The sequence below is a fragment of the Tamandua tetradactyla genome, chromosome 5 (assembly GCF_023851605.1).
Source record: "Tamandua tetradactyla isolate mTamTet1 chromosome 5, mTamTet1.pri, whole genome shotgun sequence".
Lineage (NCBI taxonomy): Eukaryota > Metazoa > Chordata > Mammalia > Pilosa > Myrmecophagidae > Tamandua > Tamandua tetradactyla.
The window spans coordinates 44013901-44085989 of NC_135331.1; the positions used below are offsets into that span (position 1 = coordinate 44013901).

Below are 72089 nucleotides of genomic sequence, written 5' to 3' on the forward strand. Positions count from 1 at the left end.
ATGTCAGAAACTCTGAAAAATCCATAGCAAAGCTACTAGAGCTAAAAATGAGTACAACAAAATGGCAGAGTACAAAATCAACACTCAAAAATCAGTGGTGTTTCTATACACTATAATGAGCAGTCTGAGGAGGAAATCATGAAAAAAATTCCATTTACAATTGTAACCAAAAGAATAAAATATTTAGAAATAAATTTAACTAAGGATACAAAAGACCTATACACAGAAAACTACAAGAAATTGCTAAAAAAAAATCTCAGAAGACCTAAATAAATGGAAGGGTATACCATGTTCATGGATTGGAAGGCTAAATATAGATAGGATGTCAATTTTCTACTTAAACTGATTTATAGATTCAATCAGTACAATTAAAATCATAAAAGCTTACTTTGCTGAAACAGAAAAAAAATCAAATTCATTTGGAAGGGCAGGGAGTCCTAAATAGCAAAAAAATATCTTGAGAAAGAAAAATGAAGTAGGAGGTTTCACACTACCTGACTTTAAGGCATATTACAAAGCTATAGTGGTTAAAACAGCATAGTACTGGCATAAAGATAGATACACTGACCAATGAAATCAGATAGAGTATTTAGATATAGACCCTCTCATCTATGGACAATTGATCTTTGATAAAGCAGTCAAACCAATTCACCTGGGGCAGAGCAGTGTCTTCAATAAATCATGCTTGGAGAACTGGATATCCATATGCAAAAAACGATAGAGAATCCATATCTCACACCTTATACAAAAATTAACTCAAAATGAATCAAAGACCTAAACATTAGAGTTAAGACCATAAAAATGTTAGAAGAAAATGTAGGGGAATAATTTAAAAACTTGTAATAGGAGATGGTTTCCTAGATTTTACACCCAAAGCATGAGCATGAAGAAATAAGTAGATAACTGGGAACTCCTCAGAATTAAATACTTTGTGCATCAATGACTTTGTCAAGAAAGTAAAAAGGCAGCCTACACAATGGGAGATAATACTTGGGAAACCCATATCAGATAAGGGTTTAGAAACCATCATATATAAAAAGATTCCTCAGTTCAACAACAAAAAGACAAACAACCCAATTTAAAATGGGCAAAAGACATTGTTCTAGATTGCTAGCTGCTGGAATGTAATATGCCAGAAACAGAATGGCTTTTAAAAAGGGAAATTTAATAAGTTGCTAGTTTACAGTTTTAAGGCTATGGAAATATCCCAATTAAAGTAAGTCTATAAAAATGTCCAAATTAAGGAACCAAGAAGAGGTTACCTTCACTTAAGAAAGGCCAACGAAGTTCAGAGTTTCTCTCTCAACTGAAAAGGTGCATGGTGAATATGGTGTCTGCTAGCTCTTACTTCAGGCTTCCTGTTTCATGAAGCTCCCTCAGGGATGTATTTCTTCTTCATCTCCAAAGGTCTCTGATGGCATCGGCTCTGACTCTCATAATTTTCACATCTCTAAAAAAAGGGACTCTCTCCAAAATGATTCCAGTCAAGGCCCACCTGGAATGGGTGGAATCACATCTCCCTTTTATCAAAAGTTAACACCCACAGTTGGGTGAGTCACATCTACATGGAAACAATCAAAAAGCCCCCAGCCAGCAACATTGAATGATGATTAAAGGACATGGCTTTTATGGGGCCCACCACAGATTCAAACTGGCACATTCCACCCTTTGAACACCCCAAAATAATCCAAATGCAAAATACATTTGCATTTCTATACACTAATAATGAGCAGTCTGAGGAGGAAATCATGAAAAAAATTCCATTTACAATTGTAACCAAAGGAATAAAATATTTAGAAATAAATTTAACTAAGGATACAGAAGACCTATACACAGAAAACTACAAGAAATTGCTAAAAAGAAATCTCAGAAGATTTCCAAATGCAAAATACATTCATTCCATAACAATATCAGAAAGCCTTAAAGCATTTCGGTAACAATACAAAGTTAAAAGAAGTACAAAGTCTCATCAAAATCTATTACACATATGATTCTGTTCTAAGTCAAAATTTTCCTTTGCTCTGGACCTGTAAAGCTCAGAACAAGTAATTTGCTGCCAACATACAAAGGAGGAACAGTCATAGGATACATATTCCCATTTCCATAGGGAGAAATTGGAGGGAACAGGACCCAAACAGTTTCAAAAACTTGCAGAGCAAACTCCATTAGGTTTCAAAGTCTGAGAGTCATTTGTCTTCAGGGCTTTAGAAAGCCTGAAGTCCCACCTTTTCCAAAGCCTAAGGCAGCACCACTCTTCCACTGCAATGAGGTGGAAGGCCCATTCTCTGCCTTCGGGGCAAACCCGCCCTCTCCACGTGCTTGGGTGTGTCCCCTTGCCTTGCCTGAGACTTCTTGACTTCAGACTTTAACTTCCATAGTTCTGCCTTTAAAGTTGTTTTTTCTCCAGTGTGTCCCTTCTCTGTCCCTCTTAGTTCTGACTGGCAGTCATTCTGTTTATATAGATCCCACAATATTCTCATTGTCTTTCTATGTACTAGCCTCAGATTGGGCCCAGCAAACATAAGGAGTTTCCACAAATCCTTCCTGGATAACTCCATCTCCAAGCCTGGCTTTTTCTGAAATGGTTGACTGGTTCCACATTTGCCTAAATCCTCATGTGGGTCATTATTCTCTGGGGTTTCCCTTCCTGGAAGCCCAGAATTTTCCAGAACATTTCTGATTTCTTTGTACACGAGAGTTCAATTCTCAGCTTATCTCTTTCCTATCGCATTTTACTATAAGCTGCAAGGAGAAACCAGGCTGCACTTTCCACATTTAATTTTGAAATCTCTTCTATTAAATATCCAAGTTCATGGCTTTTAAAATCTTCCTTCTAGCCAAAGCCACTAGTCAATTTTGCCAGATTATCTGCCATTTTAAAACAAGGATCACCGTCCTTCCAGTTTCCAATAACACATGCCTCATTTCTGTCTAGAGCTTCGTCAGAGGTATCTTTAGAGTCCACATTTCTACCAACAGTCTCTTCTTATCCAACCTGTTCCAACATGTTATTTGCAAACCAAGCAGCACCCACTACTGGTACCAAAAGTTGTTTTAGTTTTCTAGCTGCTGGAATGCAATATGCCAGAAATGGAGTGGCTTTTTAAATAGGAATTTTAATAAGTTGCTAGCTTACAGTTCTAATGTGGTGATAATGTCCCAATTAAATCAAGTCTATAAAAATGCCCAAATCAAGGCACAAAGAAGAGGTTACCTTCATTTAAGAAAGACTAATGAAGTTTGGAGTTTCTCTCTCAACTGAAAAGGCACATGGTGAACATGGCATCTGCTAGCTTTTGCTTCAGGCTTCCTGCTTCATGAAGCTCCCCCAGCGATGTATTCCTTCTTCATCGCCAAAGGTCTCTAGCAGCATTGGCTCTGGCTCTCATCATTTTCATGTCTCTAAAAAAGGGACTTTCTCCAAAATATTTCCTCTTTTTAATGATTCCAGTCAATCCCCACCTGGAATGGGCAGAGTCACATCTCCCTCTAATCAAAAGTTGACACCCATGATTGGGTGAATCACATCTCCATGGGAACAATCAAAAAGCTCCAAGCCAGCAATATTGAATGAGGATTAAAGGACATGCCTTTTCTGGAGTGCACCACAGATTCAAGCTGGTACAGACATGAGCAGACACTTTTCAGAAGAGGAAATACAAATGGCTAAAAAGATGCTCAACTTCACTGGCTATTAGAGAAATACAAACCAAAACCACAATGAGATACCATCTCACACCCACCAGAATGGTCAGTATCAAAAAAAAAACAGAAAACAATAAATTCTGGAGAGGATGTGGAGAAAGAGGCACACTTATTCACTGTCGGTGGGAATATAAAATTTGGTACAACCATTGTGGAAAGCAGTTTGGCAGTTCCTCAGGAAACGAAGTATAGAATTGCCATATGATGCAGCAATCCCATTGCTAGGTACCTGTTCAGAGGACATGTGGGCAAGGACACAAACAGACATTTGAACACCAAAGTTTATAGCAGCATTATTTACAATTGCCAAGAGATGGACACAGCCCAAATGTCATCAATGGATGAGTGGCTAAACAAGCTGTGGTATATACATATAATGGAATATTTCACAGCTGTAAGACAGATTAAAGTCATAAAGCATGTAACAATATGGATGAATCTCGAAGACATCAGGCTAGGTGAAATTAGCCAGAAACAAAAGGACAAATACTGTATGGTCTCACTGATATGAACTAACATCAATGAGTGAACTTGGAGAACTGCAGCTAAGAACACAAGTTATCAGGAGATAGAAATAGGGTAGGAATCGGGTAATTTGTGCTGAAGAGATACAGATTGTGCAACAGGATTGGTTGTTAAAATTCAGAAATGGATAGCACAATACTACCTGAATGTAGCACAATAATGTAAGTACACTGAATGAAGCTGAAAGAATGATAGAGGGAGAATGCCTGGGGGCATATATGAAACTGGAAGGAAAGGTAGACAACAAACACTGAAGTGGTATAATTTAGGAATGCCTAGAGTGTACAATGATTGTGAGCAAATTTACAAATTAAAAAACAAGGAAGAACAGTGGAATGTCAGTATTGTATGGTATTGAAAATAGATGAGCATTCATATTTTAAAACTTCAACTTCTATGTGAGACTAAACAGAGAAATGTTTATTTGGTGAAAAATTTATATCTTGACCAGTGTATTTCCTAATTTACCTTGTATGGCCAGTTTAAATGAACATCAAAAATACATGGTACCTTGAATAGGGCATGAGTTTTTCTTTTTAAATCATTTTAATGCAATTTTACTGAGATACATTCACATACCATAAAACCATCCAAAGTATATAAATCAATGACTCACAGTATCATTACATAACTGTTCATATGGCCCCATGAGCAATTTTAGAACATTTTCATTACTCCAGAAAAGAAAAGAAAAAAAATCTTCTATACCTGTTATCACCCCCTATTATTGACCCTTAGTATGGGTGCGGTACGTTTACTTCTGTTGATGAAAGAATATTAATGCATTACTGTTAACTGTAGTCCATAGTTTGCAATAGGTACATTTTCCCCACACACCCCTCTATTATTAATTCCTTGTAATAGCATTGTACATTTGTTGTAGTTCATGAAATTTTTTTTTTAATATATTTGTACAGTTAATCACAGCCATTGTCCACCACAAGATTGACTGTGTTCTACATTCCCATGTTTTAACCTCCAACTTTCCTTCTGGTTAAATATATGACTCTAAACTTCCCCTTTCCAGCGTATTCACATACCCTCTCCAGCACATTCACATACTGTTCCGCAGCACTGTTAATTATTCTCAATATAATGTGCTGCTGTCACCTCTGTCCATTTCCAAATGTTTAAGTTTAACATTGTTAAATATTCTGCACATATTAAGCAACCACTCCCCATTCTTTAGCCTCATTCTATATCCTGGTAACCTGTATTCAATATTTTATGTCTATGAGTTTACATAGTATAATTAGTTCATATCAGTGAGATCATACAATATTTGCCCTTTTGTGTCTGGCTTCTTTCACTTACAACGTCCTCAAGGCTCATCCATGTTGTTGTATGCTTCAGGACTTCATTTCTTCTTACTACTCAATAAAATTCCATCCTGTGTATATACCACATTTTCCTTATCCATCCATCTGTTGATGGACACGGGTTATTTCCATCTTTTGGCAATTGTGAATAATGCTACTACAAACATCGGTATGCAAATGCCTGATCGCGTCCCTGATCATATTCTATTGTGATTATATTTTTCTTTTTAAAATATTTTTATTGACAAATCTTCACAGACATACAGTCCATACATGGTATACAATCAATGGCTCACAATATCATGACATAGTTGTGTACTCTTCACCATAATCATTTTTTATGAGACATAACCCATACAAACACAGACATTCCTAACATATGATCATTCCATTCTTGTTATATAATCAATAACTCACAATATCTTCAGATAGTTGTATATTCATCATCATGAACATTTCTCACAACATTTGCATCAATTCAGAAAAAGAAATACAAAGAAAACAGAAAAAAAACTCATACATACCATACCCCTTACCCCTCCCTTTTATTGATCACTAGCATTTCAATCAACTAAATTTATTTTAACATTTGTTCCCCCTACTATTCATTTATTTTTAATCCATATGTTCTACTCATCTGTCAATAAGGTAGATAAAAGGAGCATCAGCACAAAGTTTTCACAAACACACAGTCACATTATGAAAGCTGTATCATTATACAATCATCTTCAAGAAGCATGGCTACTAGAGCACAGCTCTATTTTCAGGCAATTCCCTCCAGCCACTCCATTACACCTTAACTAAGCAGGTGATATCTATTTAATGCTAAGAATAATCTCCAGGATAACCTCTCGACTCTGTTTGGAAACTCTCAGCCATTGACACTTTATTTTGTCTCATTTCGGTCTTCCTCCTTTTGGTCAAGAAGGTTTTCTCAATACCTTGATGCTGAGTCCCAGCTCATTCTAGGATTTCTGTCCCACATTGCCAGGAAGGTTCACACCCCTGGGAGTCATGCCCCATGTAGAGAGGGGGAGGGCAGTGAGTTTGCTTATCATATTTGCTGAGAGAGAGAGAGACCACATCTGAACAACAAAAGACATTCTCTTGGGGGTGACTCTTAGGCCTAATTTTAATAGGCTTAGCCTATCCTTTGTGGGGTTAAGTTTCTTATGAACAAACTCCAAGATCGGGGGCTTCACTGCTTGTGAGAATATCAAGAATTCTCCGTTTGGGGGAGTTGAATTTTCCCCCTTTCTCATCATTCCCCCAAGGGGACTTTGCAAATACTTTTTTATTCACTGTTTAAATCACCCTGGGATTTACTGGACAAACCTACAAAATCTCATGCCCTTCTCAAGGTTTTGAAATATTATGGTGTTCAATTAAGCTGTCCACATAAGTTATATTAGGAAATGCACTAGCCAAAATTTAAATTTTGTACCAAATATGCATTTTTTTGCTTTAGTTTCACACATATGTCAAAGTTTTAAAATATTAATTACCATCTATTTTCAACACCCTGCATTATAGACATTCCTCTGTTCTTCCTCATGCAAAACATTTTTAAATTTGTACATTTAGTCACTATCATTACACACACTAGGCATTTCTAGATTATATCATTTTAGTCTTTATCGTCTATCTTTCCTTCGTATTCCATTTGTGCCCCCAGGCCTCCTCCCTCTCTCATTCTCACATTCAGCTTCATTCAGTGTTCTAACATTACTGTATTACAGTTATATAGTATTGTGCTATGGCATTTCTAAATTTTTACAATCAGTCCCATTGCACAATCTGTATCCCTTCAGTTCCAACTATCCAATATCTACCCTATTTCTATTTCCTGATGACCCCCATTCTTAATGGAAATTATCCAAGTTCATTCCTTATGTTAGTTCATATCAGTGAGACCATACAGTATATGTCTTTTGTTTCTGGCTAATCTCACTCAGCATAATGTCCTTAAGGTCCAAGCATGTTGTTACATACTTCATAACTTTATTCTGTCTTACAGCTGCATAGTATTCCATCATATGTATATACCACAGATTGTTTAGCCACTCATCTGTTGATGGACATTTGGGCTGTTTCCACCTCTTGGCAATTGTAACTAATGCTGCTATAAACATTGGTGTGCAAATATCCGTTTGTGTCTTTGCATAAATATACAAAATTAACTCAAAGACCTAAACATTAGATCTAAGACCATAAAACCATAAAAGAAAATGTAGGGAAATATCTTACAAATCTTACAATAGGAGGCAGTTTCCTAGACCTTACACCCAAATTTTGAGTTAATTTTTGTATAGGGTGTGAGATGTGGATCCTCTTTCATTCTTTTGCATGTGGATATCCAGTTCTCTAGACACCATTTATTGAAGAGACTGTTCTGTCCCAGGTGAGTTGGCTTGACTGCCTTATCAAAGATCAATTGTCCATAAATGAGAGGGTCTATATCTGAACATTCTATTCCATTCTATTGGTCAGTATATCTATCTTTATGCCAGTACCATGCTGTTTTGACTCCTGTAGCTTCATAATACACCTTAAAGTCAGGTAGCATGAGACCTCTGACTTCATTTTTTTCTCAGTATACTTTTAGCTATTCGGGGCACCCTGCCCTTCCAGATAAATTTGGTTATTGGCTTTTATATTTCTGAAAAGTGAGTTTTTGGGATTTTAATTGGTATTGCATTGAATTGGTAAATCAATTTAGGTAAAATTGACATCTTAACTGTATTTAGTCTTCCAGTCCATGAACACAGTATGCCCTCCCATTTATTTAGGTCTTCTGTGATTTCTTTTAATAATTTCTTATAGTTTTCTCTGTATAGGTCTTTTGTCTCTTTCGCTAAATTTATTCCTAAATATTTTATTCTTTTGGTTGCAATTGTAAATGGAATTTTTTTCATGACTTCCCCCTCAGATTGTTCATTACTAGTGTATAGAAACACTACAGATTTTTGAGTGTTGATCTTATAACCTGTCACTTTGCTGTACTCACTTATTAGCTATAGTTGTTTTGCTATGGATTTTTTGGGGTTTTTGATATATAGTATAATATCACCTGCAAACAGTGAGAGTTTTACTTCTTCCTTTCCAATTTTGACGACTTGTATCTCTTTTTCTTGTCTAATTGTTCTGGCTAGAACTTCCAACACAATATTGAATAACAATGGTGCCAGTGGACATCCTTCTCTTGTTCCTGATCTTAGGGGGAAAGTTTTCAGTTTTTCCCCATTGAGGATGATGTTAGCTGTGGGTTTTTCATATATTCTCTTTATCATGTTGAGGAAGTTCCCGTCTATTCCTATCCTTTGAAGTGTTTTGAACAAGAAAGGATGTTGAATTTTGTCAAATGCCCTTTCTGCATCAATTGAGATGATCATGTGGCTTTTCTGCTTTGATTTTTTGATATGGTGTATTACATTAATTGATTTTATTATGTTGAACCATCCTTGCATAGCTGGGATGAATCCTACTTGGTTATGGTGTATAATTGTTTTGATATGCTGCTGGATTCGATTTGCAAGAATTTTGTTGAGGTTTTTTACATCTATATTCATAAGAGAGATTGGTCTGTAGTTTTCTTTTCTTGTAATATCTTTGTCTGGCTTTGATATGACGGTGATGTTGTCTTCATAGAATGAGTTAGGTAGCATTCTGTCCTCTTCAATTTTTTTGAGGAGTTTCAGTAGGATTGGCCCTAATTCTTTCTCAAATGTTTGGTAGAATTCATAAGTGAAGCCATCTGGTCCTGGACTTTTCTTTTTGGGGAGCTTCTTAATGATGGATTCAATTTCTTTACTTGTGATTGGTTTGTTGAGGTCATCTATTTCTTCTCGAGCCAATGTTGGTTGTTCATGCCTTTCTAGAAAGTTGTCCATTTCATCTACATTGTCGAGTGTATTACCATAAAGTTGTTCATAGTGTCCTCTCATTACTTCCTTTATTTCTGTAGGGTCAGTGGTTATGTCTCCTCTTCCATTTCTGATTTTATTTATTTGCATCCTCTCTCTTCTTCTTTTTGTCAATCTCGCTAAGGGCCCATCAATCTTATTGATTTTCTCATAGAACTAAGTTCTGGTTTTGTTGATTTTCTCAATTGTTTTCATGTTCTCAATTCCATTTATTTCTGCTCTAATCTTCATTATTTCTTTCCTTTTGCTTTCTTTGGGATTAGTTTGTTGTTCTTTCTCTAGTTCTTCCAAGTGGACAGTTAATTCCTCAATTTTTGCTCTTTCTTCTTCTTTGATATAGGCATTTAGGGCAATGAATTTCCTGCTTAGCACTGCCTTTGCTGCATTCCATAAATTTTGAAATGTTGTGTTTTCATTTTCATTTGCCTCAAGATATTTACTGATTTTTCTTGTAATTTCTTCCTTGACCCACTGGTTGTTTAAGAGTGTTTTGTTGTGCCTCCATATATATGTGAATTTTCTGGCCCTCTGCCTATTATTGATTTCCAACTTCATGCCTTTATGATCTGAGAAAGTGTTTTGTATGATTTCAGTCTTTTTAAATTTATTGAGACTTGCTTTGTGACCCAGAATATAGTCTGTCCTTGAGAGTGATCTGTGAACACTTGAGAAAAAGGTGTATCCTGCTGTTGTTGGGTTAATGTTCTATAAATGTCGGTGAAGTCTAGCTCATTTATTGCATTATTCAAATTCTCTGTTGTTGAACATTCTCTAAATGTTCTATTCATTAATGAGATTGGGGAATTGAAGTCTCCAACTATTATGGTAGATATGTCTATTTCTCTTTTCAGTGTTTTCAGCATTTGCCTCATATATTTCGGAGCATTCTGGCTTGGTGCATAAATATTTATGATTGTTATGTCTTCTTGTTAAATTGTTCCTTTTATTAATACATCATGTGCTTCTTTGTCTCTTTTAGCTATTTTACATTTGAAGTCTAATTTGTTGGATATTAGTATAGCTACTCCTGCTCTTTTCTGATTGTTATTTGCATGAGATGTATTTTCCAAACCTTTCATTTTCAACCTATGTTTATCCTTGGGTCTAAGATTTGTTTCCTGTAGACAGCATATATATAGGTCCTGTTTTTTAATCCATTCTTCCAGTCTATGTCTTTTGATTGGGGAGTTTAATCCATTAACATATAGTGTTATTACTGTATGGGCAATACTTTCTTCTACCATTTTGCCTTTTGGATTTTATATGTCATATCTAATTCTTCTTCTTTTTTACCTTTCCTGATAGTCTTCATTTCTACATTCCATGCTTCTCTGTCCTGTCTTTTCGTATCTGCCTCTAGTGTTCCCTATAGTATTTCTTGCAGAGCCAGTCTCTTGATCACAAATTCTCTCAGTCGTTTTTTGTCTGAAAATGTTTAATTTCTCCCTCATTTTTAAAGGATAAATTTGGTGGATATAGAATTCTTGGTTGGCAGTTTTTGTCTTTTAGTAACTTAAATATATCAACCCACTGTCTTCTCACCTCCATGGTTTCTGCTAAGAAATCTATGCATAGTCTTATTGGGCTTCCCTTGTATATGAGGGATTGCTTTTCTCTTGCTGCTTTCAAGATTCTCTCTTTCTCTTTGACATCTGACATTCTGATTAGAAGTGTCTTGGAGTACGTCTATTTAGATCTATTCTGTTTGGGGTATGCTACACTTCTTGGATCTGTAATTTTAAGTCTTTCATAAGAGTTGGGAAATTTTCAGTGATAATTTCCTCATTAGTTTTTCCCCTCCTTTTCCCTTCTCTTCTCCTTCTGGGACACCCACAACATGCATATTTGTGCGCTTCATATTGTCATTCAATTCCTTGAGTCCCTGCTCATATTTTTCCATTCTTTTCCCTGCATTTTCTTTTGCTTGTTGGATGTCAGATGATCTGTTCACTAATCCTATCTTCTGCCTCTTGAAATCTGACATTGTAGGTTTCCATTGCTTTTTTCATTTTTTCTACTGCGCCTTCCATTCCCATAAGTTCTGTGGGAAATATTTCAGACTTTCAATTTCTTCTTTCTGTTCTTTCCTTGCCTTCTTTATATCTTCACTCAATTCATTGATTTGATTTTCCATGTCCATTTGAACATCCTGAATTAATTGTTTCAGCTCCTGTATCTCATTTGAATTGTTGGTTTGTTCCTTTGACTAGGCCATATCTTCAATTTCCCTGGTGTGATTCTTTTTTTTTCTTTTTGCTGGTGTCTAGGCATTTAATTACCTTAATTAGTTTATTCTGGAGATTGTTTTCACTTTTTTTACCCAGGATTTTCTTGCTGGATGACTTTGTTGTGTATCTGTTCTTTGACATTCAGTTCAGCTTATTCTGGACCTCTAGCTTAGGTTTTATTTAATAGATCAGCATTTTTCAGTTCTTGTTTCTTGCCCTGCCTGTATGGTGCCTTTTCCCCCCCTTAAGAGGTCTACTTAGGTATTCTAGACCCCAGCCAGATTTTCCCAGACCAAACTGGCTTCCTGTCAGGAGGGAAGAGTCACCTGCATCAGTTTTCCCTGAGGGTGAGACCCAGCAGATTGAAAGGCTTTCCTATGAAGCCTCTGAGTTCTCCATTTTCTGCCCAATATGTGGCACTTTTCTGCCTGCAGGTCCCACCAGCATAAGGTGATGCGGTACTTTTAACTTCAGCAGACTCTCCCTGCTGGGGGCATGGTGGAGACAGAGGAGAGGTTGTAGGCTGGTTTTAATTGCTTCACTTTCCAGACCCTGGGGTCTGAACTCCTTGAGGGAGGGATTCCACCTGAGTTGGGCCCCACCCCTCTCTGGGGAAGGCACAGCTCCCGACAAGCTCACAAACAAGCTTAATTCTGCCTATGCCTGGGGCAATGGAGCCCGAGAAGCCTTGCAGCTGTATCCAAAGGGCTGTCAAGCTGTAGAAAAACCGCCATCAAAATGAAAGAGAAAAATTCTTTTCATAGCAGGACCTGCATTCCTCGGATTTGCCAATCAAGAGCTTAAGTTGGTACATTTCCCTGTGTTTCTCCAGATCCTACATGCCCCCTCTTTCCTTCAGGTCCCAGACCTTTTCAAACCCCCCCAAAAAAAACTCTGTTTTTTTTTTTCTTTATCCATCAGTCATGCCCCTTCTGCACCTGGGCCAAAACCAGCGCCCTCCACTTTTACTTGAGGTTCAGCTGAGCTGGGGCTTATTTTTAGTAGTCAGAATTTGTTAATTAATTCCACAATTAGAGCTTGGTTGTGCTCAGCCCCTGCTGCTGCTTCCCTCTGGGAAGCAGTCTGTGGGGGAGGGGCACCAGCCGCTGTAGCTTGGGGAACTCACGGTTTTGGGGGGGCTCACAGTCGGTCCAGCTGGTCCAGACTTGTGTACGCTCTATGTCCAGTCACTGACATGGCCCCAGCAGTTGTTCTGTACTTTTCCTGGCTATTTATTAGCTGCTCTGGAGAATGAACTAAATCCCACCCTTCACTAAACTGCCATCTTGGCCCCAGGGCATGAGATTTTGATGGCTTGCCAGGTTAATGTGATGTCCAGATAAATCCCAGAGCGATTTGAACACTGAATAAAGAAGTATTTGCAAAGCCCTCTCGGGTGGATGGGGAGAAAGGGGGAAAAATTCAACTTCCCCATTTGGAGAATTCTTGATATTCTTGCAAGCAGTAGGGACAACAAAATCAATAGGCTGAGCCTTCGATCTTAGGGTTTGCCCCTATGAAACTGATCCCTGCAAAGGATAGGCTAAGCCTACTTAAAATTAGGCCTAAGAGTCACCCCCAGAGAACCTCTTTTGTTGCTCGATGTAGCCTCCCTCTCTCTCTAAGCTGACATGGCAAACAAAGTTACTGCCCCCCCCCCACACATACACATGGGACATGACTCCTATGGGTGTAAACCTTCCTGGCAATGTGGGACAGAAATCCTGGGATGAGCTGGGAATCAGCACCAAGGGTTTGAGAAAACCTTCTTGACCAACAGGAGGAAGAGAGAAATTATACAAAATAAAGGGTCAGTGGCTGAGAGATTTCCAATAGAGTTGAGACATTATCCTGGAGTTTGTTCTTACACATTATATAGATATTCACTTTTTAGTTTATGATGTATTGTAGTTACTGGAGGGAAGTACCTGAATTGTAAAGCTGTGTTCTAATAGCCTTGTTTCTTAAAGATGATTGTATAATGATATAGTTTTTACAATGTGACTGTGGTGATTGTGAAATACCTTGTATCTGATGCTCCTTTTATCTAGGGTATGGACAGATGAGTAAAAAATATGGATAAATAAATAAACAAATAATGGGGGGACAAAGGATACGTAAATTGAGTAAATGGAAATACTAGTGGTCAATGAGAGGGAGATGTGAGGGGTGTGGTATGTATGAGTTTCTTCTTTTTTCTTTCTTTGGCTGGAGAGATGCAAGTGTTCAAAAACATGATCATGGTGAAGAATACACAACTATGAGTCACTGATTGTACATCATGTATAGAATGTTTGTATGTCAAGAATGTTTGTATGTTTGTTTAATGTTTGCAATAAAAATATTTTAAAAATAAATTATTTCAAAGAGGCAGGGCAAGAACCAGAAAAACAATAGCTGAAAATCTCTGAATAGGTAAACAGAACCTATGTTAGAAGTCTAGAATAAATTGAACTGAACACCAAAAAAGCAGATAGAAAACAAAGCCAACTAACAAGAGAACCCTACCTGAAAGAGTGAAAACAAACTCCAGAATAAACTAATCAAGGAAATCAGATGCTGAGTCACCAACAAAAAATTACAAATTACACTAGGAAAAATGGAAGATATGGGCCAGTCAAATGAAAGCTAATACTTCAAATGAGATAAGAGTAGAAACAACTAGTTAAAGATATTCAAATAAACATGGCATATCAGGTAAAAAATCAAATCAATGAGTTGAGGGAATATATGGCAAAAGAGATGAAGGATATAAAGAAGACCATAAAGAAGAACTCAAAAGCTTGAAAAACCAAATGACAGTACTTATGGGAATGAAAGGCACAATAGAAGAGATGAAAAACACAATGGAGACTTAAAACAGCAGATTTGAAGGGGCAGAAGAAAGGATTGGTAAACTAGAGGACAGGACAACTGTAATCCTACACACATAAGAAAAAACAGGGAAAATATGGAAAAATATGAGCAGCACCTCAGGGAATTAAATGACAACAAGAAGTGCACAAATATACATGTTGTGGGTATCCCAGAAGAAGAAAAGGGAAAAGGGGCAGAAAGAATAATGGAGGAAATAATCACTGAAAATTTCCCGTGTTATGAAAGACATAAAATCACAGATTCAAGAAATGCAGCATACCCCAAACAGAATAGATCTTAACAGACCTGCTCCAAGACACTTACTAATGAGATTGTCAAATGTCAAAGACAAAAAGAGAATTTTGAAAGAGAAACGTGATCCATCACATAGAAGGGAAGGTTGCTAAAACTATGTGCATATTAATCAGCAGAAAAAATGGAGGCAAGAATGCAGTAGTATGATTTTAGGATTCTAAAAGAGAAAAACTTCCAACCAAGAATTTTATATCTGGCAAAACTGTCCTTCAAAATTGAGGGAGAGTTTAATATATTTTCAGAAAAAGAGTCACTGAGAGAGTTTGTGACTAAAAGACTGGCTCTACAAGAAATACTAAAGGAAGCACAATAGGCAGATAGGAAAAGACAGGAGAGAGAGGTGTGGAGAAAATCATAAAAATGATGACTACCAGTAAGGGTAAAAAGAGAAAAAAAAATAAGATGGGACATATAAAATCCAAAAGACAAAATGGTAGAAGAAATTACTGCCTTTACAGTAATAACATTAAATGGTAATGGAATAAACTCCCCAATCAAAAGACATAGACTGGCAGAGTGAATTCAAAGACAGGATCATCTATTTGCTGTTTACAAGTGACTCACTTTAAAGACAAGGACAAGAATAGATTGAAAATGAAAGGTTGGAAAAAGATAGTTCAAGCAAGCAACATCCAGAAAAAAGAGGGGTTAGCTATTATCCAACAATTTCGATTTCAAATATAAAACAATTAAAAGAGACAAGGACACTATGTATCAATAAAAGGAACAATTCATAAAGAAGACGTAACAATCATAAATATTAATGCATCAACCCACAGTGCCCCAAAATACATGAGGCACACACCAACCACATGAAGGGAGAAGTAGATACTTCTACAGCAATAATTGGAGACTTCAACACACTACTCTCATCAATGAGAAACATCCTCTATCTAGACGTTCTATCCATTGATGAGGAAACAGAGATTTTGAATAATATGGTAAATGAACTAGAATTAACATTTGCAGAACATTCCTCCCAGAACAGCAGGACACACATTTTTATCAAGTGCTCATGAATCATTCTCCAAGATAGACCACATGTTGGGTCACAAAACAAGTCTCAAATTAAAAAGGATTAAAATTATACAAAACATTTTCTCACATCATTATGGAATGAATTTGGACAGCAACAACTGGTGGTCACTGGAAAACTCACAAATATGTGGAGGCTAAACAATACACAACAAACAGTGGGTCAAGAGGAATAAATTACAAGAGAAATCAGTAAATATCTCAAAGCAAATGAAAATGAAAACACAACATAGCAAAACAATGGGATGCAGCAAAAGTGGGGTGCTGAGAGGGAAATTTATTGCTCTAAATTCCTATATTTAAAAAGAGGAACCAGAAAAAGAGCAGCAAACTAACCCCAAAGAAAACAGAAAGAAAGAAATAAAGATTAGAGCAGAAATAAGTGAAATTGAGAACAAGAAAATGATAGACTCAACAAAACCAAAAGTTGCTTCATTGAGAAAATCAATAAAATCAATGGACACTTAGGTAGGCTGACAAAAAAAAAGAAAGAGAAAGGGAGGATGCAAATAAATGATATCAGCAATGGGAGAGAGGACATAACCACTGCCCACAGAAATAAAGGAGATAACATAGCAACTATATGCTAATAAACCAGACAACACAGATGAAATAGACAACTTCCTAGAAAGGCATAAGCAGTGAACATTGACACCTTCAGCAAACCGATCACAAGTAAAAAGATTAAATTAGCCATTCAAAAGCTCCCAAAAAGACAAGTCCAGGACCAGATGGCTTCACACGTGAATTCTACCAAGTATTCAAGAAAGAATTAGTACCAATCCTGCTCAAACTCTTCAACATATTGAAAAGGAGGGAAAGCTACCTAACTCATTCTATGAAGTCAACCTTTCCCTAATACCAAAGCCAGACCAAAGATACTACATAAAAGAAAATTACCAGACCAATCTCTTTAATTAATATAGATGCAAAAATCCTCAACAAAATACCTATAAATCAAATCCAGCACCATATTAAAATAATTACACACCATGACAAAGTGAGATTTATTTCAGGTATGCAAGACTGGTTCAACACAAGAAAATCACATCAGTAAATCAAAATGGAAAAACCACCTGTTTATCTCAATCAATGTAGAAAAGGTATTTGACAAAATTCAACATCATTTCTTGACGAAAACACTTTAAAGGATAGGCATATAACGGAACTTTCTCAACATGATAAAGGGAATATACGAAAAACCCACAACTAACATTGTACTCAATGTAGATAGATCAGGAACAAGACAAGAACGCCCACTGTCACCATAGTTATTCAACATTGTCCTCTGGGACACAACTTTGGGTTCTGGCTTGCTTAGCATCTCGTGGGATGGCACATTTTCCAGGGTATGTAATAGTTTCAAACCAGCACAGTAAGCTTAGCTGCTTCTTTGCAGGAATAAATCTCATAAGGGCAAGCCCCAAGATTGAGGGCTTGGTCTGTTAATATGATAGTCCCCAATGCTTGTGAGTGTATCAGGTCTTCCCCAGGTTGGGAAGTTTAATATTTCCACATTTCCCCCAATCCCTCTAAGGGATTTTGCTAATACTTTTTTATTTTCTGCCCAGATTATTCTGGGATGTATCAGGGCATTACACTAACCTGTACAAACCAACAAGGTCTTACTTCCTATTCAAAGCTCCATGCAATCATGATGTTTGAATAAACTGGCCACACAGGTTAAATTAGTGTGCTACAGAATACATAAATCTTGCACCAAATAAACATCTCTTCTTTTGGATTAAACTCTACCAGAATTACCGCAGTTTGGGAGACAGATTTTTAGGTAGAAAGACCATATGATTTCCTGCTCTTTGCTTAGCAATAAATACTCTCTGGAATCCCAGTATCATAACTTGGCTGTTATATGCATTCGGCAGAGATCCCCACATTTGTTCAGTATCACAGATGCCTGTTTCTTACTTTATAATATATTAAAGAACAGTCATAAGGAAATACCTGAAGTTACTGAAACCCACTGAACTGAAAATTGTGGAAACCTCAGGACTGGCCCTGCCTTATACCCCTAATAGTCTTATAATGACAAAGGCCACCCCCTAATATTGATGAAGTAACTTGAGTCAGCTCAACTAACTATGGACATGTTCTTTTAATGGTTAACTTAGTTCTAGCCTAGCTCCACTCCTTTATCTTTATAAATTGTAGCTTCTTGTAATTGTAATGGTAACAATTCCATCTCCCCTTGTCTGAATTAATTGAAACCTTAAACTTCTTAGATTTAGGGAGACAGATTTTTAGGCTGCAAGTTCCTCTGATCTGCTTCGTGTTTGGCAACGAACTCTCTTGGAGAACTCTCTTTGATTTGATGTTATGGCCATTGGGCAGAACCTGACCTTATTTCACAGTCAATCCTATTATAGATTCTTTCTAACATACTCTTACTGAGGGAGACTCCCTGTGGTTCCCCAGGATATATGCTCCTCCTTGTTGCAAGAAATAATAAATCTGATTTGTTTAACTGCAGGTGTGTTCCTGGTCTCAATCAACCAATGGCAATGAATTTAATTTTCATCCTGATATAAACAAACGAACACTAAAAAAAATAAATATTAGACATTAGGAGAAATTTGAACATTGGATGTTTGATATTAACAATTATTGTTTCTTTTAGGGTGGATTAATGGTATTGAAATATGTTCAGAGAATATTTTTTTACTGATATTTGCTAGACGAAATTGAAATGAGATTTGCTTCAAAATAAATCTTGGGGAAGGAACGAAGGAATCAAGACTGCCAAAATGTCAGGAATTGTTTAAGCCCAGTGAAGGTTAAAATGGAGTTCTATACACTATTCTATTTTTGTATATGCTTGAAATTTTCCAAAGTTCTTTTTTTTCCTTTTCTTCTTTATACTCTTTTAGGACAATGCAATATTTTAAAATCAAAGAAAAGGCCATAGAATGACACCCAAAACAGTTGCGCATCACCGTTAAGAGAGCTGGGGATTTCTCTTCTGTTTCCTAAACTCACCTGAAATAAGGCTGTCAAGTACCAGGTATTTCTAAGTGTCTTAGGCAGATAAATATCTGAATTAATGAAATTGGATGCAGAACCCAGATCTGCCTGAGGCTATAATTTATACACGCCTCTGGCATTCGACATCCTCCTTTGCTCCCTCTACGCCGCTCAATCCTATTCAGTCTCCGAACAGATCCAAAATGGTGGGTCAGGACAGTGAAACAGATCAGCTCCCTCCCAGAGCGCGTGCGGGAGCCGGTCCGCGCAGGCGCATTCCTGCTTCCCTGCCCGACCTTGGCTGATCGCGCCTGCGCAGTAGGGGGCTCAGGGTCGCCTTTGGGCAGGCTGCAGTCTCAGCCTGACGGAGGCCGAACTAGCTGGCTCGTTCGTGATGAGGCTTTTGCTGCTTCTGGTGGCGGCATCGGCCGTGGTCCGGAGCGAGGCCTCGGCCAACCTGGGCGGCATGCCTAGCAAGAGATTAAAGATGCAGTACGCCACGGGGCCGTTGCTCAAGTTCCAGATTTGGTGAGTATGTGCGCCGGCCCTGGGCGTCCAGCCGCTCGCCTCGCCTCTGCTCCGCGCAGGTTACTACGCGACGTCCCGGCTTTGCGGCCTAGCTCGGTGCTTCTCCGCTGGCCACAAGGAACAGCCTTCCGCAGCCTGCCTTCACGGGACCCTTACCCGGGACCGCCTAGCCGCCCTCCCTTCTTCTTCTTACAACTGCTCATTTTGTTTGGCTCTTGGAATGGAGAGAACGGGGGAAGCAGGGAAAGAGAAGGTTAAGCACCAAAAGACAAGGACGTGAGGCCGCTCGTCAGTACCGAAGACCGGTCGGCGGCGTCGCGCCCTGGCTACCCCGGTCGTCTGCGGAGGTGGGGATGAGTCGGCGCCGCGCCGGCGGCGGAGGTCCCGGCGTTTCGCACCGAGTTCACTTTTACTCTCCGTTTTCCCGGGGCAGTGCCGGGCGGCCTCGTAGCTCGGCTGAAGGAGGCTAGTTCGGGTAGTTGGAGGGGACGCGGGGGAGACTGTTGAGTCAGGGATTGGGGCTTCCGACGGCCAGAGGGCGCGGGGAGGAGCGGGTCCGGGGCAGCGGGTTCTCCGTGTATGGTTCCAAGTGTCCGCTGAGAAGCGCGATGCTCTTCGAAACTCTGACCCTTAGCTCCCAGACAGCCAGGTCTTCTCCCCTGTGTCCCGCACACCCGCCTCCCAAGGCTTGTCTCCGCCAGCGTGCCTTTCTACCTTTCAAATCTCTTGTGCGTGCAGAGATGGAAAGAAACCCGGTAAATTTGATTTTATTGTTACCTAGTTAAGTAGTCGAAGCAGGGCAGGAATGGTTGGAATAAGGTAAGTGGGGTTTGAAAAGCTGAAAAGATTAAAAATTAAATAGAATTGTGAAATTGAAAAAATTGAATTCTTTTTGTCCACTTTCTCAGGATGGGATGGTTAGAATAATAAGTCTTCAGAGTCCTGTTACTTTGGAATATTGGTGTCGGCCACAATTATATTAAAACCTGCTTTTAAAATTTAATGTGTTTTTAAGAAAATGTAATGACTTGGCAGACGAAAGTATAAAATGTAATTTCCGACTTTTCCAGCTGCTTTAACTTTAAAGTTAAAAAAATCAAGTTAAGGTGATCTTTAATCGGAGAATCAGAAAATAAAATGGTAAAATTTTGTTTATGGAGTGAAGAATAAAAAGCTTGTAATTTCTTCCTGATTAAAAACAAAAGACACATCTCCTTGTACTGTGTACTATGTACCTGACAAATATCATCCTTTATATAATTCTGCAAATGGGAGTTATGAGTTGATCATTCTGCCTTTTCTCCCTGTAATTTTCTTAGTAGAAAGTGGACTTTTTGCCAACCTATAAAGATTGTTAAGAATTGAGATGGTTTTAATTTGAAGTAATTTTAAAAGGATTGCAGTTCCCGTTATGTAATTTTTCTATTTCCTACCATCTTAGTTCTTGGTTTCACTTTTGTTTTTCCAAATTACTCTTCTTTTACAATTGCTTGTATTGTCATAATATTTCTGTTTTTGTTTTTTTGTCTGATAGGGGTCACATTTCATTCTTTTTCCAAGTGACTGCCCAGTTATTGCAGCACAATTTGTTGAGATTTTTTGTGGGGGAAACTGTATGGGCTGAGAATTGAACCCCGGTGTCCTGTGTGGCAGGCGAAAAATCTACCACTGAACTATCTTTGCACCCCTTCTATTTTGACTTAGTATGTCAGTTGACTGAGGAATAGAATTAGATAATTTTGATGACATTGATTACATATTTGGGAAAAAGATGTTCTTGTTTGTCTGGACTTTTAAACATTGAACACAAATTGAAGTTTTCTGCAGAGTTTAAAATAAATTTCCCTTGTCACGTTTTCACTTCTTTTGATTTTTATGTGCAAATGTATTTTATAAATTTGGGATAGTTGAGGAGAGGATGTTTTGGTGAAGAGGACGTAGGGAGAGTCGAACAGTTAGACTTATTTACCAGAAACTTTGACAGCTACTGGCTGGCATGATGTTTGTACGCATTCTTCATTTTCCTCATATATGTGTAATCAAATCTGCAGCATTGGTTGTTGCTTTCTAAGAGATTTCTAATTACAAGCCTTTACAGTTAATATTGTTTGGACAGCTGGCAGTTGATTTACTGAGAATAGCTGATTAGTTTAAATGAAGTTAAAATTTTAAGGTATGAGCAGAATATAGCAGAATTTTCAAATTTGTTAATTTAAGAATCAACTGTTAAAATTTTAGGACAACCTACTTCTAAAGAGCGTTTTAGGGCTAAGTGATTACAGAAACAAATTTTTATTTAAATTTATTCCAACTAAAACCTTTGCTTTCATTGAATTTGCAAGAAAATTAGACCTGAGACTTTCGCTTATACTGACCAAAATTAGTAAAATGTTGAATTGAAGAAATCTGAGAAATACTGAATTAATTATAGAAATCATATTACCATTATCTTGATATTTACTTGTTCAATGGGTAATTGAGCACCTACTAGAGGCAGGCACTTTGCTTGGTGTTGGAAATTCAATTTAGTGCTCTAAAGGATTTTATAGGTAGTAGAGTGGGAGACAACTATTAATCTATTGATCATAGACATGTAAAATTACCATAGTGTTACATTCTGTGAAAGAAGTTTTATGTGGTGGTATGAAAGAGTAGTCAACGATCACGGAAGGTTTCCTTGATGAAATGACTTGGAACTGAGATTTGAAGTCGCTTTGTAATGGAAGAGAACATAGTTTACTAGAAAAGACTGAGGCTACTGATCTCAGACCAAAGAGACAGTAGCGGGCAGAAGACCCTGCAAGGTCTGGTAGGCCATGTTAGATTTTGGTCTTTAGCCTAAATAGTAATAGAAACCATTGAGTGTTTAATGTAGGATGGGGTGGGGGGCGGGGGAGAACTGTGATTTGATGTGTAATTTATAAAGATCAGCTAGTTGCATAGTGAAGACATTACGGACAACAAAGAATAGATTTGGGGAGTAGATGTGGGAGCTGTTGGATTTATCCAGGCAAGAGATGATGGTGGAGCTTGTTCTAGTTTGCCAGCTGCTGGAATGAAATATAGCAGAAACGGAATGACTTTTAAAAATGGGAATTTAATAAGTTGCAAGTTTACAGTTCTAAGACCGAGAAAATGTCCCAATGGAAACAAGTCTATAGAAGTGTGCAATCTAAGGCATCCGGGGAAAGATACCTTGGTTCATGAAGGCCAATGTAGTTCAGGATTTCTCTCTCAAGTGAGACTGCACGTGGCAAACACAGTCAGGCTCTCATCTGGAAAGGAACATGCTGAATATGGCATCATCTGCTAGCTTTCTCTCCTGGCTTCCCATTTCATGAAGCTCCCCTGGAGGCATTTTACTTCTTCATCTCCAAAGGTTGCTGGCTGGTGGACTCTCTGCTTCTTGTGGCTATGTCATTCTCTGCCCTCTCAGAATCTCTCACATTCTCCAAAATGTTTCCTCTTTTATAGGATTCCAGTAAATTTAACAGTTACTGTATTTCACCAAATCTAAAATACCATGTATTGTAAGATGCACCATTATTTTGTATATTACTCAGAAGGAAAAATAACTGCCATTTAAGCTATGATATACTAAGATATTACAAGATAAATTCTGATTTTTCAAAGATGCTGAATATGGGGAAATGTACCTCTTGAATCAGTGATAGATAAGACTAATAATCTTAGAAGTTGGTACGGATAGCAGAATAGTAGTAGAGGATTTAATAGAGAACAAATAAAATGGTGGCAACTAAACTTACCAATAAGTGAGATTTTAAAATTGCTATAATATTTACATGGAATTAGTTATCTTTTTTTAACCATTAAAAAATACTTGTAGCATTAATTGAATACCATTTATATAGTAGTTTGAACTTAATGTACAAAGTACTGTAGTTTGTAACCGCAGAGCTTTTAGGTATAGGTAAAACGTGACACATAATACATTATGAAATTTCACAGGAATAAATTCATAGTAGTTTTTGATTGTTTGAATTTGAATTTTTCCTCTACCCATCTTCTCATGTGCATAAATGGAGATCTGCATCAACAGACACAGTATTCCATATGGGTATAGCTTATTTAACCAGTTCCTTATTGGTTAACATATAGGTTGGACTTGATTATTCACAAAATGACGGTGCTGAGATAAATATCCTCAAATATTTTTGTGTACTTGTTCAATTGTTTCCATAAAATAAATCCATAAAAGTAAAATGTGTCAAAAGTTAATCACATTTTAAATGTTGACATTGTTGACTTAGTTAATACTCCTACAAGAAGATGATAAGAGTAGACTGGGTTTGTAAAAATTTCTAGTTTTATTGCACTGTAGTCAGACAATGTTTTATTTGCTCTTTCTGTTTATTGGATTTTCTTTGTGACCTAATATGTAAATGGTCAATTTTTGTAAGTGTTCTGTGGGCTTGCAGAAAGAAGGTATTTTTCTATAGGAAAAAAAATCTGATTTCTGAAATCCATCTTATTAAAGATACTATTCAGAATCTCTATAATTTTTGTTTATGATTATTCTATCATTGATTTTTTTTCCACAACAGTTATTTTCTTCTTTTGGACCTCAGAATATGTCTTATTTCTTGTGGGTTTTGAATTTTCTTCTGTCATCTTTTTCTTTGCCACTTGCTCATTATTTTTGGATGTAGGCTGTTACTTTGAATCTTTTGATTACCATTACTTCTATTTCTTTCCTTTTGTTTTGTGATATTTTTTCCATTGTTCAAATTGTTCTTTTTTCTCCCGTGGTTTCTCAAGCAAGACAAGAGAAACAGCTTTAGTTATTATCAATTGATGGACTGTATCATCTCCATTAGAATGTTGGCAATTTCTAGAAGGCATAGAGATTTTTGTCTAGTTTGCACTCACTGCTGTATCCTTAGGTTCTAGAGCAGTACCTGTCATCAGTTAATATTTATTGCAATAAATGAGTGATAGCCTATGGTTGGCCCTGTGGTAGCCTATTCCTCTTCTCCCCTCCCTTTTACGTTCCTAACTGGAATGTAGATTGATAGCCCCCTGTACAGCTCCTTTCTGATATATTTTTTTCTTTTTAAAATTTTATTGAAATATGCTTGCATACAAACTACCCAAAGTATTCAATCACTTGACTTACAGTGTCATCACATAGTTGTGCATACATCCCTGTGATCGATTTTAGAACATTTTCATTACTCCAGAACAGTAATAAGAATAAAAAATAAAACCCAAATTCTCCCATAACCCTTATATCCCCCTCCTGTTGACCCATAGTATTGGTGTTGTAAATTTGTCACTGTTGATAAAAGCATATTAAAATAGTACTATTAACTATAGCCTGTAGTTTGCAGTAGCTGTGTTTTTTCCCCATATACCCCTCTATTATTCTTTCTTTATTTATTTTACATTTTGTAGTGGTTTATGCAAGTACTTATTTAAATACATGACTTTAAACAGCGTCTTTCAACTGATTCTTTTTTTACTTGGTTACCTTCTGCTTCAGCTAGATTGTTGTTATGCGTAAGATGTGAGACATGTAAAACTTTAATTTGAACATACTTCGCTATGTTCAGATTTATGGAGCCTGGCCTCCATGCTTTTCTGATGGGGCTAAACGTCCCAGAATTCATTGTGTGCTGCCAGTCGTCTTCCTGCTACTCTGATTCCACATACACCCTTACCTTACCACTTAATCTTGTTGATGCTTTTCTTCTCTTCCCTTCCCCTCCCTTCCCCTCCATTTCCCTTCTCTCCCCTCCATTTCCCTCCCCTCCCTTCCCCTCCACTCCCACCTCCTCTTTTCCCCTCCCTTCCACTCCTCTCCCTTTTCCTCCCCTCCCCTCTTCAGGCAGCCTTTGCCCCAATGTAAAAAGTTGGGAATGGAAGCATATGCAGTACTTTACCCACTTTTTTGAATGTGAAGAACAACAACTGCCCATGTATAATAGATAAGCTTTATATCTATTAGCTTTCACATAGAAATTTTCCAGAAGCAGAGTTTAAATAGTTTTTCTTAATTCTGTCCCTTCTGTCTGCCGTGTAATGAATATCATTTTCTCCTACATTATGTCATCATACTGTTGGTTAGTGTCATTGTATGGTATGGTATATTTTGTCAGTTTTTGTGATTTCAGAAATTGAGTGAGAATTTTAGAGAGGCTGTGAACTGAAAGATCAATTAAAGATTTTCAGCAGGTTAATGTTTAAAAAGGTAATTAATTATGGGTTGGTCTGATGATAGTGGGTTATCAGAACTTATTAACACTAGTGTCACTAAATTTGGTATACCTCCCCCCTGCTAAATTTCACTTAAAAAAAGGGTAATTTTCTATGGCTGGTAGAAAAAAAATGAGAAATGTTAGATGATATCAGATTACTATAGCAGTTGGTATAAGAATGGGAAATGGAAGTCAACTGTTTTAAATTATGGTCGGTCTCTAGTCTGACATTACAGTTTTGCTTGAAGATAGCTTCACTCATTTTGTTGTGGTTTGGCATTATGAAATCTAACATAGGTACCACAAGCAGGACAATGTTTTCCTTAGGAATAGTTACTTTTTTTTTTCCCACTTTGACCAGTGGTTCCTTTGGAAAGTAGTTATGTCACCGACCAGAGCTTACTTATAGTTGACTTGACTTGGTTATCTCAACACTGTCAATCATGCATATCCCCTATATTTGGTTTATTTTCCAGGTTACATCTGATAGTTAAGTCTAGTCTTAATATTAGATTAATTTTAAGACTGGTCCATTCTTTATTTTTCGCATTTTACTTGTATAGAGAAAGAAAGGATGAAGATTACTAAAAAGGGTAGCATACAGATAGTTTATGACATATAAGTTGTATGATAAAAAGACTGGTGAAAGTATAATTCAGTCTGTCCTTGCCCTTTTACTTTGACATTTGTGTTTATAATTTGTACTACACTACTATAACTAGCTTACATGTTATCTTATAATTGTTTTCCAGGATTTGCTATATATTTGTCTCTGAAACTATATTGTGAACTCCTTAAGGAAAGGAGAAAGTAAAATATTTAAGTATTGTTAATAGTTATAATAACGGTGATAATAACCTACCTACATATGCATGTAATTTTCACATACCTTATTTCATGAGTACCATAGGAGTTGATATTACTGTTATTACCCTCTTTGTTATACAAGGACTGATACTGTGACAAAGGTAGGTTAATTGACTTGACTATTGTGGTTGGTCAGTGAAGCCAACTGATTCCTGACTGCTGTTTAGTGCTCTTTGTGTCATGAGCCACAATTTTCTTTTAATGCTGATCATTCTTTCTAATATGAAGATCTTTTCTCTTTCATAAAGAGAATTGGACCTTAGAGTGTCATTTAATGTGGGTTCCAATATTAGCTCTGCCACTTACTAGTTATATGACCGTAAACAAGTTAACCTCTCAGGTCTCAGTTTTCTCATCTGCAGAGTGATGATGATGAAATTTCATAGATTTGTCTTAGGAATTAAATAACATACATCTGATACAGAGGAATTAGATAAATCTTAATCTTTTTTTCCTATTGGGTAAGTCAGAAGTAAAACAAAAATTAAGAGTGGTAGGTCTATTTAAGTCCTTTGTTTCTAAAGTGGATTTTAAAAAATATATTTTTATTATAAACAACGAACAAACATGCAAACATTGACATACCAGCATTCTTGACATACCAGCATTTTGACGTGGTTACAATCAGTGGCTCACAAAATCATCACATAATTGTGCATTCATCACCATGATCATTTTTTTGAACATTTGAATCTCTCCAGCAAAAGAAAGAAAAAAGAAAAAAAACTCATACATGCCATATACCTTACCAGTCCCTTTCATTGACTACTTGTATTTCAATCTACTCAATTAATTTTAACCTTTGTTCCCCTATTATTTATTTCTTATCCATATTTTTTACTCGTCTTTCCATATCATAGATAAAAGGAGCATCAGACACAAGATTTTCACAGTCACACAGTCTAAAGTGGATTTTTTAAAGGGTACTTTTTCTTTCTCAATAGGATATTTTTTTGTTTTGGCTAGACAGAATCCTCTGCTTCTTCCTGAGGGAGACTGTCTCCCTCCTCAGCCCCTCACGTCCACCCTGCCAAACAATCAGAAAAACTCAGTTCATCTATTTTTCAGGACCAAAGTTAAAGTTCTGAATAGCGTTCACTTTCATTATTTTTCATTCTTCTTTGAGTTGCAGTGTCAAGAAGCTTGAAGTTTTACAAGTCTTTGAAAGCAGAATTAGCAGGGATACAAGTTTAAATCTTACATCATTGCTGTAGCATGCTTCTGTGTTACATTAGAAAATAATGCGTGGAAGGCATTGCTTAGTGATAACTTTTAATAATCTTAAAGTAGTTTTGTAAGGATCCAAGGCCAGGACCGTGTCCCCTCCTCTGTTTTCAGACCAGGGACAGATGTTAAAGATCGCTGTAAACCCCTCCCCCCAATTACTGTTGGTAGCCATCTCTTGTGAGACCCTGCTGAACCAAATCTCACGAGAGTCTGCCAAAACCCCATTGTAACCAAATCTTGCAGGACTCTGTTAAACTTTATAGGCCTTTGGCACACCCCTTCTGTTTTTTTTTGGCACAGAGTGCTGGCCTTCATATCCCAACCAGCATTGGAAAGATTTTCCTCCTCTTAGTAATCCCTAATTAAAACTCATGGGTAATATTCTGCCTGACATGTTCTTTGGTCTTGGGGTTGAATTGGGTTGGAACATTTGGTGAGCCAGGCAGGAGACCAAAAAGCTACCAGCTGTAAAAGACATGGGTACTGGGAAGGGAGACTTCCCAGGGCGATTCCCGGGATGGCCTCCAACATCCATGTAGGGAGTGGTTGGTACCTTCCGAGACAAATGGGACCACCGAGGGAGTATGGTGATACTTTTAACTTCCTGGCTGGACTATTAACCCTCCTGCCATAGGCCGCAGGACACTTGGGATTTCATAAGAAAAAGGAAAGCGAGCAGTCTGTCACAGCTGTAGCTTGGCTTCTTTGGGGACCGTGTAATCAGCTGCAGAAGAGACCTTGACTGCGAAAGCAGCAGTTTGCTGCATAAAATAGAGGGATATGCAAGTAGCCCAAGTAGAATTGAAAGACACTTTAAATGAGAGGCTACACTGGGTAGATGAGAATTTGAAAATATTAGCATGCCATTACACTAGGGTAAGGGAGTGTAAGTTACCTAAGGTTCAATTAGGACATATTCTAACATCCTCTGATTGGGATCCCAAAGTCTGGGACCCAGTGGATTTTTCTTCAGATGACGAGGATCCCATCTGACCGGGAGAAGAAGGATGAAGGTATAAATTTGTTCGCCCTCTGATCCAATGTAAGATTAAATAAGAGTATGTCCCAGCCCAACTGGGCCCCCACACAGGTGGGGATGACACCACTGATGCAGCCCTACCCGTGCCCACCAAGCGAAAAATACATGTTACAGTGAGAGATTTTGCCACCTCTGAATTGCAAGAGATTGGAACTCATTATAGGCAAAAACCTAAAGAACTTTTATCACATTGGCAACTTCAGTTGTGGGACATGAATGTAGACAGTATACTGCTGTCAGGGCATAAGATAATAAATTGTCCTCTCTCACCACCCATCCTTCTCTGCGTCAACACATGTATTCACTAGCTCCCCCCCCCATGAAAACAAATTAGCTCTACTTAATTGGCTCATATTTCTGTGCAAAGTGTGGCCCAGTGAGGAGGATTTGCCTCTTTGAACCCCCCATTGGAACTATATCGATGAACTACAATATGTATTAAGGGTGGATAGGGATAAACATGCAGTTTACACGGCGATCACCATTGGACCACATAGTGTAACTTTCACCACAGAAATTAATAAGACAATTCTGCATACTGCTTCAAATCAATGGTATGGAACTTTGATGCCCACTTTCAGCGTACATACAGGACAGCCCATCTTACAGTCTGCCCAAATGGTTGCACACTTGGGAGAGAGAGAGATTGCCTAAGGCAGAGGGGTGCTGGGGTCAGAGCTATGCGTCACATCCCAAGGGGATATGGTGGTCTGAACTGGGTGTTGCACAGGCAGATGTGGGCGAATGTAACAGCTCCGGGAACTGAAAATGAGGGTATTGTTGGGCAGCCAAATGCAATATTAGTTAGACTGTGAAGCAAGCTGCTCCAGGAGCAGAGGTTTACTAAGTTCAAAACCAGGTCTCTAGAGGAAGACATGTATTCTGGCTGAAAGACGCGGCTGACACCATGTAAAGAGCCCTCCACTTCAGTGGCTGAGGGGGCCTAGGAGGCCCTCTTCTCCCTAGCACAGTAAGATCTGCAAATGAGAACAGTATGTAAGGACCCTGGTGATTGGAGGCCATATATAGAACTATCTGTTGGTTTCCCATTAATGAATATAAGATTTTGGCCTTAGTAGACCCTGGAGTGGAATGCACCTTAATAAGCTTCATGGGGGCACGCCCCGAGATTGAATTGGTTGTCCCCACAGCTTGGGAGAACATCAGAAATTCCCCAGTTTCCTAACAGGACTTTGCAAATACTTTTTTATTCTCTGCCCAAATTACTTTGGGATATATTGGGACATCACAGTAACCTATACAAACCAGCAAGATCTCACAGCCTATTCGAGATTCCATGTAATTATGGTATTCAAGTAAACTGACCATACAAGTTAAATTAGGTAATGTGCTACCCAAAGTACAAATTTTTGTTTGTTTATTTCTTAATAGAGAATATTAGGGAGAAGAGAAGACTATAGAGTTTAGAACTAGAAAGGATTTTATTAATATGCGTAGGTATATAAGAAGCAGACTCAAAAGATTCAGTAACTTGTCTAAGGTTTTACAGGTATATATATTTAATGGCAGAGCCAGAACTAGAATCTAGGTTTTCTTCCTCATGGTTAGTTCACCTAGGAAGAATACTAAGAGAAGTTAGAGGAATCAAGATGAACCTTTTTAAGTATTTGACAGATATAGGAGAACAACTAGCCAGTAGATAAGACACTGAAATAGTAATAAATAATTTTTGTAAGAAATATACTAATATGTTTTAGTATGTGTTAGGGGAATTTGAAAGGAGGCATTCCTTTTGGCGGGACCCTAGAGATAAGAATTAAATGACAAGAAATTGGACTATATTTTAGAAGTGGCACAGTGTGAGTAAAGGTATAGACTCAGAAATATTTAAGGCATATAAAAGAATAACATAGGGCAGGCCATGGTGGCTCAGCAGGCAAGAGTTTTTGCCTGCCATGCTGGAGACCCGGGTTCAATTCCTGGTGCTTGCCCATGCTCCCCCAAATAAAGAATGATATATAATTCAAACGATTCTCTTAAATGCATATAGACCGTTCATGTGACACCAAACATCATTTTTTTTACATTTCATCCTTTGTCTCTAGGCTACTTTCTTACTTCTGTCTCCCTCGGGGCAAAGCTATCCCTTCCCACCAGTGTAACCTCCTGGTGTAGCCTTTTACTGGGAAAACAGAAAATCTTACATTATTAAGAGTCTACCATGTATCAGATACTGTTCTAGATCCAGTTCCAACATACTCATTTATTCTTCATAAGAACCCTGAAACCTAGGTTTTGTGCACATTTTACGCATGAGGAAACAGAGGCTTAGAGGAGTAAGACAGCTTGCCCAGACTCACCCAACTAGAAGGAACCAGACCAGAGTTCAGATCCAGGTCTGCCTGACCCTAGACTCATATTCCTTTGACTCCCATACTTCCTGGATATGGGAAGAAAGGGTGTGCAAGCTTGTATCCTCCCCATCTCCCACTATCATCATTTCCCAGAGCTGCCATAACAAAGTTCCACATACCAAATGGCTTAAATAATGGGCATTTATTGTCTCACCGTTCTAGAGGCTAGAAGTCTTAACTCAAGATGTTAGCAAGGCCATTCTTCCTTTAAAGTTTGTGGGGTGGAAGCTGTTCTCTGTCTCTTTCCTGGCTTCTGGTGGTGGTTTGCAGGCAGCCTATGGTATTTGTCCTTAATTTTTGCCTTTATTATTTCTTCTGAGGATGCTTGTTCCTGAAGTGATTCACAAAGTATTATTCTCACTCACTCAAAGTTTTGATATATTCGATATTTGATTAGTGATTATTTTTATTTTCTTTCTTTGTCTCTTATTTTTTGAGGTCACCAACTTCTGGCATAACTTTTCAGGAAACCTTTTGCTGCAGACTGTTAAACACCAACAATTTATAAATGTCTTCAGGTTTCTCAATTCTTCCTGGGGAAGGAATTTTTATCCCTTTACTATGGGAAGCATTTTTTTGATTAACAAATTTATGTAATCTGTAGGCATTAAATAAAGACATTTTAAAAGTTGTTTTTAACATTTTTAAATGGTATCTGCATTTGAAGGAATTTTGTCTCTTGTCAAATACTTTACCTAATACATATTTTTATTAGTGTTTCAGTTATCTTTTCAGTACATTTTTTGAGGTATAATTCACATACCATAAAATTTACCTTCAATGCATTTCTATAAGTTGTTAGAGAGACTATGATAACTGTCCAAACTGCGAAGGTCTTTTGGCTGCTTGGCTTACTGCTTTCTGGTTTGCCTTGTACTTTTACCTGTTGGTTGTAGACTGATTGCAGGTGACATTGGAATAATAAACCAATGCACTGAATTCGCTTAGAAAGTACTGTAGGCTTTTGTGTGTGTTTATGTGTTTATAATCTCTAATAAGAGTGAGGCAGCAGGAAAGGAAATCATCTGATTTCATATAATATACTCTTTTAACCTGATAGGCTGCTACCTCTTTAGTTTTGCACACAAAGTGTGCAAGTTCCATTCAGATAGTTGATCTTCATCTTCATCTAATCTAAGCACTTCTGTTTGCTTTTTTTTGTTGTTTACCAGATTAATTTGCTCCCTGAATCTTATTTTTATGTGGTTTAAAGAGCACCTTGTTCACAGTTCATTGCTTAAAACACTTCGAGTAGGTGATTCAACAGTCAGACATTTTTCTTCATCTAAAACAGAACAAGGAGAAATAAATTAAAATTACATCTAAAAGTGTAATAGTCTGATTTCAATGATCAGTTAGCTGCTAGCATTGACTATTAATGAATACAATTAGAAACCATAGTATTTAGAAAAATATCTTCCCAATTTTCTTGGTAGAAGGTTGTGGAAATATCGAAATTCCTGGGATGCTAGTAGCAAAAACTCAGTTGAACTGGTTTAAACAAAACTGGAAATACATTAAAAAATTATTAAATGGATAGTCATGAACCCAAAGTCAGGAATGTGGCATGACCTCAGGAAGGGCTGAAATGGGAAACTGGAAAGCCTGAGAAGCTTCTCTCTTTCTCTTTTCACATGTATATTATTCTCAGTAAAATATACTTCATTGATCTTTCTCTAAAGATAGGTTTAGCTCCTTTTTTTCATAACAGTAAATATCTGAGGTTTTGTGGGTTACCTTTTATCTCTTTAGTTAAATTTATTCCTAAGTATTTTATTCTTTTAGTTGCAATTGTAAATGGAATTTGTTTCTTGATTTCCCCCTCAGCTTATTCATTGCTAGTGTATAGAAACACTACAGATTTTTGAATGTTGATCTTGTAACCTGCTACTTTGCTGTACTCATTTATTAGCTCTAGTAGTTTTGCTGTGGATTTTTCAGGGTTTTCGACGTATACTATCATATCGTCTGCAAACAGTGATAGTTTTACTTCTTCCTTTCCAATTTTGATGCCTTGTATTTCTTTTTCTTGTTTAATTGCTCTGGCTAGAGCCTCCAACACGATGTTGAATAATAGTGGTGATAATGGACATCCTTGTCTTGTTCCTGATCTTAGGGGGAAAGTTTTCAATTTTTCCCCATTCAGGATGATATTAGCTGTGGGTTTTTCATATATTCCCTCTATCATTTTAAGGAGGTTCCCTTGTATTCTTATCCTTTGAAGTGTTTTCAACAGGAAAGGATGTTGAATCTTGTCAAATGCCTTCTCTGCATCAATTGAGATGATCATGTGATTTTTCTGCTTTGATTTGTTGATATGGTGTATTACATTAATTGATTTTCTTATGTTGAACCATCCTTGCATACCTGGGATGAATCCTACTTGGTCATGATGTATAATTCTTTTAATGTGTTGCTGGATTCGATTTGCTAGAATTTTGTTGAGGATTTTTGCATCTATATTCATTAGAGAGATTGGTCTGTAGTTTTCTTTTTTTGTAATATCTTTGCCTGGTTTTGGTATGAGGGTGATGTTGGCTTCATAGAATGAATTAGGTAGCTTTCCCTCCACTTCAATTTTTTTGAAGAGTTTGAGCAGGGTTGGTACTAATTCTTTCTGAAATGTTTGGTAGAATTCACATGTGAGTCCGTGTGGTCCTGGATTTTTGTTTTTGGGAAGCTTTTGAATGACTGATTCAATTTCTTTACTTGTGATTGGTTTGTTGAGGTCATCTATTTCTTCTTGGGTCAAAGTTGGTTGTTCATGCCTTTCTAGGAACTTGTCCATTTCATCTACATTGTTGTATTTGTTAGCATAAAGTTGTTCATAGTATCCTGTTATTACCTCCTCTATTTCTGTGAGGTCAGTGGTTATGTCTCCTCTTTCATTTCTGATCCTATTTATTTGCGTCCTCTCTCTTCTTGTTTTTGTCAGACTTGCTAAGGGCCCATCAATCTTGTTGATTTTCTCATAGAACCAACTTCTGGTCTTATTGATTTTCTCTATTATTTTCATTTATTTCTGCTCTAATCTTTGTTATTTCTTTCCTTTTGCTGGCTTTGGGGTTAGTTTGCTGTTCTTTCTCCAGTTCTTCCAAGTGGGCAGTTAATTCCCGAATTTTTAACCTTTTCCTCTTTTTTGATATAGGCATTTAGGGCAATAAATTTCCCTCTTAGCACTGCCTTTGCTACATCCCATAGGTTTTGCTATGTTGTGTTTTCATTTTCATTCACCTCGAGATATTTACTAATTTCTCTTGTAATTTCTTCCTTGACCCACCGGTTATTTAAGAGTGTGTTGTTGAGCCTCCACGTATTTGTGAATTTTCTGGCACTCATGCCTATTATTGATTTCCAACTTCATTCCTTTATGATCCGAGAAAGTGTTGTGTATGATTTCAATCTTTTTAAATTTGTTGAGACTTGCTTTGTGACCCAGCATATGCTCTGTCTTTGAGAATGATCCATGAGCACTTGAGAAAAGGTGTATCCTGCTGTTGTGGGGTGTAATGTCCTATAAATGTCTGTTAAGTCTAGCTCATTTATTGTAATATTCAAATTCTCAGTTTCTTTATTTATCCTCTGTCTAGATTTCTGTCCATTGATGAGAGTGGGGAATTGAAGTCTCCAACTATTATGGTAGATGTGTCTATTTCCCTTTTCAGTATTTGTAGTGTATTCCTCACGTATTTTGGGGCATTCTGATTCGGTGCGTAAATATTTATGATTGTTATGTCTTCTTGTTTAACTGTTCCTTTTATTAGTATAAAGTGTCCCTCTTTGTCTCTTTTAACTGTTTTACATTTGAAGTCTAATTTGTTGAATATTAGTATAGCTACTCCTGCTCTTTTCTGGTTGTTATTTGCATGAAATATCTTTTCCCAACCTTTCACTTTCAACCTATGTTTATCTTTGGATCTAAGATGTGTTTCCTGTAGACAGCATATAGAAGGATCCTGTTTTTAATCCATTCTGCCAGTCTATGTCTTTTGATTGGGGAATTCAGTCCATTAACATTTAGTGTTATTACTGTTTGGGTAATACTTTCCTCTACCATTTTGTCTTTTGTATTATATATATCATATCTAATTTTCCTTCTTTCTACAGTCTTCTCCACACCTCTCTCTTCTGTCTTTTCGTATCTGACTCTAGTGCTCCCTTTAGTATTTCTTGCAGAGCTGGTCTCTTGGTCACAAATTCTCTCAGTGATTTTTTTGTCTGAAAATGTTTTAATTTCTCCCTTTTTTTTGAGGGACAGTTTTGCTGGATATAGAATTCTTGGTTGGCAGTTTTTCTCTTTTAGTAATTTAAATATATCATCCCACTGTCTTCTTGCCTCCATGGTTTCTGCTACACATAGTCTTATTGGGTTTCCCTTGTATGTGATGGATTGTTTTTCTCTTGCTGCTTTCAAGATCCTCTCTTTCTCTTTGACCTCTGACATTCTAACTAGTAAGTGTCTTGGAGGACTCCTATTTGGATCTATTCTCTTCGGGGTGTGCTGCACTTCTTGGATCTGTAATTTTAGGTCTTTCATGAGAGTTGGGAAATTTTCAGTGATAATTTCTTCCATTAGTTTTTCTCCTCCTTTTCCCTTCTCTTCTCCTTCTGGGACACCCACAACACGTATATTTGTGTGCTTCATATTATTTAAGTCCCTGAGCCCCTGCTCAAATTTTTCCATTCTTTTCCCTATTGTTTCTGTTTCTTTTTGGATTTCGGATGTTCCGTCTGCCAGTTCACTAATTCTAACCTCTGTCTCTTGAAATCTACCATTGTAGGTATCCATTGTTTTTTTCATCTCTTCTACTGTATCTTTCATTCCCATAAGTTCTGTGATTTGTTTTTTTCAGACTTTCCATTTCTTCTTTTTTGTTCATCCCTTGCCTTCTTCATGTCCTCCCTCAATTTATTGATTTGGTTTTTGAAGAGGTTTTCCATTTCTGTTCGTATATTCAGAATTAGTTGTCTCAGCTCCTGTATCTCATTTGAACTATTGGTTTGTTCCTTTGACCGTGCCATATCTTCAGTTTTCCTGGTGTGATTTGTTATTTTTTGCTGGCGTCTGGACATTTAATCAGATTTCCCTGAGTGTGAGACCCAACAGGTTGAAAGACTTTCCTGTGAAGTCTCTGGGCTCTGTTTTTTTTATCCTGCCCCTTATGTGGCGCTTGTCTGTCTGTGGGTCCCACCAGCAAATGATGTTGTGGCTCCTTTATTAATGCCACTATTGGTGTTTGGTTGGACCCAGTCCCTGTCACTGTCGGAAACTCCCTCCTCTCCCTCTGGGAAGCCACCTGTTGGAGAGGGGTGCTGGCTGCCGGCCGCCGCGGCTTGGGGAACTCGCTGATCCGAGACTCGCCGCCGGTCTGGGAAGCAACCTGTGGGGGAGGGGTGCCGGTCGCCGCAGCTTGGGGAACTCGCTGATCCAAGACTTGTAGCCGGTCTGGGAAGCCGCCCGCGACAGAGGGATGCCGGCCGCCGCGGCTTGGGAAACTTGCCTCTCTCAGACTCTCAGCCAGTCCGGGAATGAGGGAGGGAGGGGCACCGGCAGCCAGCCGCTGCAGCCCAGGGAAGCGCGCGCCGCTTGGGGAGCTCACCACAGCGGAGTCTCGCAGCCGGTACAGCCATTCCAGACTGGGGTATGCTGTGTGTCCGGTCCCTGCTGTGGCCCCGGGAGCTGTTCTGCACCGTTTCTGGTCACCTAGTAGTTGCTCTGGAAGAGGAACAGAGCTATGACCACCATCCCCATCTTCAGTCCGTCGCGGCTGCCTTATAAACGGCTGGACGCGACTCTTCCTGCACTCTCAAATTATCTGTTGTGGGCTATCTTTTAATAAAGAGGATGTGACAGTTTGGCCTTTGATATAAGTAGGCATTTGACTACAGTTAGTGGCAGATTTAGCAGAAAGAACGGAGAAGTGGGATGGATGGCACAAAAATTGAGAGACTTTGAACATATGATGAACTTAAAAATGCACAGAATCTATTTAAAATACTTAAATGGACAAGCGGTTTTTTTTTTTCTGTATTTCACAAATTTCCTTTCTATTCATTAGACATAGATGTTGTAGAAAAGTACTGTTTGGTACGAAAAATAAGGTATTGCTGTCTTACCAGAAAGGGATTTTTTAAGTGATTGGGACCTGATATTTACATTTAAAATTTCTTTTCAAAGTTTGGGTTTACTGCTTTAAGTACCTTTAGTCCGGAGGTATGGACAACAGGTAGCTGCTGAATTATATTTTTAACATGTTTATTTGTCAGAGGTACCCTGGGAGTCTGATAGTTTTACTCATTGTTCTAGAAAGAGTGGAATAACTTGAAATAGCTGGATGTGGTACAGAGATGGAACGATTACTAGCTCTTTACCATGTTTGCCTTTAATGTGACATTTTGTCCACTTCCATAAACACCGGGCATGTTTCACTTTTAAAAGCATCTGTTGGCAGTAGTAATTGCTGTTTCAAAATAGACAAGGTGTTTGGGGAGGGCAACTTATACAGGAAAAAATTCCTTGGTTTTTCTTCACAAGTTTGGAGGCAAATATGGGGGAATGAGAAATGTATAAGTAAACCTATCTTAAAAATATATTGTGGTTGCCTTGTAAACCGCTTAATTTTTCAAAAATAAAAAAGAGTACCCTTATACAGTCTTTTTTGGACTGTGAGATTACAAGCTGAGTCCATTTGGAGTTAGGCGCAAAGGTCTGAGATGATTTGAAGAGTTGGAATGGGAAGAACCATTGGTAGATTCAGGCTTTCAAGCAAAATAGCCAGAGGTGGGTGACTAGGAGGAATCTCACCAATGGTGTTGCACACACATAGACACACTTATCCAGCTTGGCCTCCTAGGCCTTCTCTTCACCACTTGAAGAATTGAACTCCTGAAGCAAATGTGAGGAACATCTTGTGATTCACAGGCTTAGTTCTCCCAGAGGGAAGAGCTAATTCATGAAGGTACTTTTGTACCAAGAATCTCCGAGAGCTCTGCCACCAGGAAGCCAACTGTACATATAGGGTTGTGGTATCATAAGCAAAGGAGACATGTTATTTGGACACAGGAAGGGATTTGTGATGGCGAGCTATAGCTGTTCTCTTTGGGGCCTAATTGAAATAAATGACCTAGGATCATGAATTACCAAGTCTGTGTTCTAGTCTCAGCCCTGGCACTAAGAGCAGGGACTATGTCTGCTTAATATATAGTCTTTGATATGTAGTAGATATTCAAGAAATATTTGACTGGGTGAATGAATAAATAATAGATGAATGTATAACTGAGAAAAGTCACGTGAATCTCTGGCTTCATTTTGTTGCTTCATCTTTAAAAAAAGTTGTTTCATCCATATTAATTTATGCTCTCCAGTTCTCAAAATATAGCATTAAAAATTAGATACTATCATTTTAGATCATCAGCTGCATTATAAATGCAAATGCACACTTGGGCATTGAAATCTGTATTTCTTGGTTTTAAGAATGATAGGCATATAGATCTGGATTATTTTTTATATTTTCAAAACAAAATTAAATTTCTTACAGGGAAAATAATTGTGGCCAAATACTAATACTTGATGACTCTAGGTGAAGAGTTTATAGTTTATATTATTCTTTCAACTTTCCTGTAAATTGAAAATCATAAAATTAGACATGTGAACTCAGAAAAATGTTGAACATGATCACCAGAAAGAATAAATAATACAGCAATAATAATAATATTTCTCATAGAGAACTTAGTGAACATTTGAGACTACCTTTCAGAAAATTGGACCAGAGAGATTGTCTCTGAGAGTTTGTTCGCTCTGGCATCCCATATAACAGGTATACAAGAGATGGGTGTACTTTTCATCTCTGATCATTTTGAATGTAAATTTGGCCTGCTTGAATGTCTCAAATATTGGGTAAGGTGAAAGTTAGGTAAAAATAAGGTATATGGAGGTTTGTAAGTTCTTAAGTATATAACTACAGATGTTTGTCTCACATTGCAAAAAAATTCATACTTTTCAGGTACTTAATCTTTTGGTAACATTTCATTATTCTAAATATAGAACATATTAACTATAAAGGAAAACTGGTGGATCTCCCTCCTTTTTTAAAGTGGGTTTTCTTAAATTGAGTTCTGCTAATATTTGCATCGTTTTACCTTCTCAGATATAAACTGGTGGTTGATATTATTTTTTCCTTGATAACCACAGATTTCAGTGTGACCAACAAAGCTGGGACCTCAGGTTTTACTATAACTTACTTAATGACCACCCCCACTAATCAGTACCTCATTGTTTTATGGTTATGTATTTGCCCATTAGCACTTGTTGTGCTTAAGGAACTTATCTGAATTTGTAAACTCTTCTCTTGATATATTCGGATCACCTTTTATCTGTCTGTTTGTGCTCTGGTGGCATTATTTCCCTTTTCTTGCTAGGACAATATATATCTGCAGGTCAGTCATACAGAGACTTTTTTCCAGTGAAAGAGAGGTTACCTGTTATTGACTTAACTTTCTGGAGTAATGATATGGATTTTCTGTCATATTGCTAAAAATTATCTTCCCTATTTTTGTTTTCTTACGCAAAGTAGAACCAAGTTTTAGAATCAGAAGAAATCTAAGAGTTATTTAATCTAAGTTCTCTTATTGTAATTGAGCGAACATCTGTGAGCAATTGCCATAGACCAACAGTAATGCAAATCTATAAAGCTTTATGTATTTTTTTATTATTATTATGTAAGGCTTTATGCTTAGTGGAAGCATTTACTTGAATGATAGTTAAATTATATATGTGAAATTTTAAACTTGTATAAAGCCATAATTGTACCCCATCATCCATCTTCAGTCATTATTTGTGGATGATCTTGAAACGTTTGCTTATTTTTTTTTTTATTTGAGAAGTCATAGTTTTACAGAAAAATCATGCAGGAAAGACTGAGTTCCCTTATACTCTCTCCCTTCACACACAGTTTTCCCTATTATTAACCCTTTATATTAGTGTGGTAACTTTGTTAGAATTGATGAAACAATATTATTATTATACTATTAGCTGTAATCCATAGTTTACATTAGGGTTCACTGTGTTGTACAGTACTATATCTTTATTTAAAATTTTTATTCTAATAACGTGAACAACCTAGAAATTTCCCCTTTGACAGCATTCAAATTTACAATTCAGTGCTGTTAATAATATTCACAGTGTTGTTACCAACATGCATTAGCAAAACTCTTCCATCACCCCACACAGAAACTCTGTATCAATGCAGTATTAATTCCCAATTCCCTAACCCACCTCAACCCTAGTGACTTGTAGTTTCTGACTCCATGAATTTGCTTGTTCCTTTCATATCGGTGAGATCATACAATATTTGTCCTTTTTTTGTGTCTGGCTTATTTCATTCAACATGATGTTTTCAAGGTTTATCTATGTCACATGTATCAGAATGTCACTCCTTTGATGGCTGGATAATATTCTGGTAAATGAATATACCACATTTTGTTTATCCATCCATTGGTTGGTGGATACTTGAGTTACTTCCATCTTTTCACTATTGTGAATAATGCCACTAGGAACAGAAATTTGCAAATCCTGTTCAAGACCTTGCTTTCAGTTCTTTTGGATATATACCTGGAAGTGAGATTAAGAAACAATTATTTTTAATATTGGTAATAATTTTTAGGTTTTGTTAGCTATAACTAATAATATAATGTAGTTGTGTTCTAAAACACTTCATGGAAATACTTATTTTTCTGCAGTGTTTCCTGAGGTTATAGGCGGGTGTTTGAGGAGTACATGCGGGTTATTAGCCAGCGGTACCCAGACATCCGCATTGAAGGAGAAAATTACCTCCCTCAACCAATATATAGGTAAGTAAATTCCAATAATTTAAAAGGAGAATAAATTATTTAACTTCATAAACTTTTGTGAATTGATTCAATGAACTTTTCTTGGTTATTAAAAATACTTCATTGGTTATAATAATATATAGAGAATACTTCTTTTTAAGTGGCAAATTTATTTGACCCAAATATAAAAGCCAACTTGTGAAGTAAAGAGGAGAAGGTCATTTTAGAGGTGGCAGCCCTTCTAAAAATGGCTATGGCTTTTTATTGTGGAGATAGACTGAGGACTCCCAAATCTTTAGGAAAGTCAATATACTAATTTATTAAAATAATAGTATTTTTACAGGCTAGTCCTATATAATGTTGTAATTTTTTTACTGATTTAAATAATATAAAATATTTTGTATTTTTTAAAATTGCAAAGTAAACTTAAGTTACTTTTTTTCTAGTTATAATTAGTAATTTTAAGATTTGTGTACTGGAAAATGTCTATACGTATGTATTTGAATTTGCATCTTGAAGTGGATGAAAAATTGTGACTTCTGATGAATTGATTTCTTTTCTTTTGCTAGACACATAGCATCTTTCCTGTCAGTCTTCAAACTAGTATTAATAGGCTTAATAATTGTCGGCAAGGATCCTTTTGCTTTCTTTGGCATGCAAGCTCCTAGCATCTGGCAGTGGGGCCAGGAAAATAAGGTATGTGATTTAATAGCTTTGGTAGCTATAGGTTTTTAGGCTTGTCATTGAAAATATTTTAATATATTTGCTTTTGAAGTACTTGCTACTGATTCACCTGTTTATATCTGTTACTTCACCTTCTAAACTACTTCAAATCTTGGGGCAAGTCACTTAACCTCCTTGGTCTTCAATTTCTTTCTTTATATTACAAATGATTAGGTTTTTTCTTTTTATTATTGGTGGTGGGTGGTATTTAAGTAGAATCTGCATACAAAGTAATTTATCACCTAATTTTGATTATATAACTTAGATCAAATTATATCTAGCAAGACATAATATATATGTAATGTAGGCCTTTTATACTAATTAACTTTGGTATTAGTGGGCTTATTCACATTTAAGGGGGTTTCCAGTGATTTGTTTTTGCCAATATTACTCTCTCATTATTATTATTATTATTATTATATTTACTTGACCTTTGATTCTTCTATTCTTGGAGCTTGGCAAATTATCTAAAAAAATCAATATAAATGTACTTAAGAATCTTGGGTGATTTCATTTTACATTTGTGGGTTATTGCTGCATCATACATTCCTTTTTAAATCTCTCTTATTTTCATCTGTCTTGCTTCAAATGATCTTTTCTGCAGGGTCTGCTGTTCTCTTATGAGAATTGGGCTCATGTCTCTTGATGTGATTGCTTATGTTTCCTTCTGTTAAGTAGTCTCTTTGCTGTTTTCTGTCTGGTCTTGTTCTAGGTTGAGACTTCTTACCTAGTATTAGTTCTTTTTCTTAGGAAACCACTTATTCCCAGTAATTGGCAAGACTTCTTAACATAAACATCCTCAGGTGCTATCTCTGATTGAAGTGTGTATCCTGTTATTAACAAAATGTTAATAATTGGAAGTTGAACACTTATTGTTCATGTTTTGTGCTATATTTATTAATTCTATTGATACCAAATTATCTTAAGTGCATTTAACTTCCATATATATACCATTGTTAATCTTCTGTAGAATAGGAATGTACTTTGAAAACTAGCTTTCGTGATAATTGCCTGTGTTTGACAAATTGTCTGAAAGAAACAATGTAAATATAAGAACTTTCTAGAATTATGTTCCCAAATGCTTTTAGGAACTTAAAGCCCACCCAGCTCAAGCGGAGCAGTGGGAAACCTCTTTCTCATCTGCTATGAGCATTTTGACTTATTTTTCTAAAATAGATTGCTATAGATTGAGGTCCTTACTACATATCTTTAGTCTGGTGATTTTTTTTTTTTTTTTGTATGGGCAGGCACTCAGAATCGAACCTGGGTTTCTGACATGGCAGGCAAGAACTCTGCCTGCTGAGCCACTGTGGCCCACCCTAGTCTGGTGATTTTGTTAAATTAAAACCTTTCTTTAAAAAGAACTTCTAGTTTCTTTTGTGAGGGTATAGATTTCCCTTCAAAAGGTGAATGAATGAATGACTTTAATTTGCCAGTGTTCTCTAGCCTAGCCTAGCTTAGCCTACTTTTTTCTTAAATTGATTTGCTTAAAACATGGATGGGTTGTTGTATTGAATATTGAACTATTAATAACAATGAAAGATCTGCTTGGAGTTGCTGATTATTGCATCACTAGTCTTTTGTGAATTCATGCATCATAAAATTGGTAACATGAACCCTTCTACTTATGCTAGTATTCTTTAATTTATTTGGGTTATTACAGTGTATCTTAGCATATTACAAGGTTCTTCAGCATGGGAGTTGAGTTGCAGTTTACTGCATTTTATTCAGGACGCCAAGATTGTTGTAACAGCAAGAAAACCTTTTACCTGCGTAAATGAAAGCAGCTTTGAGGTCGGGGAATTTGTGGGCAGTTTTATAAACAGAGAATAGAGGTTTTGTTCATTGGCGCAGGGACCTGTTAGTTTTATAGGTGTGGGTTAAGTATAAGCAGGTCTTCAGTTGTAATTGGGCTAGGTATGCTTCATTTGGGGCTTAATCGGCTGTTTGGGATTGAGTGTTCTGGTAGGGGCTTTCTGAAGAGGGTGTTTGTTACATAAGTCTATGCTAGTTTGGGGAATCTAACTTTTGTATTGATTCTGTGAAATCCTAGGAGCTATTTTTTATTGTATTTATCAGTTGTAACGTTTTGACAAAATGACTTTGCTTGTGTACTAATTATATTTTCTTTTAGGTCTATGCATGTATGATGGTTTTCTTTTTGAGCAACATGGTTGAGAACCAGTGTATGTCAACAGGTGCATTTGAGATAACTTTAAATGGTAGGTCCCAAGTAGTTTGCATTTTGTGATAAGTTTACATGCTTTATAATGAGATCATGCTTTTCTGCTTTTCATAATAAAAAAAAACTTCTTTAATGTTCATATAAAAGGGGAAGTATATTTGAAAGAAGCTTGAAACTTCAGGTGATATAAAAATTTAGGAAAGTTGAGCTTAATATCTTTCACCTCTCTTTGAATTTTACATTTTAGAATTCCTTGGGTAGTTGGCCCTCTTCATATGCTAAATTCTCTCTCTCTCTCTCTCCCCCTCCCTCCCTCCCTCCCTGTATATATAAAGCGCCATGGCTTTAAAATGACAATTGTGTGATGCTGATCCCCGAATGTATAACTGATCCATACTATACCTCTCTTCTTCGTGCTCTACCTAGCAATCTTAACATAACCTGTCCCCAAATAAACTCTTACTTACTTTTACTTCCTGTAATTCCTGTCCACCCTAATTTGCTTCTCCCCAGCATTTTTCATTTAGTTAATGGCACCATCATCTGTTTACCCAGTTGCCTATGTCAGAAACCTAGGATAAAATCACTTTCCTTACTCCCCATATCTAACAGATTAGCAAGTCTTGTCAATTTTACCAACTAAATTTCTCAGAAATTAATTCTGTTCATCTTCAGTGTTGCCATTCTAGTCAAGCCACAGTTCTCTTCTTCCCCTTTACTTCTTTTTTCTTTGGTTATCAAATACGGCTTGTGAGCTAGGAATTATTTTTAAAATTTTTAATGGTTAGAAAAAAAATCAAAAGTATTTTGTTACACTTGAAAATTATACAAAATTCTAATTTCAATGTCCATAAATAAAGTTTTGAATTTCGTTACTGAAAAATTTGTGGAAATTTGTTTTCTTTTTGCTGATATAAATACCTATGTAATATCCTTGATTTTGCCTGTTGATCTAAAAAGCCTAAAATAGTTACCATCTGGCCTTTTACAGAAAACTTTGCCGACATGTACTGTAAGGAATAAATTGATTTTCTAAAAATGCAGATTTCATCTTGTCGCTTGCCTGTCAGATACTCATTAAAGGTCTTTGCTTTGTTCTCAAGATAAAGACCAGAACTTTTAACACAACCAGAAGGCCCTTCAAGGTCTGTTTTAGGGTTTGGCAACTGATGATCTATGGGCTATATTTTTTACAGCCCGCTTTGTAATAGTTTTATTTGGACACAGCTATGCTTATTTGTTTCTGAAACATTGCTGGCTACAATGTTTCAGGCTATACCAGGCTATACCAACAGGATTGAGTAGCTGTAACAGAGACTGTATGTCCTCCAAAACCTAAAATATTAATCATCTGGCCCTTCAGAGTTTGTCAAATTGTTCCATCCCCCAGTCTCCCTTGTACCACTCCTTTACTACATTTCAACTGCACTGATCATCTCTTACTTTTAATGTGTCGATTTCCTTTCCATCCTTTACACTACTTATTCTCTTTGCCTCTAAGATCTTCCAGGAGTCCCAGGGAAAGAAAAGATCTTTTTATCTTTTAGATCTCAATTTAAAGCAGATTACTTCTCTGAATAGTCAGGGTCAAGGCTTGTGTTGTGCCTCTCATATAGCACCTTTAGCACCTTCTAGTTTCAGTTCTTAGTACTTAGCATAATTGTAGTTTTGTTTCTATTTGTGTAGTTCTTTTTCTGTTTCCTTTAACTGAATATAAACTCTATAAGGACAAGAAACTTATCCCCTTTGCTCACTGTTGTATCCCTTTTTGTGTACATAGACACTCAATAATATTTATGGAATGTCTGTTATAGAATTATCTTAAAATTTTTGGGGGGATGGGGTACCATTTATTTTTATAGATGTACCTGTATGGTCTAAGCTGGAGTCTGGTCACCTTCCATCCATGCAACAGCTTGTGCAAATTCTTGACAATGAAATGAAGCTCAATGTGCACATGGATTCAATCTCTCATCATCGATCATAGCCCCACCTATCAGCACTGAGAACTCTTTTGTAAGTAGTTTAAAAAGATTAATTACTGTGTCTAGGTTTCAGTTAATTCTCATCAAGTATCAGCAAGTTACTAGAAATTATAGGTCAATTGAGTTTCCAACTTAAGATGTAACAGATGGATGTCATCTCCATTAAAATTTATTAGTATATCAAGAAGGTTTGGGCCTGCCAATTAAAGTAAAATTGCATTTATAATTTTATCTTCAATGCTTAATAATTGGGCCTCTAACACCTTTTTTTTTTTTACTGTGAACTCCTAAATGGTGAGAGTTTATATAATGTTAAGTGTGTATATAAATATATCCTTTTATTACCTTCAAATAATTGAATCCTAAGAGAATGTAGATCTTTAACATGCTCAAGATAAATATTTATAAGGGAAGGTATATGCTAAAATATGTGTGAACATGAAGAGGCGCATTTCATGTCAGTTGCTAAATTTTTGTCGAGCAGATATATTCATAGTTCTTTTCTGATTATATTCATAGTTCTTTTCTGATTAATAAGTTGACTTTCTGAAAGAGTTTAGGAAAATGATTTTTGAAATAAAATGTTCTCTTTCTGTGTGTCTTTCAGACATTAAGGGATTTTTGCAAGAGCAGCGTGACTGACATTATGAAGGCCTGTACTGAAGACAGCAAGCTGTTAGTACAGACCAGATGCTTTTGGCAGGCTCGTTGTACCTCTTGGAAAACCTCAATGCAAGACAGTTTTTCAGTGCTGGCTCATTATGGAATTCTGCACATTCATGGAGTGCAATAATAATATTGTATAGGTTTTTTTTTAATTTAGTCAGTTAATAGTTTTGAAAATATATAAACAATACTTGCAACTTTATTTCTTAGTCATATTTGAAAAAGTAGAAAATTGAGTTACTATTTGATTTTTTCCAAAGATGTCTGTTAAATCTGTTGTGATTTTATATGAATGTTTCTTTTTTATAGTTTAAAATCTATCTTTTTGGGGATACAACTGAAGTTCCCAAATACTTTATAAGAGTTTATCAGACATCTCTAATTTGGTCATGTCCAATTCATATAGTTTACAAAATATTGCGGATTGTGAACAGTGCACAGTGCATTCTACAAGATTATGGAGGAAAATTCTATATCCAGAGTACTCTACCAGTGTGTGTGTGTGTGTGTGTGTGTGTGTGTGTGTATGTGTGTGTATGTGTATGTGATTACAGGAGAACTACTAAATGACCAATCGCTTTTTAAATTCTGTCGTGTAGTTCAAGTGTCTTGCCTTGACCCATCTAATGAGTTGATTAACTGGGCCTTTATACTTAACTAAATAAAAGTTAAACAGCTATAAGTTAAATTAAAAAGTTTCAATTTATTGTGTAGTATACCTGTTAACGTTATATTTAACTGTCATCTGCCTAAATTTTTTTTTTTTTTGACTTACAGATAGTTTGGTAAGGGTTACACTTTAGATTCACACACAAATAATAGGTTCACTTTCCAGTTCTAGAATAGTTGAAACTTACCTCACTGAGGAAAGTTCAGTTGAACCTCTTTTACAACTTTGATATTAGGTGAATGGAGAGCTCTTGTCTAAGGCTTTAACTTGTCTCACATCATATCAGTTTCTAAAAAGGCAGCTTTTTAAAAACTAAAATTGATAAAGACTATAAGAGTAATTTAGCTAAAATAGGACACAACATATAAAAATAGTCATATAGCAGTAGACATACCATACTTCACTTTCCTTATAGGAATAGAAGTGTCGTAGAGCCTAATGTAGACCTGGATTTGTTAGTAGAAGTCAAGAGGTTTGAGGTAAAGTTATGAGATAGTTCAACATTGGGTCCACCTTCCACTTAGCATAGAACCTTATAATTCATTCACTGAATATTTGTTGAATGAATGTCAGATAATGATGCTGATAGTAATAGCCTCAAGGCTAAGCATACTATAATACCTAGGTAACAGGAAGTTAGTCTGATAATTCACTGCAGGAAATTGATTAAATGGATCATCCTTTTAATTAAGACTGTAAAAATTTTTAATCTTAAGTTCTTCATGTAATGGAAAGACTCAATACAATTCAAACTAAAAGTTCTTTAAGATTATTAGGATTACATTTTGTTATCTTTGACTAGGGCTTAAACCTCGTTAGCCTGATTGCACAATGCAGCTCTACCAATCCCACCCCATCTTCTGCACATTGAACACACTCCTGAATGTGTCTAAGGATCTTTCCTCAGCTGATGGACATTCTGCTAGTGTTTTAGTTAACCTTGTGGCATTTAGACTTTCACAACTTGGACCTTGGATCTAACTTTCTCTGTGTCTACACCTTTGGTTGACTAACTTGTCTTTTGGAGAACAGCTTTAAATGGCTAAGATACTGATTTCACTCAGCTATTCTGTTGAAACCCATCTCAATGTTGTTTTATGTTTGGCTGTATTTAAATCTAGAATTTATGGTCTAATGAAAAAATTAGTTGGAAGCTTGAATTTTAAAAAGGCAGAATAACATACGAAAAAAGGAAAAGTAAAAAAAAGATAATATTTAAGATATAGCTTTATTCCTAACATTCTAAAGCCTCTTAGAATGTTTGTAAGTTGTTATGGCTGTCAAGTTTATAAATCTCTACGCACTGTATGAACTAGAAGACCATAGAAAATGAGAGCAGGTAGACCAATATAATTGGTGTTTTTATATTAGTTGGCATTATGAAGGAAATGATTTGTTAGATTACTAAAAAATTTTTGCAAAATAAGGCTTCATACTTCAGTATGCAAGATGTACAGAAAATATGCTTTCAGAATATAAGGACATTATTTAATGATGGCACTAATACTTATTAAATGACAGCGGATCAGCTTTTAGAACTATCAAGGTATAACAGGACCCAAATGAATCATCTTTCTTTCTTTGAATGTTAACTGGTTTGGGACCTTGACTGTCTGGCTGATATTTTATCATTTCATAATTTAAAATTCAGATAAAAAAAAAACAGTATACAGGATTTTTACATATGATTTGATATTTAATATAAAAGCTTTAAGAAAAACTCTTGAGACAAATAAGTGAGGAATTAAAAGTTTGGGGGCTTACCTCAGCCTTTTGAAAATAAACTTTTATTAAGCTGAGGTGAAAGAAATCTCTACTTTGTTGAATTAATTCTGTACTATTGTGCTTTGTTAGGGAATTTTCCCAGGATAGGCTTTGTAAAAGTTCTCATCAAATACTGTATTTACTTTCTAATGGTTTGTTACCACTCTTAGACCTTAAACTACCTCTCAAGCCTTACTGTCCACTTGTGCTTCCATGTTGCTGAACTAGCAACAGTTTTGTGATGTTTTCTGTGCTTTCTGGAGTTGAACAGATAGGAGCATCTTACCTCATTGCACCCTCAACCTCTGGAATTCTTGAGAAATTCTCACACCCCCAGATCTGGAGAAAAGCAAAATGAATACTTTCTCTTTATTTACCACTAATGCCCATTTAGCAAAATCTCAGAAGAAAGAACAAAGTTCAGATAGTTATAATTTGACTGAGCCTTTTTCTTCTTGATCCCTGGCTGCTTTATCCTAGGCTTCAGAAAGGCAAGTAGATCTAAATAGACCCAGCTCCCAACTGGGTCAGTCTCCCCACCCCACCCCCACCCCCATCACCCAGCTGTGTTTTGAAGAGAACATAAATTGGTCTCGGATATAGCTGGGAAGAGAGTTAAGTCACCCATTCTAAGACAAGGTTAATAGAATGTCTGTCTGTGCTGAGTTTGAACAAAATAAAAAAGAAAAACATAGAAACTGTGCAAACATATGGTAGCAGTAGTTTTACAGCTTTCATGTGGATAAGAATCACTGATACAAATTCCTGGACTCCAATCTCAGAGATTCTGATTTAGTTGGTCAAGATAGGACCCAGTAACTTGGATTTCAAACAAACTGCCAGTGATGCAGATGCTGGGGTCTGTGATCCACACTGAGTGGCACTTAACACACATGAATGTAAAAGACTGACTCAACCTAGAAGAAAACAGAACTGATGTAGCAAAATTTCACGCAGTTGCTTTATGTTTATATAATGACTTGATAAAAAACACAAATTCAGCAAAATGGCAACTCGAATTAAACAACAGGATGAGATGAGAAGAACAATTGTTTCTAAGAAAACAAATTGACCGAATTTTCCCACTTAATCTTGTTTTTTCCCCTCTTAATCTTTTTTATCCATGCAACATACTTGTTACCCTTTCTTACTGGTATTTGGGTTAACATTTTAAAACTTCTTGGTTGAATGTGTTTTAAAAGGAAATATTAAATGTTCCATTATAATTTTTAAAAATTTGTTTCAATTATGAATTGCTAGGTTTTCTCACCAAAGTAGTCAGCATCTTGCCTGCATTATGCCCATACATTATAGTGACAACTGATCTTAATTTTTCACATAAGAACATAATCTATTTAAATTTTTATAGTTTCAAGTAGAGAGTTATTACCTTGTTTTTGTTATTATAGTAATTAACCACATTAGAATTCTTTAAATTGCCATGGAAACTAAGTCTGAACTAGCTTCCGCAAAAGAAAAAAAAAGGGGGGGTTATCCTTAGGGATTCAAATGAGTAGAGCTTATTTTCTCCATAAGCATCCACCATAATTGGGGAGAAAAGTGGGGGTGGGAAGGAAGGGAGTAGAGCATAATTATAGTTTGGATTTCAATCAGCTCAGCAATCCCAGAAAAAAATTGTCTTTTCCCCTACTATCAGTATATATATAGTCCCAGAAAAATACTCTGGTCTAATTTGGCTTACATTCCTATCTTGGGGGGGCCGATCACTGAAGCCAGGGAAATAAAAAATTGATCATCTAGGCTTAGTTCACTTCTGTAGCTCTAAATACTCATAATACCCCACCTGAGCTTCATGTAGTAGGAAAGGGGCAGTTTCTTCCTCAGAAACTACTATACGATAAACAATATGTTTCTGAAAATAAATGTCTTCTTTTGTAAAAGCTTATATATTGGGATAGCAGTTTGGCCTCTATACCAAAGGCCAAAGTAGTGGCCTATGCAGGATAGTTTATTTTTCTCATGTAACAATGCAGTACAAGGTGGATAGAGTGGAGTTTGGGGTTGGAACCCAAATTCACTCTTGTTTTCCTGTCATTTTCAGCTTGTAATTTCCAAGTTGGTACAAGATGGTGGCTCTGTTTCTGTCATGTCCACATTGCAGCCAGCAGAAAGGAAGCACAGAGGAGATGCTCCTTCTAAATGCAAGACCTGAAAGTTATATATTACTTCCATTTATATACTGTTGTCCAGAATGTAGTCACAGGGATAAATGTTTTGTAAGGAAAGCTGGAAAATACTTGGGTAAAGCTGTTTTATTTTAGGAAGAGGGAAAGGGTATTGATGGTGATGTACATGATGGTACAGATCCATACAGTGAAGTTTTGCCTTAGAGCTTTTGAGGGTGTATGTGATTTATAGGTTAGGAAAACTGGTATTTATGGTATTTTAAAGTGGATCTGCTTCTTGTAAACTGTTTTCTATGGATATTGCTATATTTTTATTTTTTGTCCAAGAGCTAGGAAAATACAACTTAAAAGTATATTTGGCCTTGGCATCATTAACACCTGGTCAGACAATCAGGTCTACAGTGCAGCACAGTAGCCTTATGGCAGACAAGATGGTAACAACTGGGATTGTCACATGTGAGTGGTTCAAAAATATCTATTTTTCATTTATTCTTTGAGATTTGGCCTTGCTAACAGTAGATATATTTCTGACACATTTTTCTTTATCAACAAGGCAAGTTTTATTGGAAGACAGTTTTTCCATTTGCTGTATAGCACCACCCAAATTTGCAGGGATCTAAATTCATAAATTTACATTTGGCTAAATATGTACCCACTTGCAATCACTATCTGTTGAGTTCTGCTTCATTCCCTAAATGTCTTTCCTGCCATTTCTTACAATTCTTTGGATCCTTTATCATTTGATAGTCACTCCCTGATCATTTTTATTTTCTGCTAACTTTTTCTTTCCTCTAATCATTGACTTTTCTCCCTCTATCCAACCTCCTTCATAATTGGTTAAGGCAGGTTTATGGCAGGTAGTTCTGAGTTGCTCAGATCAAGTGCTCAGCTATTTATTTAACCTGATTGGAACTTACCTGAAATAAATGGAGCCAGCGCTGGTTGTTTAGTTAAGAAAGAAAATTGTTGGTGCTTGGAGGGCAGGTTGCTAACAACACTCCCTTGGGCCAGTGGCAGTATTCATATGCTGTCTGTACAGGCAACTCTTGCTAGAGAAAAAAACAATTACCACTCCTTTGTTCATTGTTATTCTCCAGTTGCTAAGAGGAGTTATGTTTGCAGTTAAGTGTGTTTATGACATTTTCCTCTAAACTTTTTTTGTAAGAATGTACTAGAAAATGCTGCTGAATTTTATCTTTTAATAGCTCATTTAAAACCTAGAGTTGAGAGACTATTTTTTAAGATAATTGAAGTGCATAAGATTGTATATAAGCATTTTGGTTACAAACAATTATGTAATTTTTCCAGTAAAATTTTCCATTACGAAAGATTTTGAAATTATCTAGCTCTCAATACTCTCATTTTCAAATAAAGAAACAACCAGGAGAGGTGAAGTATCTTGCCCAGATTACATAGCTTCTGGCAGTGCTAAAACAAGCCAAAGAAAAGAAAAGGATGGGAAAGAGGTGTATAAGCAAGGAGGACTTTGCCTGAAATTATTCCAGGTGGTAAAAAGAGACAGTAGCAAAGCAAACTTAAAATTTCTGACCATAATTTCACTTCACAATTCTTTTTTTATTTACTCTGATACCATAAAAAGAGAAGGCAAATTTACAATTTCTTATTCTAACAGTGAAATTCAAGCAACAGATCAATTGGGCCTCTTCCCCTACGTAGAAAGACTGTTCCCCAAAGTGGGCTCACAAGTTCATTTTTTCCACCACTTATCCTCATCAAATTTATATGATCGAACTGCAAAGCATAATGACCCTGTTGTAGAGAGATTACCAGTGACATGTCCTAGGCAAAATAGTCACCTCATCCATAAAATGGGTTTTAAGACACCACATAAACAGCAGTATAGAGCACATGTTCTACCAAGGTCCTTGACTTTTATTTCAGTGAAAATACTCTCTTTAGTTATACTAAACCTTTCTGCTAAAGCACTGGTCTGCCTGGGACCATGTCCTGATTCAGTCTATAGCAAAATCATAATTTTGTTGGCATCACTTGTTTGAAATTTCATGCAAAAATTCATTCCACTCCAGAAATGTTTGTGTTGGTTTTAATATGAAAATTTTGTTTACCACTTCCTTATATCTTTAAGCAAAATTGGCACTCCATGAAGTTGTGTTTCCCCTGAGGCATTGTGACCCCTGTGCCACTATCTCTTATCTCCCTTGATGTATGTGTACGTGTGTATGCGTGTGTATTCTGTCTTAAGAAACAAGGTGACCTGTGTTCATCTTGTTACTGTTGATGTAGTAACCCTGAAGAGGTAGGAAGTCCAAAGTACCCCATTTATCTGCATTATAGAGTAATTTCCTTTAAATTTATATAGTCTGCAGTATAGCATCATATTTAGTAATTATTATAGTACTTGTAGAGGATGTGTTCCAGGACCTTTGTATTGAGAAGTAGAAATAATGTGAGAAACATAGCTGTGAGTTTCAAAATACTACATAAAGAGAGTTACAAAAAAATTATATATATATAATATATATATAGTACTGTATATATATATATATAAATATAGTACTAAAGTAATGACAGACATACTGATGCATAAGTTTCTGGAAATCTTGAGGTAGGCCAAAGTGGTGGCTCAATAAATGTTGCTTATGAATAAATGAGTGAGTAACTTGAGTGCATTTGGTTAAGGCATTGGTACACAACTGGGAGAATTTTTCTCTCCAGGGTACATTTGTCAATGTCTGGAGACATTTTTTTATTATCATGGGTAGGAAGGGGTTGTGGTGATGGTGTGCTACTGACATGTAATATGTACAGGCCAGAAATGCTGCTAAATACACTGTAGTGCCTAGTACAGCCTTTCCGAACATAAAGTATCCAGTCTAAGATGTCAGTAGGGCTGCTTTTGAGAAACCTTGGGTTAAAAGCAAAGGCGGTAAGGAGGGGGTTCTGGGAAAGAAGAAAAGGACTGTGGGAGACGGAAACTGGTCAATAGACATATGCTCATAGTGTTCCTCTGGGTCCTGGAATAGTGTCTTTTCTTCACCACAACCTCAAGCTGGGACCCATGTGGAACAGCTTTAGCCTGATCAGTCCTCAGATAATCTCTCCGGGCTAGGAATTGGCAGTTTTCCTTCCTAGCCAAGCCTGAGAGGTATTGACTATAGAGGAGGCCTAGTGTGGTTTGCCTCCCTGAATAGTTTTTCCATATTTACTTATTCTTAAAATTACTCAACAGAAGAGAAAACCTTTCGTTCCAGCACTGAAATAAAATGCTAAATGAAAGGTTACAGACATTTTAGTGGGAAGGACTGTTAAGAATAACAAGCCAACAAAGGGAAATGGCTCTTATTTGATCCTTTTTCTTTTTGATTAAAGAAAAAAGAGTAGCCCTTTTGAGGCTTAAAGCTGGTAATGGGCCACCCTAGAGAAAAGGCTACAGAAAGATGAGGCATGTTTTCTAGGGAAGTTCCTGTTTCCTTGGAATATGTGGGATAGTGAAGCTGGGATCAGAAATGTCTTTGACTTATATGACAAGGCAAAAAAATTGGGTCTGATATAGGAGCTATATTTTTTCAAGGCATTTATATTAATTAATTAATTGGATAGTAAGAGGTGATTAACATCTCAGACCAGTGGTCTCCAGAAATTTCTTCTGAGAACTAAAATTATTTGTGTTTTAATCCTCTGGGCCTCTGTCTTTCCTTAGGCTGACTGAGGATGGGAAAAGTAGCTTTGGGATCTGTACTGAGAGCTGAGCATATCCTTGGCTTGAAAGTCAATACTGTTCTTGGAAGTTTTCAATGTCTTCAAAATAACATTTCCATTTTTTTGAGGGGTTTGTGTGTGCCTGGTACAGTGTGGGGGGGAATATTATTGTGAAGATGTATAAAACATTTCCTGCCTTCAAGTAGCTTATCGTCTGGTGGAAGAGACAACCATGCAAAAAGACTACTGCAGAACATGGCGAGTCCTGGCAAAAGAATCCCAGCAGTGCTACAGGAGGAGGAGTAGGGGACACTGAATCTAGACACTTGAAAGTAGAATTTTCAATAAATGGGGATGGGAACAAGATGGACAAAGCATTTCAGAGATAAGGAAGCACAGGAATACAAGGTCAGTAAGAGAAGGCACCTGGACCATAAAGTATGTGGAGTGGTGTAGGGATGGGAAATGTGGATAATAGGCTGGAAAAGTGGATTGGGGGTAGATAGATGGTTGAAAGAGTTGAGAGCTGTGCTGAGGAATTAGGCTACGTTCTGTGTATGATGAGCAAAGCAGGGTTTTGAACAGATGAATGGTGAGGTCAGATCTGGTTTTTAAGAGGTGATTTTGGCTATAGTGAGAATAAGATGAGGGGTGTGGGTTGTGTGGAAGGAGGAGGAAGGAGAGATGGCCAGAGGCAGGGAACAGGGCCTTCAGTGAAGATACTTGAATTTTATTTGGGCATTAACAAAAACAAGTTATGGTATCCTGACAGCATTGACCTTGGATATGATTTATGTAGTTATTCCTTCACTTTTCTTTTTTAATCATCAGTACCATCTTATTTGTGATTACTCACCCACATTCCTTTTTGTGTTCTTGAGTTTTCTTTTAGAGGTCAGTGTTCTTGAATTTTAGTTCAGTGTCATGCTGAAATTTACACTCCCTTAGAATTATTCTTAAATGTGAAATCTCATGTTTGCAATTTAGCTTTTAACCCTTGGATATCACTTAAATTCCTCTTGGCATCTTTGTTCTGCTAACTGGTTAGGGAGCCTCCTTTTTTTACCCCAAGGGTATTAAATTCATTGCACTGACAGTGCCTAATATTTAGTGTAATTGGTCTTATTTTTTTGAGAACTCATCCTTACCTTTTAAAGGTCCAGTCCAGAATATAGTCTTGGCTTTAATCTCCAGGGACAATACCCGGTATGCCTTTGTGCTTATTGATTTCAGGAAGGACATTGAGTCTATATATTCACTTAGGGGATTAATTTTCCTTATTAATCCCAAGGAAATTTTTTGATGGAAATTAAACTGATTATCCTCCTGAACTGAATGAGGACTTCTATGTTCATAAAATGAGAGTAGGACCTAGAAAGGCTTGTCTGAAATTTTACCAGGCATGTACTGGGCTGTCTATGATCCTCAGTCCTGCCCAGCCAAGTTAACATTGTTGGTTTGTTTATGTTTTTCTGGGAGAAGACGGCATTGTCTGAACCTTCCTTAAGGGTCCCTCTCGATGGAGTTGTGATTCTTTTTCTCATCAGAAAACCTGAGTATCAAGAGCTAGGACACACTTGTGTTCTGAGTTACCAGTGTTGTCCACTTGGGGCATTCAGTAGAGACTCCGAAATCATTTCACCTTGGCAGTAGGGTTAAACTAGTGCAGAGTGAAGACTACCCTAAACCCACTCTACCAAGCTTAAAAACAAGCCAAGAATGGCTCAAAATAATCCAATCTATCTGCCTTATACAACAAAGTCCTGTCTTTTGAAGGAAAACAAGTTCAATACTCTTCAATGTAAAGTTTGCATTGTCAAACCAGTAAAAAATTACTAGACATGCAAAGCAGGAAAATGTAAACTATAGTTAGGAGAAAAATTAGTAAATAGAAACTAATTTCATTAGAAATGACAAAGATGATAGAATTAGCAAAGCCTTTTTTGAACTATTTTATTTTTGTAGAATATGCCTACTTCATCTAAATTATCTGATTTGTTGGCATATAAGTTATAGTATTTCCTTATAAACCTTTTTTATTTCTGTAAGGTTGGTAGTGATGTTCTCTTTTTCATTCCTGAATTTGAGTCTTCTTGGTTTTTATTTTGGCCAGTCTTTAAAGGTTTATCAGTTTTGTTGATCCTTTCAATGAACAGGAATTTGGTTTCATTGATTGGTTTTTTCCTATCATTTCTCTGTTCCCTATATTATTTATTTCTACTTCAGTCTTTATTATATTCTTTATATAGGCATTTTTTTTAAAGTTTATATCATTTGTATTACTCACAGGATATAGCTGTATTATAGGCATTTACAGCTACAAATTTCCTCTACTCCCTGCTTTAGCTGATCCCATAAATTTTGGTATTTTATGTTCTCATTTTCTTTCATCTTTAAAGTATTTTCTAATTTTCCTGGAGATTTCTCTGACCCATTGCTTATTTACAGTTGTGTTCTTTAATTTCCACATATTTTCATGTTCCTCAAATTTGTTTATTCTAATTTACTTCCATTCTTGGAAAACATACTTTGTATGATTTCAGTCCTTTTACTTTGGAGGGGGTGCTATATTATGGTCTGTCATTTGGTCTAACTAAGAGAATGTTGTCTGCGTATTTGAGAAGAATGTGTATTCTGCTCTTGTTGGATGGATGTTCTATTGGTTTCTGTTAGGTCTATTTTGTTTATAGTGTTATTTTTGTCATCTATCTTCTACCTAGTTTTTCAATCCATTATTGGAAGTAAAATTTTGAAGTCTCAAACTATTGTTGAATTTTCTATTTCTACCTTCAATTTTGTCAGTTTTTGCTTCATGAATTTGGAGGCCCTGTTATTAGATACATATATTATAATTTATATCTTTCTTGTGGCATGATCCTTTTATCATCATGAAATGTCTCTCTGGTAACACTTTTTGTTTTAAAGTCTGTTTTGTATGTTAGTATAGTCACTTCTGCTTTTTTTAAATTGCTGTTTACATGGTATAACTTTTTTCCATCCTTTTATTTTAACCTGTTGGTATCTTTGACAGTCTGTACCTTTTGATTGGATTGGCTAATCAACCCATTCACATTTGATGTTATTATTGAAATGGTTGTATTTACATATGCCATTTTGTTTTTCATTTTTCTATGTCTCCTTGTCTATTGTTCCTTGGCATTTCCTTTTCTGCTTTCTTCTGTTTTAAGTGGAAATTTTCTAGCATGATGTTTTAATTCCATTATAAGTTTTTAAATTATATATATTTTACTTATTTTCTTATTCTTTGCTCTAGGGCCTACAGTATACATTTTAATCTCTCAGAATCTCCTTCAGATTTATACCAACTCATTTCCAGGGAAATATAGGAATTTCATTACTATATAGCTCTCCTTTACTTTTGCACATTGTGCTATTACTGTTATACATATTACATATATATTTTTACCATCTTAATATATTGTTATGATTATTACTTTAAATAATTTTATGTCCTTTAAAGAAATAAAGAAGAAAGAAGAGCAAGAACAAGTGTATTATACTAATAGAGTTTGTTATATTAACCTTTTTATTTATCATTTCTGATTCTCTTATTTCTTCTTGTGGATTTCAGTTGCCATTTGGTGTCATTTCCTTATTCCAGTACACCTTTGTTCCCACATTCCTCATTTGCATGTTATTGTACACTATAGTACATTACAGTATGTTACAACCCCAGCAATGCAATTTATATACATATTGTTTTATTCAAATGATTTTTAAGTCATGCAAGATAAGAAAGGGAAAAAAATACTGCTTTTTAAAATTACCTACATAATTAGTTTTTACCAATGTTCTTTGTTTTTAATTGTAGATTCTAATTATAGTCTGGTATCACTTGCTTACAGCCTTCAGTCCTTTTAGTATTTGATGTAAGGCAGGTTGGGCTAGCAACTAAATTCTCTGTTTTTGTTTATCTAGAGATGTTTTTATTGTGCCTTCATTTCTGAAAGATAGTTTTGTTGGATGTAAGGTTATCAGTTGGCAGTTTTTTGCTTTTAGCACTCTGAGTATGTTATCCCACTGTCTTCTGGCTTTCACTGTTTCTGATAAAGATGTCAGCTGTTAATCACACTGGAGTTCTCTTGTACATTTTTCTTGAGTCATTTTTCTACTTTCACTTTCAAGATTTTTTTTTCTTCTCTTTTTCTTTTTCAACATTTGGACTAAGATGTGTATGAACATGAATCTCTTTGTTTTTATCCTAGATAAGAGTTGGTTGAGCTTCTTGGATGTATAGATTAATGTTTTTCGTCAAATTTGGGATGTTTTCAGCCATTATTTTTCTTGATTATTTTTTCTTTCCCTTTCTTTCTCTCCTCTCTTTCTGGTTTTCCTAGTATGCTTATGTTGGTGCACTTAAAGTGTCCCACATTACTGCTAGGCTCTGTTCATTTTTCTTTTTTTCTCTAGTCTTTTCCCCTGTTTTTCAAATTGCATAATCTCAATTATCTTTAAGTTTGCTGATTTTAAATTTCTATCTCTGTTGATATTCTTTATTTGATTGGACATTCTCATCATACCTTCCTTTACCTTATTTAAGCATGGTTTCCTTCAGTTCTTTGAATTTATATCTGCTTTGAATTCTTTGTCTACTAAATTTACCATTGCAGTCCCTTCAAATACAGTTTCAAATGCCTGCTTTTATTCTTTTGGGTGGGTGATGCTTTTCTGTTTTTTGCATGTCTTTTTAACTTTTTGTGGGAAACCAAACAATTTAGATAGTATATTTTAGCAACTCTGAATACCAAGCTTCTCCCCTCCCCTCTCCCCATGGTGGTTGTTGTTTTCATCATGGTTTATTTGTGTAGTGACTTGGCTGAACTAATTATGTGAGGTCTATTTCCCTTCCATTGTATGGCCTGTGAGGTCTCTGGTCATTTTTTCCCTTTCTTTTTGTCTTTTAGCCTGACAACCAATGGGTTGCCCCTGAGTTGGTATAAGCCACATACTAGTCACTTACTGTACTTCAGCCCCCTTTGTTAGGTTCTTACCATTGACTGTTGGGAGTGTGTGTGGTTTTGAGGCTATTGTCACAGTTCAGGGAGGGTTTTTTTTCCCCCTTTATTTTTTCTCTAAGTTTAGCCAGGGACTTGAAGTTTGGAGGTGTCCTCTCTGATCGTTCTTAACAGGACACAGCTTTGGGCATGCTTGCAGTTTTCCAGTCTGCTAGGGATGACTGTAATATAATTGTAACCCTGATTTCCTAAAAGCTTCCCCTTGGGTCAGAATAGTTTATTGTTTAGTCAGTGTTTGGACAGAAGTTATATTTAAGCCCCTTGTGCCAATGAGGCATCTGCCCCTTGTTGATGAGTCTACGGTGACTTCAGGAACAATCTTAATGTCCTGCTCTGATGGCTCCTGAGTGGGCACATCCCAATATATATGTGCCACCTTTGTGATCCATAAAGTTAGCTGTAATCCCAGGAGGACTCTTCTTAACTGTTTCTTTCCCTGGCTCTCTCTTGTAGACTTCTGACTGCTCTGCCAATTTACTTGTGTCAGAGTTTCTAGCCTTCTCTTTAATTGTTCTCCACCAAGAGCAGTTTTTTTTTTTTTAGTGTCCTTATGCATGAAGTTCTCTACCTACATTCTGTTCCAAATAAAGTTAGTCCCCTAAGGCAGTACTGCTGAGCTTTTCTCCTTATAAACTGCTTGACTCCTTGGGCAGAACTCCTGTGCCACTGCACCAGAACTAGAGGTATGAAATTGCTTCCCCTGAGTGATAGGCTCTACCTAAGAGTCAATGCAAGGAGGGGGTTAGTGGCAGTCTCTATCTTGGCTTGCCCCTCCTATTTTGAAACCTCTGCCCTACTTGTGGGTTGGGGGAGGGAGACGATTGATCCCTTAGTATTCTAGGCAAACCTCACTCTAGGGAGGGGGGGTGGGAAGGGGCAGGAAAGACTGGCCCTTTCTACCATGACTGCCTGGAATTGAGCCTCTGTACCATGTGGCTGAGGTGGATGAGATATATTAGCCACTTACCCTTCCCTGGGTGAAACCATAGGCCCAGACTGGAATCTGGAAGGAAGAGGGACACTCCTTCACACCTGTAAATTTTTGGCTGCACATACCCAGCGTAGTGTTTCCATAACATGGAGATGGGATGGGGGAACAATGAAGCAGGTTGTGGCTCAATAAGTTTTCTTGAATTAATATGCCCCTGTTTACTGTATGCCCTTAGGACAAATTTCAGAGACTTTTTATAATTTTCACCAGTAAATTATTTTGCTCCTTATTCCAACAGTCCAGAAGTTCCATCCCCCATATGTTCCAAATTTAATGAAAACTATAAATCCACAGATCTAAAATACTCAGTGAACCCCAAGCAAGATGAAAACAAAAACACCAAGGCCCATTACATTCAAATTGCTGTAAATCAATAATAATAAGAAAAATTGTAAAAGCAACCAGAGTCAAAAAAGACACATTACTTATAGAAGAACAAAGGAAAAGGAAACCTTCAATGCAAATGAAGCTACTCCTCACTTAATGTGTGCATGATGTTTTTTAAAATGTTGATTTTTTTTAAAGGCACATTGACTGAATCTAAGGCTTGGTTTGGATTTTTACCCAAGAAAGTGTGCTGCTCTAAGAAGACACCTTTCCCTGTTCCTGAATTCCCTTCCAACCACGTCCTAGTGTTCGAGAGGGTGGAGGTGATAGTCTTTGCAGCCTGAATTACAAAGCAATCAGGCTCTGCTCGCACTGCCCCCAGTGCTGGTCCCGGTGTGTGCAGAAGTCTGTGCTGGTCATGATGCTTTTACACACATATTTTTTCTCCCTCAATTTGGCCTTAAACCACTTGTTCTCAACCTTGGCTATACATTTGAATCATCTGAGAAACGTTAAAAATCTTCTGATGCCTGGTCTCCATCCCAGACCAATTTAGAATCTCTGTTGGTGAAGCAAGGCCATCAATGTTTATATGTATGTGTGTACACATATATATTTTACTTATGTGGAATTTGAAAACAAAATATACAAAAATGGAGAGAATAGTATAATGAAACCCCATGTATCCATCACCGAACTTTAGTTGTCAATCTTGTTTTGTTGAAAATCCTTCCCACTGTCCTCCCTAATGGTATTTTGAAGTGAATCCCAGATATAATCTATTCAAATGTTTCATTATATATAATATCCAAAAGGATGATCCCTTATAGAAATAACCACATAGTACTACATTTAAAAATAAGCATTAATTTCATCAGATATGACAATAGAGTTCCAGTTTCTCAGGCACAGATATTTGAAAGGTTTCCTTGGCGATTCTGATATGTTGCCATGGTTGAGAACCACTGATTATGGAGCAATATTCCTCAGACTTTGATGAGCACACATCTGGGGAGCTTGTTGGAAATGCAAATTCTGATTCATGGGTCTGAGATTCTGCATTTCTAACAAGCTCTTGGGTGATGCCCCTGCTGCTGGTAAGGACCACCCCATGAGTGGTAAGGCTGTCTCCGGGAGGTGTGTGTGAGTGTGTTTGTGTTTGTATAACAATATCTTCTTCATGCCCAGGAAAAATCTCCATTTTGTACCATACATAGGTGGGGGTATTGGAAAAAAGCATATTTCAAGTTCAACTCTTTGGAAAAAGCATATTTGAACTTCAGCTCCATCCTGGATACTCAGCTGAAACCTCTTACCCTTTGGGGATGGTCTGATTCAGTGGTCCTCAAATTGGAGGTTGCCCCCTCAGTGAAGGGTTCTCAATGGGACCTGTTCCCAAGTCCTCAGTTTCCATTTGTCTTCTCTGAAAGTGAATTGGCAGAGATTGAGCACTGCAAAGTTTGGGGGTCCCCAAGACTATCCTCAGTTTCAATAATTTGCTAGAAGATTTCCCAGAACCCACTGAAAGCTATTATACGCACAGTACAGTTTATTACATAGCAAGGATACAGATTAAAATCAGCTAAGGGAAAGGGGCACATGGGGCAGAGTCCAGGAGAGTTCTAAGCATGAGTTTTGAGTTATTTTCCCTCAGAGAAGTTGTGGGCAGCACTAAGAGTATTGCCAACCAGGACGCTCACTCAAGTGTTGGTATGCAGAGTTTTTATTGGAGCCCAGTCACATAGACATGGTTAATAGCCCATGTGACTGATTAGTCGCAAGTCTTTCCGGAGGCTGAGCTGATACATGAGGCCCAAAGCCCCCACAATAAATCATATCATTGGCATAGGCTACCTGGTATGGCCCAAGGCCCCCAAGTTGACAAAGACTCATCATACAGGACATTCCAAGGGCTTAGAAATTAACCCCCCCGCCCCCGAACCAAGACAAAGGCCAGACCTCTCTTTAGGTAAATTTGATCCTTTACAGCACAAGTGTGAAGTAAAAGTATAGGTTTGCTCCTCTTTGCCAGTTGTTCAACTCCCACTCCATGAAAGGAAGGTAGAGCCCCCCTCATCCATCTGTGTCTCATGGAAAGACAGTGCCTCAAAATGTAAACCACTCCTAGGCTTCACCTAAGAGGCACTGTGAGATACAGGGGTCTGTGCTGTGAAAGTAAATGACCCTAGTGTTTGAATAATTTTACATGTAGGTGATTTGCAATTCTTACCAAAGAGGTAAGAATCATTAAGAAATAAGAAATCGCCACTAAATTTTTGCTTTAAATTGATCATATATCTCTGTTGTTTTGATCAATTTTGTACTACTAATACTTGTAATATTAACTCAGTGAAAGGAATTTTTGAACATAGCCTTAAGGTCACAGTAAGTAAAATTAATTTTTTTCATTTAAATATGTATTTTTTTAGTTTATGATAAAATGAATAGTAAAAGCACATCACGGTAAACTGTGAAGGAGGTAGAAAAAAAAGTAGGAGTTCAGAAAAGAAAAAAATGTAATATTTCTGACTTAAAGAGTTTATTCATTTGTTTTTTAAATGGCTAATGGTGGGTATAATATTACTATGGTGATTAGATTCCATTGGATTCATTTTAAAAAATAATGTTTTATTTCAAACTGTCAAAATTTTCAATACCTTGGAAATTACATTCTTTGCAACTGCTTAAACTTATGATGACTGTTTATAGATGACAACTGAAAAATGTGCAAGAGGGAACATATACATGGAAAATTCTCTTTGGGGCATGAGAATGGACAAGTTTGAAGATCACTGGTCTAGATGGGCCACTTAGTTTCCCTCCGCAGGGCCAGAGGCCATTTGCTGGAATGAAATTTATTTTAAACCCCGTCTTTGCTTTACCCAGGCTATGGTAATGAGCAAGTTTAATGAAGCAGAAATCGATCCATACTTTACAGCTTCATGTATTTTAGGATTGATAAACAATAAATGCTGCAAAAACTTAAAATGTGTGGCTGTGTTTTGTGTAGCACTCCCCACCTATTCTCTGGCTGTGAAGTGGAAACAAATATGTTTGTAATTGTACATAGTTACTTTAACTATTGTTAATTATTATTAATATAGCTTATTTTAATAGCAATAATTAAATCAACCCATTCTAACATCAGTTTTCAGTTCCTATTAATCCTCTAATCTAATGATCTAATGTATAAGTCTATAATTGTTTTCTAATTCTATTAATCCGTAGGAAAAGGGTGAGTTTGAGCCCTGTTCTCGAATACCTGTGGTTAGCAGGACTGTGTGAGTGAGTGGCTAGGGCCTCTGCACAGGCTCTACCATGTTCTGTAATAATTACGGTGCTCCCATCACTGAGGCCCGCTTACCGCTGGCCAGGCACTGTACATATATTCTTTCTAAAGGTCACACACATCATTCTTCTCAGCCATGAGAACTGAGTCCCACTGAGGATTAAGTAACTTGCCCCCGATTGTTTAACTGAATGGTGTCCACTTCAGCACGCTCTCCCTCTGGGCTCAGACCCTGGGCAAAGAGTGCCCTGGTGTGAAGACGCTTTGATGCGGGTCAGAAGGTCTTCATTTTGAGATCTAAGAAGTCACTTACCATCTTTGAATCTTTGTGTCTTTCTTGGCAAAATAAGAAAAATATTGCTTCCTCAATTTACAGTGATTATTGAGACTTAAATGAGATGTCTATAAACTGTAAGGAATATTTGAGTATGAGGGAGGATTATTTTACCTAAATCCTATCTCCTGTTTTTGGTTATTGAATTAATAAAAACCCATACATTACCTTTTGGTCACAGAGGGGTTCATGTAACATCGTTGGATTTTGTGGAATTGGGATTCACTATTGGGTTATGTTATAGCATTGCTGTTGAATGCTACAAATGAATGTGTTGCCAAAACGTGGAAGTATGTGAAGCATCCCTGCCTGATATGGCACTGGGGAAAAAAGTTATGTACTGTGGACACAGGAAATGTAACATGTCTTTTAAGAACAAGAGAAGTATTGTGTGCACCACAGATAATCCATGAATTTGGGGTAGAGAGCTTCTAGGTTGTTTACATTGAGCTCTGCATCTGGTCTCTTATCTCTGGAAAATCATGTAAGGGAAGAGTTAAAAAACAAGGATACTGTTTGTATTAAAGGAAATTCACTTATTCTTTAGATAAGGAGAAAAGAAATGTCTAAGTTCGAACTTTCATGGCCTGATTTTCTACTTTCAAGAATTCAGTTAAAACCCCTGCTCACTCACAGAGTTGTTTGCCTCTCCCTAATAACAGCTTCAAGTGTCCTTTCTATGTTTACTTGCCTGTGCTACTGGCTAGTCTTTTTTTTAAAGGGAAAAAGTACAATTTCAGATATAAAAATTAAAGATAGGGCAGTGTGATGATGGCTCAGTGGCAGAATTCTCACCTGCCATGCTGGAGACCCAGTTCGATTCCTGGTACCTGCCCACATGCAAAGAAAAAAAAAATATATATATATATATATAAATGTATATATATTAAGATAAATAATGAAGATCCATGATCTTAGCACCTTGCTTAAGAAGTAGTCAAAGGGCAGGCCATGGTGGCTCAGCAGGCAGAGTTCTTGCCTGCCATGCCAGAGGACCCGGGTTCGATTCCCAGTGCCTGCCCATTAAAAAAAAAAGTAGTCAAAGCCTCCTGCATACCTCTCCCCATCACATACACCTCTTGAGGTAAGCAAGGCCTGAAATCTGGCATCTCTCATTCCCATGCATTTCTTTGTACTTTTCCTATAATTATGTATACCTAAATGATATATAGAATTAGTGTTTTGCGTGTTTTAAAACTATATGAATAGAATAATACTGAATGTATTCTTCTGCCTTTTGCTTTTTTCATTCAAAGTGAAAATGTTTTTGAGAGTTGTTAATATTGATTTAGTTCTAGTTCATTCATTTTCACTCCTGTGTGGCATTCCATTGTTTATTCTTCTGCCGAGAGACATTTTGTTATTGTTGTTTTGCCATTACAAACAGTGCTGCAATGGACAAGCTTGTTTTTGGCTTGTGGTATAAACGTGGGTTTCTCTAGGATATATATGTTTAGGATTTCAACTTCTGTGTATTGGGTATGCATATCTCCACCTTTACTACATAACATGACTTGCTCTCCAAAGTGATGGAACTAATTTACATTTGCTCCAAAGGTATGTGAACAGTCCCATTGCTTTACTTCCTTGCATCAGGTTAATCATTATTGGTTAGGACAGAGGTAAAGTGCGTGGTGATCAGTGGTTAGAGCAACTCTGCAGGCTTTTGAAATTAGTTCCCCTTAAAAAAAAAAAAGACAAGTGTCTGCAGAATAAAAGCCAAAGTCCTTACGTGACACACACAGTCCTGCATTATCTGGCTTCCTCTTACCCATCCTCATCTTGCATCACACTCCTCCTCACTCTCTCTGACCTTTCTGTCACTGGAACACGCAGGCAAACCTGTCCCTTGATATTCTGTCTGTCTTGAACATTCTTCACAGTTCCTCGCAAAACTGGTTTCTTCTCAACCTTTGCATGTTGGTTTGTCTCAGACACGTCTTCTCTGACCACATAGTATAAAGTACCTTCCTACTTTACCGCTTACCTACCCCTGGCTCTCATTTACCTTACCCTCTGGTTTTTTCATCGCATTTATCACAATCTGAAATTGTTTACTTGTTTGGTGTTTCTCTCACTGGGATATAAACTCCATGAATGTTTTGTACAGTGCCTACTACTATTTTTTAATATTGAATGAATAAATTACACGTTGATGTCTTCACTGCTAGACAAACTTGTTTCCCTTTCCTATCACCTCTCTGCCATTCACCACCCAGCATTTTGGTGACCGCTAAGGTATTGATTAGGGAGAACACGGAGGGTGCTGATTGTACTCTAAGTAGAAGCTTGTCTGGCACTTTTCCTTTCCTTTGGAGATGCTTAAGGTCTCATGTACTGTCTCCATCCACAGTTATATCTTATTCTGGGACTGAGCCCAGGCCAGTCCCCTCTACATTCAATGCCTGGGATAAAGTCTGTGACCCCCATCTCTTCTGTCCATCTTTTCCAGAAGTCATAGTGGCCTTACGTGTTTGCACAGGGATGGTGTTTGCTTGGGTCATCTGTGATCATTTCTTGCTAACCTGATGGTGTGGGCAACCCTACCAACTTCCAAGGAGCTGAGCATGTATTTATTTACTCATCATCTTGGACATTTAGACTTTGTGGACATCATTTAAATCATGTGTGATTCCTGCCTCCCAGTCAGCCTACTCAAGAATTACCTGTTTCTTCTCAGAAACAATCTATGATTATTCTGAGATTGCTCAGTTGTCTCTCTCTTGCTTTCTTTGTGTCCTTCTCCCTCTAACCCCACATTACATCTCATTTCTGAGCTAAGACAGGTGCACTCATTTTGGAACTCTCTGTGCATCTTAGTATCACTGCACTTACCTCACTGACCTCTTTTTCCCTGAGGACAGGAAACTATGATTTTAATCTTTATACTACTAGTGCTTGGTATAAAGTAGACATTGAATAAAATGTTTATTAAACAAATGAACAAATAAATGGAGTGGACTCTAGACCTGGAATAAAAACTTGGTTTATTGACAAACTCATTATGGTAGTTTGAAGCTGTTATGTACCCCAGAAAAATAAATTCTTAAATTTAGTCCATTCCTGTGGGTAGGAACCCATTGTAAATAGGACCCTTTTTTAAAAAAAAAATATTTTTATTATAAACAGAACAAACATACAAACATTCTTGACATACAAACATTCTTGTCGCAATAAATGTCTCACAATGTCACATAATTGTGCATTCATTACCATGATCAGTTTTTTGAACATCTGCATCTCTCCAGCAAAATAAATAAAAAAAGACTCATATATGCCATACCCCTTATCACTCCCTTTCATTGACCACTAATGTTTCAATCTACTCAATTTATTTTAACCTTCGTTTCCCCTTTTATTTGTTTATTTTTTATTATTATTATTTATTTATTTTTTAACATGGGCAGGCATGGGGAAACGAACCCAGGTCTCCGGCATGGCAGGCAAGAGTTCTGCCACTGAGCCACCATTGCACCACCCTATTTGTTTTATTTCTTATCCATATTTTTTACTCATCTGTCCATACCGTAAATAAGAGGAGCATCAGACACAAGGTTTTCACAATCACACAGTCACATTGTGAAAGCTATATCATTATACAATCATATTCTAGAAACATGACTCTGGAACACAGCTCTATAGTTTCAGGTACTTCACCTCTAACCAGTATACCACAAAACCCAGCAGGATACTCTAAACACCAAAAACAATAGATACTATGAAGAATCAAAGAATATGTTGAAAGAACCGTGCGCAGTCTTGTATGGACTATATCATAAAGAAATAGGAAATGTACTTCAAACTCAAACCCTTTGGGTATTTTTTTTTACCCCCAAAATTCATTACTAAGGTCTACTTCTTCCCTCAATCCTATTTTTTACCAATTAAGAATTTTGCTGCTACACCAATAATACATTTGCTTGAAGAAAATAATTTTAGTGTCATTATATGCTACAAAGCTTTATTTACATAGGTTTTCAGAAAATATTTTAGTTGTCCACTCACTATTCCAAGTGTGAAATGACATCAAATAGATTAGATTTACAGGAAAGCATAAAATAGAGAAAAACAGTTCTATAATTTATAATATATACAGTATCATTAATGGTTGTTATTTTTACAGTTTTCCTTTGGTGATAATCTGAGATTTCCTGCTGATAACATTTCAAAGTAAAGTGGTCTTCAAGAGCATATTCCAAAGAGAATCAAGAGTACAACCGTGCAATATATTTTATAGGGGATATTTGATAGTCTATGAGTAGCTGCAAATAATTTTTCCTCCTGTTTTTTTCCTGTCAAAAGGCTTGGATGGTGAAGAGGAATCATGGTTTTCACCACTACCATACTTTCATATAAAGTTCTAGCAGCTTTTAAAATGGAGTTAGGAAAATTCAGACCAACAAGTGGGCTCAGAACATACTTCATTTCTTCAGGAGTTCCCTTACCCATCTGGCTACCTGGATAAATTTGAATTTGAACATACAGATGTGCCAGTGGCTTAGGAATGGATATCCTCTGTTTAGTTTCCCTTATTAAACGACACTTTAACACATCTTGAAGATCTTTCTCTCAATATCAGGAAATTTGATTTCATGATTAGGGTCAATTATAGCATGCAGTTTAGAAATCTGATTAATTATATGCTGAAACAGTGTTTTCCCATAAGTCATATAGTACAGAACGCATTCTAAATAGCAAACATCACTTTCGGAATTGATCTTTAATTTTGATTTTCCATTCTCTCCTGAGGAAAACAAGTAAGTCTTTGATTGCTTCTGATGGCTTATAATTAACTGTGCCTGCTGAGAATCTTTAACAATACTTGTGGTTTCTAGTTGCATTTGGTTTGCAATCCCCAAATCAATTAGCTTTAGCATTCCATCAACTATCAGAAAGTTAGCAGGTTTCAGATCGTTGAACTATGCCATGTTGATGAATTGTGTGAACTGCTTCCAATATGTTTTTCCAGTAACTCTTGCTTTCCCAAGGATTGACTGATTTTTTTCTTTCTAAGCCAACTATTAAGATCAATATTTCCATGCTCCATTACTATGTAGATATACTGGTCTGTAATTTCATAATTATAAAGTTGGATGATCTTATCACTGTGTTGTTATAGCTTATTCAAACAAGCAATTTCATTCTGGTAACTATCAATAGTTTATCAGCTTCTTCTAAGTTCACATATTTTATAGCATGTATTTGTTTCTTTTCATTGAACACCTGAAATACCTTACTTGAACCTCCACTGCCTATCTGCTTCAATATGGAATACATTCTTCCTTTAATTTAAATGCATTCATTTGTTGAAGAAGATGCTGAAATCTGTAAATTTTGAAGTGGAGTAACTAGTATTTGCTCCTGGAAATTGGCAGGTTGGCTATAAGGTGTTGATAATTGACAAGCAGGTGGAAAGTTATTTTTTACAACTGGAGTTCTTAAACAGCTCATGTAATTATCTAAGATATTGCTGCTTTGTGTTTTACAAATAGATTTTGGATCAATCCGTTTAGGTGCTGATATTGGTGGTGACTGCTTTGAAACTGAAAAAGCAGGTTGCTCAAAAGTGGTATGTTTCTGCTCTGAAATCTGCCACTGATTTGAAGATGCACAGGATTTTGGTGCACGCATGCTGACACTCTCTTAGGTTACCATTGTTTCTGGTCACTTTCTGGAAACTTAGGTTCTTGATGCTCTTTAGTTTCTTCTAATTTAGTTAGAAGGCTTGATTCAGTTTTATTTTTCAGGGTTATTGAATCAGTAAAAGCTCAGGACTTTTCTCATCTGGCAGCAGTTTCCTTAGAATGGATATTTTGAACAACCTTTAGATGTCTCAATTCACAGGAATCATTTCCACTTGATTAAGATCCAGGTACACTCAAATTTCGGCATTCTGACCCAGAGGTCTGTCTTTGTAAAGCTGGGTACATCAGAACCATCCATCTTCACGTGATAATCTGGGCTATTTAGAATCTTAGCTGGGACTCTTCCAAATGGGCATGACAGTTTAGATTTGTTTGTTCTAAGGGATTCTGAAAACCTATTTCTGCATCTTGAGGGGGGATGTTCTCGCTGTACAAAAACCTGGCTTTAGTAGCCAGTCCTGTGGAATCACAACTGATGTGCCTATTCTGTAAATGTCCAAGTGAACTGGAGAATGATTTTTGGGCAGAAAATATTGTAGATGTTGATTTACTCTTCTTTTCCTCCTCTGAAAGCAGCTACTTTTTCTGGAGGTTTAAATTCTGTATGGCAATTTCCAACATTTCTAGTGGTACTGCCCCACATTCAAAGCTTTATGAAGGAGCTCTTTACCTTTTCTGCAATTACCTTGTGATAGTTCAAATTGTGCAAAAGATATATGCACAAAAGCAAATTTCCTGCAGTTTGCTCTGCCCATCTGAAAGTAGTCACATGCAATTTGAGCAAAACTCTCATTTTGGTCATATTTATCTGGAGGAAGTGCTTCAATTACTTGACTGTAACAACCAATAATTTATTTAAAAGAGCATCATTTAGGGGACATTTTTTTCCTAGTTTGAGCAACACATTTAACCAGTTTTCTGGGTTATTTGCCATCATCATAATTTGATTAACAGTTCTTGAGTTGTCTGCAGGATCAGCAGAGAATTTATTCAGACTCAGCTCATCAATAAGGTCGTCTTAAAATTTATTTTTAATATCTCTCACTTTCAATAGTCAATAGAGAATCAATAGTCAATTCTCTGCCACTTAAATCCTCAACCTCCATTTCCCCCTATGATATCCTTCCATGCACATGTGAGGCAGTATTCATTAACAGGAAACAGAGTTGAGGACAAGAAAATATATAAAAAAGGTATTTCTAATTCCTGGATTTCACTATGTTTCATAGTGGAAAAACTGATACAGACTTTCTATGCAAAAAACATGCAATTTGAAGAGACTCTAATAGCTTTTCGGATATTTTTTCATTATAAAGAGAAATAAAATATATTTTTAAATTGCTCTTGTGTGTATTTTCTAACACAGTGGAAGAAAAAAATAAACTGCTGTTCTTTTAAAAGTGCTTGTGAATTTTTTTAAAAGCAGTTTTATTCACATAGCTACAATCCATCCAAAGTGAACAAACAATGGCGCTCAGTATAATCACACAATTGTGCATTCATCACCACAATCAATTTTAGACATTTACATTGCTCTAGAAAGAAAACCCCAGATCCTTTACATCCCACTATTATTGATACATAGCATTGGTGTGGTACCTTTATTACAGTTGATGAAAGAATATTATTAACTATAGTTCATAGTTTGCTTTAGAAGTATTTTTTACATCTTCCACTTG

At 36.7% G+C, this 72089-nt stretch overlaps 1 protein-coding gene and 1 pseudogene across 1 annotated transcript; one reads left to right on the forward strand and one right to left on the reverse strand.

Annotated features, from left to right (window-relative positions):
- Nucleotides 1-19196: 19196 nt before the first annotated feature.
- Nucleotides 19197-47221, forward strand: SELENOT (selenoprotein T). Its single transcript, XM_077160773.1, has 6 exons — nt 19197-19413; nt 40878-40988; nt 41537-41663; nt 43825-43912; nt 45738-45891; nt 46468-47221. The coding sequence occupies exons 1-5, from the start codon at nt 19280-19282 to the stop codon at nt 45860-45862; spliced, it is 585 nt and encodes a 194-aa protein (XP_077016888.1). The 5' UTR covers nt 19197-19279; the 3' UTR covers nt 45863-45891; nt 46468-47221.
- Nucleotides 47222-68815: 21594 nt separating this feature from the next.
- On the reverse strand, nt 68816-71710 carry LOC143684092 (dual specificity protein kinase TTK pseudogene; annotated as a pseudogene).
- Nucleotides 71711-72089: the final 379 nt, after the last annotated feature.